Below are 72,089 nucleotides of genomic sequence, written 5' to 3'. Positions count from 1 at the left end.
CCTCATGCTGTGGTGAACCCCCAATAATTAATTACTTTTGTTGCTACCTCCTGACTGTAGTTTTGCTACTATTATGAATCATAATGTAAATATCTGATATGCAGAATGCCTGATATACAACGTGATCCACATCTTGAGAACCATTGTTCTAGATCTTACTATGTTCATTTTCCTTCTCTTGTTGTATCCAATCGTCACCTTGGGTGGCTGACTTTTCTCCAGACTCACCAAGCTTTCTCAGATCATGTGGTGAACGTGCTTCGGTGTTCCATCCACTGGGATGACCAATTCCTTCATTCCTTTAGGAAAAAAAAACTTGTCTTTTAGGAATAAATTGCAGGGGCAGGATAGATGGCTCAGCAACTAAGGCATTTGCTGTACTTGCAGAGGGTCAGAGTTCACTTCCCAGCACCCGTGTCAGGTGGCTCACAGCCAACAGTAACTCTAGCTTTAGGGGACCCCATGCCCTCTTCTGGCTTCTGTGGACACCTGCTGTGTATGCACATGTGCCCACATGCATAAATAAAAGTAAGTCTTTAGAAAAGCAAACAAAAATTGCAATAGTCTCCACCCAAGGGAAGCCTTTCCCAACCTCGAGAGGGTGACTTTCCCTCCCACCAGTATGATCGTGCCACGCTGGGAGAGCCTCTTTCATGTTGGTGTTCTTAACTGGCCTTGCCTTGGCTCTGTGGAAATACAGCTGTTCACTGTTGTCTGGTCCTCCTCCTCCTCTTCACTGTAGGTACCGGCATCCTGGTTCTTAGTGTGTATTGGGTGTTCAAAAAATACCTGTTGAATAGACAGAGCTTAAGTTGAAAAGTATAAGTAGGGTTTTGGAGATGAATACCATAACTTTAGTTCCCACTTGCAGTCTCTATGGCTCATAGTTATTGAATAGAAGACATGTCAACCAAGCTAAGTCAAATTACAAGCCCAAATGAGGTTGGACCCAGGCTCTGCCCATCTGGAAGCTCTCAGCCACAAGTGTAGCCTCCAATTTGTGAATTTTGTTTTTATGAAAAGTGGTCCAAGCAATACTTGTCACAAGCCCTGAGTTTGGTGACACATAAGAATACCAGGGGAAGACTTTTATCCAAAGAGATGCAAGGGGACTTTGCCCACCTATTGACTCCCAAAGTCAAACTTGCCTTTCTGGGACCACCTGAAGAGAAGGAGATGCTTCATTAATAAAGGAGTAGAAAGCAACTAGAAACTCACGTCTCTATAATTAACTGGCAGATAACTGGCCATTCTCGATGTGGCCCAATGTGGGTTAAAAGGGCCTTTCTGGTTAGTTGAAAACCAGTTCTATGCCAGCTAAACCAAGCCATTGATGAGGCCAAATGCTTAAGGTTGATTGATTAAAATAACTAGGTTCCGCTAGTCAAAACTGCCATGCAGAAATCAAGTTTAGTTGTGAGTTTAGATTGATGAACTGGCACAGAGTTACTTCTGAGAACCCACTTGCTCATTCCTCAATATTAGTGCCTAATATGCTGCCCCTCCACACACCGTGCTAGTCACAGGAAGGCCCACAGCCACCTCACGGGGTCTTAGGCGTAAGCAGCTGACCTCCTCACTAGGGGTTTGGTACTGCAGGACAGAGGGACACCATCTAGAAAATCTTTGCTCCCTGGGAAACTCGTGGCCACACACATGCTAAGCTCCTACCTAGGATCTTTGCACTTGCTGTCTCTTCTGCCTGGTGTTTTCACGACCCATGTGCTCCACCATGTGGGTTGAAACTCGGTTCCTTTCTCACCAGAGACTTTCATCAGCATTTCAGCGTTACTCTTCTCAGTCCCTCAGTAGGTCCCTTTGCTCCATCACTGTCTCCATTTGTACAGTGGGTCCTCCGCCCCCACCCCATGTCACACAGCTATAAACTCATAGGAAGCAACTTTGCTTTTAATCTTCAGAATTTGGAATGCCTGGATTGTAGTAAATGTTCACACAGCTTTGTAGAGGGAAGGTACAAGTCAACCTTCCCATGAGTTAGAGGCACGATGCCGCAGACGTTGACATGGGGCAGCTAAAGGAGGCTGGGGATACGATCAGACACGAAGCCTCGATAGTAACTGCTTTAGGGGAAAAAAAATCTGTATTTGGAAGCAAAACGATGACCATGCCAAGCCAGGCCAGAGGGCGTGGACAAAGAATCAAGTATAGAAAATGGTTTGCAGGCCTGGAGAGATGGCTCAGCGGTTAAGAGCACTGACTGCTCTTCCAAAGGACCCGGGTTCAATTCCCAGCACCCATATGGCAGCTCACAACTGTCTGTAATTCCAAGATCTGACACCTTCACAAAGACGTACATGAAGGCAAAACACTGATGCACATAAAATAAAAATAAATACATTATTAGAAAATGATTTGCACAAAGAAATGGGTGCCAGAGTGGTTGGGAGCAAGAGAGAGATGAGCCTGCAAAGGCAGGCTGGATCAACCCAGGGTAGGCTTCCATGGCCAGCTGCAGAAAGTACTTTCAAAGATGCTAAAGACTAAAGACCCAGCCAGCTGCATCTCCACTGGACACAATCCACCATGTTTCGGGCTGAGAGTCCAAGCTCAGTGGTAGAGGGCTTACCTCGTATGCACAAGACCTAAGGTTTGAACACCAGTGCAGCAAAAACACAAAGTATGTTCTGTAAGAAATGAGCCTCTGAAATTTTTAGATAATACTGTATTAATACCCAGACCTTTCTTTTCCAAGTTAAACTTTTAAAAAGTGTTTTTAATTATGTGTATGGGGGACTGGGCGGGTACAGAGGTCCCTGGGGGACCTAGTATGCGAAGCGCTCACGGCACAGGCAGGCACAGCACATTTAATCAGATTGGGTACAGACTGTAAATCTGCTGCCAGTTCTGGGACTTAATAAAAAGTGTGTTACAGAGGAGATCCGCTCTCAGGAAGACAGGCTTTGCCATTAACACATTTTAAAGCAGGCCCGAAGGGGGAAGATACAAACCTTCCTCCTGCGAGGATTTTGAAAAAAGTGCAAGGAATATTGATTGGCATTTTAGGAGGGGATGTAGCCTCTTTTATGTCTCTTACCTCTTTAAAAATGGATAAGCAAAGTCACTTAAAAAAAACTTGTCTGTGTTAATGGCAAAGTGGAAACCGCGGCAGGCGTGTGTGTGGGGAGAGTGACACTGCAGAACTTTAAAAAGGACTTGATGCTGTCTAAAAGCAGATGAGGAATGCTGGAAACTTCCTTGACACAGATCAGCTTCTGTTTGTGGCTCCACAGGCCATTTGCTGCATCTAGTCACTCCTCAAGGATCAGCCGCTCCTTTCCGAGTATTAAGATGTCAGCGAAAACCTACCTTCTGAGGAAATTCAATCTGAGGAGAGGAGCTGCTGACGCTCGTAAAAATAGCTGTCAGGTGTTATGACTCCTCTTGGGGTGAAAGAGCTGAGCCCTGTGTGAGTCTCAGATGTGTTCAGTGCAGCCCGCCCTGGGGTCAGGAAGTCAGGGGCAGGGTGGGGGATAGGGCTGAGTTTTGGGGGAACTCTCAAAATTTCCAGAAATTGAACAAAAAAAATATTTCAGACTTTTATAGAAATGTCAAGGGAAATCTTTTATCAGAATCTCAGGTGTTCATGTCCTCCACCCCTAAAAATTAAGAGCTATTGCCTTGGTGTGTAATGTCTGCTCTTAAAAAATAATTTTTCATTGATGAAGAAATACTTACACACACACACACACACACACACACACACACACACACACACACACACTCTCATGATGTAGCTCTCGTTGACCTGGAACTCAATAGGTAGACCAGGCTTGCTTTGAACTCACAGAGATTTGCCTGCCTCTGTCTCCCAAGTGCTGGGTTTAAAGGCATGCACTGCCATTTCTTGACCTTAAATACATTATTTTAAGAAAAAAAGGCTCCAAATTATAGATAGATAAGGCTATTTGCCCATGTCCATAGCAGAGCTCTTCTTCCTTGTTCTTTTCTTCTTATTTTGTGTACTTTTTCATAATTCTGCACACACAGAGAAACTATAGAGCATTTGGGTATGTGCTATTAAATTTCAATCTCTCTCTCTCTCTCTCTCTCTCTCTCTCTCTCTCTCTCTCTGTGTGTGTGTGTGTGTGTGTGTGTGTGTGTATCTGCAACTTGCCCTTGTACCCCACAAAATCTAGGGACTACCTCCTCAAGTGCACGCAAAAGCCCTGTATCTCTTTCCCTCTGCCTAGGGTGCCCATAGGCAGAGTGTGCTCGGTGCACACAGCTGGACCTCTACTGATGGGCACTTGGTTCTTTCCAGTTTTCTTCCACCCAAGCAGCAACACAATTAACATAGTTGTAAAGGTTTCTATATGCATTTCTCTAGCTGAGAGAAATTGCTTGTTCACGTGGTACACATTAATTTTTTAAATTTGAAATTAAAACATAATTACAGCATTTTCTATATCCCTTCCCTTCTGCCAACCCCTTTCATGTATTCTCTCTCTCTCTCTGTCTCTCTCTCTCTCTCTCAAATTCATGGTCTCTGGTTTCTTTATATGTACACATATTATTTTTATTTTTAATTAAAATAGTTTTTGTGCAATGTATTTTGCTCATCCCTGAACTCCTTCTAGAGCCTCCCTACCTATGTGACTTTATGTTCTTCTTTCTCTTTCATAAAAGAAAAACCACAAAACAAAAATCAAAATAAACAAGACAACAACAACAACAACAAAAAGGAACAAAAAGCTCACAGAAGAGTCATGGAGTTTGTTTTGGGTTGGCCAACTACTCCGGGCATGGAGCCTACCTTGGAGTGTGATTGATATACCCAGTGACGTTCTACTGGAGAAAACGGATTTTCCTTTTGCTAGAGGCTTGCCATTGTAAATAGCTTCTTGGCTAAGGATGGGACCCTGGGTCTACTTCCTTCTCTCAGTGCTGAGGCCTCATCTGTCTGGAACTGTGTGTGTGGCCACGGTCCTCATAATTTCATATGCACGTCCCTGCTGTTCTGCTCCATGGGTTTAGGAATATGTCATTAGGAGTCGTTTTATTGCTAGGTTCCTTTTGCAGAATCGTAGTGCTCGGCTTCACTCCTGACGTATCTAGTCTCAGGTTCTAGGCCATGTTAGCAGCATCGGCAAGTGTTGTCTTCAGCAGTAGGGTCCGGCCATCAGGTTGTGGTGAGAAACCAACAGCCTTAGCAATAGCTTGCGATAGTTGGGGCGGGGGAACTCTATGGTGTCTCTTTGGACTCAACAAGATGTAGGCCATTTCCAGCACTGGAGGTCTTATTTGGTGGTGTTAAGATGTCTAGTTGGGTCACTGTCTCTGTTACTATTTGGTGGCTCCATTTAGATGTTACATCCGGATGTATTTTAGGAAGCGTCTGCAGTAGGTTTCCATAGGGTGTTTCAAGTGGCATTTCCTGTTAGCTGCCCCTCCCCATAGTCTTTACTTTGTCCTTCTCTCCAATTCCCTCTTTAATCCTCTTTTTCTAGTCTCCATAACTCTACATGCTATTTTCCATTTCTTGGGAGATCTTGTCCTCCCTGGCTGGCTACCTAACCTCTGTGGTTATTTGGATTGCAGCACACATTTGAAGGCTTAAAAGCTAGTGTCCATATATAAAAGAAAGCACACGGTATTTGTCCTTTTGGGTCTGGGTTACCCTACTCAGGATGATTTTTTTCACTCTATAAATTTACCTGCATGTACCATAATTTCATTTCTCTTAACAGCTGAATGTTCCTTTGTGTAAATGTACCACATTTTCAGTATCCATTCTTCACCTGATGGTTGTCTAGGCCTTTTCCAATTTCTGGCTATTGTGAATAGAGCAGCAATGAACATGGCTGTAGAGTCCTTTGGGTAGTTGAATGGCCAGATTCCCTTCTGAAGTTATTATAGCAGTTTACCCTTCCACAGGAGTCTCTGAGCCCGCTCTCTGTTTCCTCCAGTCACACCACAGACTGGCAATCTTTCAATGTTTTTTTTTCTTGTTTTAATTTTTTTCACCAGCATGGAAGGTAAGGGTGTAGTGCCTCATTTTCACCTGTATTATCTAGTTGGGAGGTTGGGCATCTTTCCACACGTTCATGGACATCTGCGTCTCTTTTTTTTAGGGAATTGGATCCTTCAAGCATCTCTCCTATGTCTTCTCCCTCATAGCACGTCAGTCCCATCCTGTTCTGCAGGAGGTCTCTCAAGACTGCCCCTCTGCATTTTACCTAGAAATGTAGTCCTGTAAGCTTGCATCTAAGAAGGAAATACAGAGAAGAAGAGAGGAGGGAAAGAAGGAAGGAAGGGAGGGACGGAGGGAGGGAGGGAGGGAGGGAGGGAGGGAGGGACAAAGGAGGGAGGAAAGAAAGGAAACAAGAAAGGTTCAGATTAGTATAAAGTGTTTATGCTATGTCCTGTCTGAAGCAGCCCAGCATGACAGATCTTCTGACTTGGGTTCTCCGTTTGATTCTGCACTTTACCAGCTACAGACCACCTAGATTAGTGACTATGCTTCTGTTTGTTCTTCTGTGAAATGAACTTTACTGTCATGGACAGGTGTGTGTGTGTGTGTGTGTGTGTGTGTGTGTGTGTGTGTGTGTGTGTGTGTGTGTGATACATTAAGTGCTACAGGCCCAGCAGAACTAGTCGATTTACCTTCAGACCTCAGATCCCTCCCACTTGGTGACTTGTTGGAGCACCCGCTCGGCTCCACAGACAGACTGATTCTATGTTTACACATCTTATAAGACAACTGAGTCTTTCCCAAGCCTCTCAACCAAGTCTTCATATGCTCTTAATGCTTAAATCTCTGTAGCTGTAATACAAACCTTTGGCAGGGAGCGATAAAAAAAAAAATCAATCGGTAATCTCTCAATATTAGCAAATGTCTATCTCATGGGAGTGCCAGAGTTCAAAAAACAGATCCCAATAACTTTCTCAAGAGTGAATAAGAAGAGACAAGGCGTTTAAATACAACCAACAAAAGCAGGCAGCCTAATGGAGAGTGACGGGAAACACCACAGAGTCCGATAATAAAGAGAGGCCTCTGGGTTGGAAAGTCAGGGGAAATTTAAGAATTTAAAGGAAAAGCAGAATGTTGCTCAGTAAAGGAGAGACAAATACTTCTGGAGAGAGAGGAACATGGGGCCAGTAGAAGCAAGGTGGCAGAAGGGCTGAATGCTCTGCAGAGCTGTTTGGTGGACATGGGACAGTGTCACAGAGCAGAGAAGGCCAGGCTTGGGGTGCGTGGCACCACGCGATAGACTGGGTTTTAGTAACAGTTGCTTCTTGACCTCAGGATTAAACAGAAGCATAATTCACCTTTTCCATTTTGTTAGCATTTTGGGGTATTAGTTTATTATTATGTTGGGTAAAATTGAATGGTACAAAACACAAAAGATCTTAGCAAAAGGCTTCTCTCATCCTCACCCCAGTCTTGCTCTTTGTGTTTTCAGCCTTTCAGGGGTCCTCTTTCACATTAGGACAATTCACGTTGCTTGCTGAGGTCATGTTCTGTAACATCACAATGAGCGCCGAATTGGCAAACACTGAGCCACTGCCCAAGGGAAAAATGCAGGGTTTCCTTCCCACAGGTTTCTGGTCATGGCCCTTTGGCCATGGACCAAGGGAGGACAGGCGTACTGATGAGGGTGGTGTCTTTTCTCTCAGGTAACTTGGGGAGGAAGGAGTGTTGTTGGTGTCACATGGCAAGTAACAGGACTTGTTAAATTCTGGAGGGTCTTGGGCTGATGGCAGAGAAAGGGGGAGAGAGGGAGGAAGGCGGAAGGGGGGAGGGAAGGAGGGAGAAAGAGAGAGAGACAGAGGCGGGCGGCGGGGGGCAGAGAGACAGGCACACACAGAGAGATGTGTATGTATAACAGTATTCGGTAGGCTAACAACATCAATGAAATAAACACGGCAGAGTGAAGGGATGAGAAGAACAGCAAGGAGCAATCGAGGAGAATGTAAGAGAAACCTTAAAACTTAGATGTTTCAATCTCTCAAAACACGGTGAAGTCCAGACAGTAGCAGAGCCAACAGAACTGGAGTTTTCATGATTTCCAGGGTCACGGCCCCTGTTTTAAGAAGGGCGGCAATCTCAGATGTCACCTTAGGTGCTGATTTTAAAAGTCTCCTGCCTGCTTATTATATGGAGTTCCAGAGTGACATCACTCAGGCGCCTCCTGACCGCAGGCCCATCAGCTCTGTGGAGTGGAGGATGGTTGGTCTGGGTTTCAGAGCAACGGTGGCTGGGTCCCTTTCTATCCCATCACTGGGTTCCCAGCTGGGAACAGGCGACACTTAGCTGAAACAAAGCTGGGAAGCAGCTCTCTGACTCTAACTCCCAATAAGGGCCACTAAACCTCTAGGGCTGTGTGCAAGGATGACAACAAGTGTCACTGGGTTTGTGAAGTTATGAGGTCATCATTTTTTTTTTTTTTGAGAAGTGGCAGGCTGATGACAGTGCCTTCTGGGCCATCTCAGGTGGAGGCAGCAGTGGCTTCTAACACTCTCTGTAAGAAACTTCTGTAAGAAGTGTATGTACATGTCAGAAAGAGATTCGAACACCCACAAACTATCAAATGCCAAGCTTGTGTGCCAAGTGACCTATTCCCCCAAATCCAGCATTCTGGACTATTATGCGGCCATGACCTTGGCAGAGCTGTTGAGGTTAGCCTTCTGAAGTTATCTTTATCAGAAGACAGTTCCCTACCCTACGGTCTGGAGGTGTCTGTGTTTGTCACATCTTAGGGGAGTAGGCCACTACTGAGAAGAGGGGCCAGAGCCACCACTAAATATTCTACGAGGTGGGTTTACTCCACAACAGAAGTTGCAAATGAGCGGTTCAGAGCACAAGAGAGCCTGGAAGAGGCAGAGTAGGGGGACTTGGTGTCTCTACCGTAGCATCTTGGCTTAAAATGCAGCTAAAAAGATGTTGAAATGTATCTCAATTGCTACCCCTGTCAATCTGCCGACAACTCATTATCCTTGGAGACTCATGATTTACAGTTCAGGACCTGACACGGACAGTAATCAAATATCCAGATATGGGAGTGAATTTTAGAGATTCATGCTTCCCGGCCCACTGCATAGCATTTCATTTTTCAGGCTTACGCTGCTGACTCAATATATTTTCTTATTTTATAACTGTGTCTTCAAAGCTGCCATTAACATTGACAGTGAGTGGAGCTGACGTGAGCTCCTTTAATGCAATCTGTAAGTTCACAGGCTGCTGATCTCTGCTCCGTCCCTGCAGAAAGTGAGATGAGACTGGTCTGCACACACAGGTATACACACACACACACACACACACACACACACACACACACACCTGCAAGCATGAACAGAGAGAGTAAAGTCCCCAGGGCTGACAACTGGCATTAGCGGATGCACTGGTTATTTATTGTCTGTAGGACGTGAACGGGGCGTGATGGTGCCGCACGCCTGTCATCCCAGAGCTTAAGAGACTGAGACAAGGGCGATCGTGAGTGGAAGGCCAGCCTTGAGTAGCGTAATATTCTGTCTAAAAAAGTAAAGAGGAGAGGAAGGAAGGGAAAGGAAGACAAGGCAAAGAAAAGAAAACCCCAATAATTATGTATTGAGATAAAACAATTCCAGGAAACTTCTATTCCTAATTTCCTTCTAAGGAATTTTGCGAATGACGTTTTCTGGTCTAAATGTGAGTTAAGAGCACCAGGCGAGGGAGCAGGTTTTACTGTGCATGCTGTCACCTGAGGTTCTGGTTAAACAGATTCTGATACAGTGGCGTGAGGCAGGACCATGTTCTCTGATGCTGCCACTTGTGGGGTTAGGGGTCTCTAAGTCGCATCTTGGGAGAACCTGTTGCTACTTAAAACCTGGAGGGTCACAATTAGAATTGGCTTCCATTCCCTGAAGGAGGTGGGATGGAATTATAGGTGCTTTTGTTTGTTTGAGGCTTCTTTGTTTTATTTTTAGGATATTGAAAAAAAAAAGAAACATTCAAGTTAATGGAAGAGGAATAAGTAATGGTTGTAGATTGTCTTGGTTAGGGCTTCTAGTGCTGCGATAAAAACACCATGACCAAAAGCAGCCAGAGAGGAAAGGGCTTAGTTCATTTTATAGCTTGTACGTCACCACCAAGGGAAGACAGGACAGGAATTCAAGGCAGGAACCTGCAGGCAGGAGCTGACGCAGAGCCCAGGGAGCAGGGCTGGTTCTTGGCTTGCTTCTCACAGATTTACTTTTTTATAGCATGCAGGACCACCAGTACAGGGAGGATTCCACCCACAATGACAAGGGCCCACCACAACAATTAAAAAAAGGCTTGCCCACAGGCCAGTCTGTGGGGGACATTTTCTCAATTAAGATTTCCTCTTCTAAAACGATTCTAACTTGTGTCAAGTGGACACAAAACTATCCAGCACAAAGATAATGTGGGTAGGTATTTATTTTGATTTGTTGAAGGTTGGTCTGATGTATTTTGGTGCTAATTACTGCTTGCTGTCTCTGCCCCACCTTGCCTAAGAGCCTAACCTGTTTGACCAAAGAAGGCCATCACCCCTGGGCAGGGCAAGTGGGATGGGTGTGGCTAAGGTTCCAGGGCTTGGGTAGACAGAGAGAATCTTGGGAGGAGGAGAGACCCGAGGAGAGGGAGAAGAAGGAGGCTGTGCCATGAGTGAGGTGGAGCAGAAGCACATGGCCGGAGTGGATGGAGATTTGGCCCAGGTGCTATGGATGGGAGGTAGCTTGATAGAAATTATTAGAAGCAGATGGCATGGGATTGGGGCAGGTATGGGGTAACTGCCCCACTATGGGAAGTAGTTTAAGGGATTAGTATCTGCCCTGCCCCAGGTTAACTAAGGCTATTTTAAAATATAACAGGTGTCTGTGTCTTGATTGATTGCTAGTGGGTTAAAAAATACTGCTGTAATAATAATTATAGGCCTAATAATAAACAGTATTAGGTCATGCTGGTAAATTAACCACAACAGGAAAGATGGCCTTTCTTCAAAATGAATATCACATTTTTGCTTTGAAAAGATCCAATAGCATTTTATTGTCAAATAGTGAAAAGTCCACTTAACCAGGAAAGGGCAGAATTGAACACCATTCCATCCAGTGGATGTTCATGTTGGAGAACCAGTAGCCTTTGTAGGACCCAGCACAACGTACACCAGGCTCCTTTGCATTCTGAAAGACCATAGGCATAAGGTGCGGGAAACTGGGAAGAGCTGTCAGGAAGGGCTCACCAGGGCTCCATTCTTTGAACAATACATACATCTCATGTACATATAAATATCTCATCATACTGGAAAGCATTTGAAAAGTTCAGTGGTGGCATCGCCGAGAGAAACATTTTTCTTAGCTGGGCATGGTGGTGCACGCCTTTAACCCCGACACTCGGGAGGGAGAGGCAGGCAGATCTCTGTGAGTTTGAGGCCAGTCTGGTCTACAGTGCAAGTTCTAGGACAGTCAGATCTTCTCTCTCTCTCTCTCTCTCTCTCTCTCTCTCTCTCTCTCTCTCTCTCTCTCTCTCACACACACACACACAGAGGGAGGGGCAGAAGTGTTTGTCTACAAATTCCACCTCCTCAGTAAGTGAGTAAATGTTAAAGATAAGATGATTTGGCATATGATGTGCCTATAGATGTAGGATATTAAGTCACAATCTGATAGTGATGTGGAGGGAGGTGGCACTTCACAGTAGAACAGCAAGGACACCAGCCCTTTCTTAGCAACTGTGGCCTCTGTGGCTTCCCGAGGGACCCAGAAATGACTTAGGCAAGTCGGACAGCATTGCGGCGGTCTCTTTTAACCATATGACATCTGCTGGCATGATGGAAACAGAGGTGGATGTTGTTGCCTGTTGCTATGGGAACCTGTCTCAGTGAACCTGATGACCAAAGGTCTCACCTTTCTAGATGGCATCAACCACAGGCCAACTAACCCAAGAATCTCAACTCTCTCTCCCCGTTAACACCACCTCAATCTAGAAGCTACCAGGATGTCCCTTAATAATCAAATGAAGAAATAAACTGTGCTGCACCCGTAACACAGAACCTTATTAAGCAACAAATGGTGGCCAAGTCACAAAATATTAAATGTATGCTGTAAATGAGTAAAACGAGCAAAACAAAGCTTCATATTGTTTGCAATTATGCGACTTTCTGTAAGAAACAAAACTATAGAGGTGGTTTTAAAAAATCAGTGGTTGCCAGGAGCTGAAGAAGATAGGGTGATGTGTGTGTGTGTGTGTGTGTGAGAGAGAGAGAGAGAGAGAGAGAGAGAGAGAGAGAGAGAGAGAGAGAGAGAGAGAGAGAGAGAGAAAAGAGAGAGATCAGGAAAACCATTTTGTATGATACTCTAATGGCAAGTAAATGGCATTTTGCATTTGTCAAAACCCATAGTGCTTACAACACAAGTAGTAAACTTTCATGTATGCAACTTAGAAACACCACAGGTTGGTGTGCACAGAACAGTGCATACAAGTTTGTATATACACATACACTGAGAAGTTCCCCCGAATAGTTGCCCATTAACAATGAACACATCCAGTGTCTAGATAGCAGTTTCAAAAACCGTGTCTAATAAAGACAATCTGAGGAATAAAAGAAACACATCCAAAGTATAAAAACAAATACCCACAAATCTGCTCTGATATGAACAAATAACTATGTAGTAGAGGGGCAGATTTCCATGCAGAAGGATTCTGTATAATCTATGCAGATGTTCTCCCCTCAAGGAATGGGGAGTGTAACTCCTCACTCCTTCAGCTGTGGGCTGCCCGTCGGACTTCCTGCTAAAAGTACAACATGGAAGGACAAGAGAAGAGCCACGTCAGAGGGGACTAACCCAGCAAGTATTCCAGTGGCTAGGTGACTCAAATCAATGTTAACAATCACAAATCCTCGGGATGCTAGGTCATAGGATGGAAAGGTACTACCTTGGAAATCTTTATGGTGTTGGACATGAGGAGCCTCGGGTAGTGGGCAAGCAGCCTATGAAACACCACAAACAGTAACTCAAAACCCAGGGAGGGCCATCAAAGCAAGAGAAGTCTGAGAGACTGCTGCAGCCAAGAGGACCCTGAACACAGCATGGCGTCCCGGAACAGAAAACGAGACTTAGGCAAAAGTTAATGTGCTTTAAGAATAAATTCAAGGACTAGCAGGCGCACACCACGGGCTTTGTTAATAAATACGCACCAGTGGCAATTCTAATAATAAGATATGTATAATCCTAATTGCTTCTCAGCCTTTTGGCTAAGATGAAGTGTAGAAACGTACCTAGCAATACAGTGTTAATAATAATGGGGAAGTGATTACTAGCTTCTCAGCTCTTACGTGAATCTAAAACCGAAAGCCTTAAGAAGCCAAACGAAGTGTTGCTACATGAGAAAATGGCCCATGGTGCTTTGGGCTCCACCTGTACAAAGGAGTTCAGATTTACAAGTAGTGCCTTTCTTCTTTTGGTCTGTCAAGGAGACGTAACGATGGCAGCAGGGGCAAGCTAACATCAGGCAACGACAAACTAATCACCTACAATCCCTTCCCATCCAGATGTAGGCAGACAGCATCGGGGCCATGATCCTCTCAGCCCTTTATCTGCCCGTCAGAAGCTGCACTCCTGTACTGCTTTAAGTCGGACTTTGCCCGAGTCTGGCAGCTGTGACTGACCTGTCAGGACTTGGCATGTGGACAGCGATAGAGATGCTGAGGGAGTGTTCTGGGAAGCCCAGCCCCTCCATCTCAGCATGTTTGCTGACGATGTCAAGTTTCCATATTTTCAGCAGCTTCTTTGAGACAAATCCTTAAATGCTCCCAGGCGCAGGCAAAGGAAAGCAAGCAGCAGGCTAGTTTCCCCCCTTTAACCAATGGGTGCAGTTGCATCTGTTAGGCTTTATGATTTTTTCCAAAAAGGATATGGGAATGGAAGGCTTATCAACTGCAAAAAACGCCTGAAGAATGTAACCTCCCCCAGTTGTTTCATGTAAATGTGCACGGTGGAAAATAAAATAAACATGAGATGAAAGGAATAAAATGGCCCAAGAGAATGGAAGTGAGCCTTCCAGCATACTGAAACACAGGTAGCCTTGTGTTCAGCCCTTGCAGCTTCTTACCCTAACTCAAAGGAAAACTATCTCTAACTTACTCTTTTCGAAGTGTCTGCTCACCCTCCCAACATGAAAAGTATAATCAATGCTATCCTTTAGATATGGCTTCATCAGGAGTATAAGGAGGAAACTTTGCTGAGCTAAAGAGTTTATGCCCAGACTAGCAAAGAGTTTTTAAATGAGACAGCTGGCAATCCTCCCATATTCACTTTTTAAGTGCTGTCTCAGAGGCCGGCACATCTGAGTGCTGTTTGTGGAGAACTTTGACAGTGACTGTGCTTGCTGGAGGCTGTAGGGGCTATTGTACCCTTTCCGACTCACCGTCACTCCAGGGTGCTGTTGGCATGTGAGGTTAAGCCTTATTCCATTAGTGCAAACCACCCACTCAAGGGCACGGAGGCGTGAGATAGCTACACTTGGTGCAGTTGCAACTGGGAAAAGCCTAAAGATCCAGCCACGAAATGTCTTGGGAAAGTGTCTTTGGGGTGACTTTGGACAGGTATCTTTAAACTTTGATTTAAAAAAAAAACCCTTCATTATCCCTTTGTTCCTTTAAAAAAGTTGGGGTGTTTACAAAGCATCTGAGTCTCCCAGTGATGAAAAGGTAACATTGTTTCCCCCTTTCAAGCAGTGTCACAATGAATTGTGTGTGTGTGTGTGTGTGTGCAACTAGACAAATATTTGGCACGCCTGTGCAAAATCATTAAATCAAATGTCTGGAAGGGCATCTGCTTGCCCAATTGATTTGTGCATTTTCAATATTAGTAGACACTCTGAAGTTGTCCTCTTACAGATGTGGCCTCTGTTTCTATCTCCACCAATGACACTTGAGGATCCCCTCCTGCAGGTGTTTTTAAAAGGCAGAAGCATGGACCACGGAGGACACATCTACCCTGCACCCAGAAGGTCTATCCCAGCCCCCTCAGCAGATGAAAATCCTACTTCTGAGGGAGCAGGTGCTCTGTTTACTTCAAGGTCGCTATGTGACAAATGTGTCACCAGCTCAAATTTACAAGTTCCAGATGAAGGTGGTTTGTCTTTCAACACAAGCCATCTTTCACCAGGCTGATCTTGAGCCTCCAAGGGCAACCCTCTGCTTAGCACTCTGTGTTAAGCCTGAGTCAGGGACAGGGGCGCTGGAAGGTTCAGGGGTAAAGACAGTAAAGCCATTTTTCTCTTGGTATTGGCAGATACCTCTCATTTCTTAGGCTGACCTGCTTCTCTTTCATATGAACCAGAGTAACACTGGCACAGTGTCATTTTAGCTGAATTGCTTTAATTCCTTGGCTAAGACTTTTATGTTTTAATGAATTTATTGATAAAGAAGAAATATGTTTATTCCTATCAAAACAATCATTTAATAGAATCATCACTAGTTAATAACAAAATATGCAATACCAACATTATTCTGCATTTCTCTGGGGACACTTGACACAAGAGAATATTTCTTTTTCAAGATTGATCAAACACATGAACTCACTTTGGTGTGAGGCAGGGTTCACCCATTCAGTTCTCAGACAGACTTACGTGGAGGAGACAACTGCCTTAGTTTTTCTTAGTAGAACGACCTATTCACAAGGCAGGAAACCACACTTTTGGCTGCTCTGTGGCTCAGTAAACAGATAGAAGATGCTCAGTATCCGGCCACAACTCTCAGGCGGCCAGTTTCCATGGTAGCTATTTGATGGTCAAAATTCTACAGGCAAGAAGGGGCAAGTGGGTCCAGTGGACACTAGTTCTCTGTTCCCTTTCCCCTTTCTGTCCAGCCTGCTTCCCTTGACCTTAGCACTCTTTTCATCACTTTACAGTATCCCAGGTTCTTTCCTACCACATCCCAAAGACCACCTCCCGTGAGGGTCACTCTCTCTGCTGACTTGCTCCTGGCTTTCTGCTCCCTTTCCATTCTCCAAGCCTTACAGGCCCAGGACAGGCATCTTCCCTCCCGAAGCCTGCTCTAGTCTCACTGCCCACTGGCCTCCTCCTTCCGACTTCTTCAGCCTTAACTCCTCCTCCATCATTTACTTGGTCTCCAATCACCAGCCACCCTCACACTTTTCCACTAAGAGAAGCACATTTGAGACTTTCCTTGGCCTCCACCCGGTCAGTAACCTCCAATGTGGAGCTTCCAAATCTCTGCTGTTTCCCAAGCTCAGACTGGGGAGGTAATTTGACCATTGCTGTAGCCACAGGCTCTCCCCAACCAGTCTTCATTTCCAACAGTCTCCTTTTCAGCTGAGAGTAACAAAGGGTCAAAGGCCACCTGTAACCTTTCAGCTATCTGGAATGCAAATTTAAATGAAGATAAAAGTAATAGGTCTGAGGTAGGGGTAGAGGGCAGATGCCTAGGAGGTGCAAGGTGTTGGAGTCAGACTTCAATACTGCAGGGGAAAAAGTAATATGTCTAAAGTATTGGGTTTATATCTCATAAGGAAAGGAAAAGTGGCTATATTCAAACCATCTTTATAGAAAAAGAAAATTCTTAGTGGGAGAGTGCTTTGCCTAGTAGGCACAAGGCCCTGGGTTTGATTGATTGTCAGTACAGTAAGAATAAGGAGAAACACTGTTTATTTTAGAAGCAAAAGCAAGGCCATTCCTATATTCAGATTGTTTCGTTGTATGAAGTTTTTCTTCTATTAAAATTTAAAAGCATGAGCTGCCATCGCTGCTGGGACAGGAATTTCTTGGGAAGTGTAGAAGTGATTTGTGGTGTTTAGGTTGTAATGAGAAACTTATTTACTTACAAACTGCACAAGCCAGTTCATAAAAAAAGAGGAGGTTTCTCATTGCAATTCAAAACAGAACTACCTGAGGCTAGAAGTGTAGCTTAGTGGACAGAGCGTTCACCTAGGGTGCTGGAAGCCCTGGGTTCAAGACCCAGGACCACATGAACTGGGTGTGTTGGTGCACACCTGCAATCCCAGCACTTGAGCTCAGGCCACTCTCAGCTACCTAGAGAATCGAAACCCAGCCTGGTCGACAGGAGACCTTGTCTCAACAACAGGACCGTAGCAAGCCCCACGGGACTGCTATCTGACCCAGCAGCCCGGTTTCTGAGTGGTTTATCCAAGAGAACTGAAATCGAGACCTTGAAGAGATGGTTGCATTCACACAGTTCACTGCAGCACCGTTCACAATAACCTGCTAAGTAAACGAATATACTTTAAAAAGTGATATAATGTGGTGCACAGGTATGTATTCATATACACATATGTACACACATATGAATATCCTTCAGCACTAGCAAGAAGGTAGCCTGCCATGCGCGAAGGGTGGAGTAAGCTAGTGTCAGGGAAGCATACGCTGTGCCATCTTATACTCCAAAGCTACAGTGATGCAGACAATAAGGGCTGGAGTTGACGGAAGAAGTAGGCTCCCGAAGTGGCCTCTATCACACACCGTATCTGCAGTTAACAGTGATGCACACTCAAAGTCAAAGTCAGATCGTACATGTTCTTAGCCGCAAAGGCTGACTTTCAGCAGGCTTCCTGGGCAGCTGTTGGCACCCAAGAGAAGAATCGCCAGTGTCTTCTGTTTCTGATAGACACATAGACCAGGAAGTGCTGGGTCACCTGGAAGCAGGCAAGCCAACGGTAGTCACTTCTCTAGTTGTTTCTCCCAGAAGAGGTTGGGAATGAGCAAGGAACTAAGGGCTGCGGGAGTAGGGCCCCGCCCCCACCCCACCCCCACCCTGCCCACTCAACCTCAGGCTGGACCTCCTGCCTCTTAATAGGCAACAGCAGCAGGAGCAACTCCCACCATCTTTCAACCTCCCATCCCTTTGTCCCGTTATCCCTTACTCCTATCCCCAAATGTTTCTTCCCTGTTCCAGAAGAAGCAAAACAAGACTAGAAAACCATAATTGTCCATTCATGTTTAAAAGTACACTTGCTACTCTCATGGTCACATGTCTCCCTCTCAAAGACCGTTTATATAAACACGTGTGTACTGTTTGAGTCTATGTGTATATATATATATATATACACACACAGGTAGATATTAGATTTGTATTGCTATGTAAATATAATTAGAATAGTGAAACAAATATATCAAGGTGCTATAAAATATAGAGAATCTGGCACTATTAGTAAATGAAGTTAAAAAAAAAAAAACAACCCAAACCAATTTCTTCTATGCCTTTTCAAAGCAACCCCCTTCCCCCCACCCCAAGGAAGCTGTTAATAGGCAAGCACTGGCCAGGGTGTGTGCTTAGGATGCTGAATCAAATTACTGAGGGACAGCCCCACTTATTTGCTACATGATATTCGGCTTCTCTGCCCACTCCCTGGTGCTTAGTAAGGATTCATAGCCTCTGCTCCTCACCAATTTGCTGGTTCATTTAACAGCATCTGCTGATGGACCTAAGGATGCACGTAACTGCGATGGGGGCAGTTCAGAGTTTTGCTTAAAGATTTGGTTTCTAGGAGCAACAGGGACAAAAAGAAGCCTGCCAATGGTGGAATATAGAACCCAAGTTAACAGCTCACTCTAAAATTACCATCACGTTATGTCCGAGAAAGACTGCGTGTCTCGGTAGCCTTATTCCTAAACTGTCTGAAATGTAACCCTGACGAGGGGGCTGTTAATGGACGGGTGGTGCTCTTGCTTGGATCCGGCTGCTGCTGACCTGGATATTTTCAGTTGGTGAAAATCCACCCTTATTATGTTATGATGTGTTTACTTTGGGTACTCATGCATGTTTCAATAAAGAGTTTAAAAAAATGAATGTGCTATCTTCATATATAGATAGAGAAGACCTGGAAATGTCTGTGAATGTGCTTTATCAAGTGGTTAAAACCCTGGGATGCTTGCTGCTTGAACCCCAAGAAGGTAAGTTCAGGAACGCAGTCTTGTGCCTAGGAGGACATTTTACTTGTGGGAGCAGGTCTGAGCACAGTCAGCAGCAGATTTGATTGTAGAAATGATTTCAGATGGGTTGAGATTCAGGTGGTAATGGAGGATGGGCTGTGGCTAGGCCTGAGAGGGGAAAAAAAAAACCAACCAAACCCTGCTCTGTGACCACAGCAGTGCCCGGGAGACTCTTCTGAGGTCACCAGCTGTGCCTGTCTGTCTTTCAGGCACTTCAATGTTACAGCCACTCGCCACAACCTACTAACAAAGCCAGATATCCACCTTCTGTCGTTTTCTCTTCTTCCCACTCTATCTGGGGCATCTCAGCTGGGCCTCTAGACCCCGGTCCACCCTGGCCCTCTCCCCACTGCCCCCAAGTAGGCTTGCTATTTAAAACAAACAAAACTCTGTCTTCAGCCAGTGACAATTCCCCTTGAAGTTGTGGCTTCCTTGCCTCTGCACCAGCCAGCCCCTCTTCTTTGCAATAGTTTCTGATTTCGGCGTAGACGCCCACAAAGGCTAAGGGAAGGTGGCGTTCCTCTTCCTGGTTCCAGGGACACAGTCTTCATGCTTTCTTTTTCTCACGCACATCTACGACGTGGACTACATAGCACACAAGGCATTGGCAGAAACGGAAAGCCTGGAGTCTTTGAGGGTGGTGACTGAGTCTCCAGATGGAGCCTCATGCTGTTGCCTTTTCAGTAAAATAACAGAAGAGCTTGTCATTTCGTCTTCCAGCTAGAATTATTATTAACAAATTGAGACACTCAATTTTTTTCCCCTCATGGTGCTGGACCTTGAAGGCCAGGTCTCCTGTGTACTAAGCAAGTGTTCTGCCACTGAGCTACACCCCAGCCTTTGAAGGAAGTTCTTACATCTGTTTTCAGTGCCTACAAACTCTGGTCCCTTACCTGTTCTTCTTGACATGCCAGGCATAAACCAGTTGCCCCTCTGTGTCCCTATTGTCCTTTCCAGAAAAGCATCTATTCTGTTTTGTCACATAGTCTCTGGGTCCACCATCCCTTGTCATCAGTTCTAAAGTTCAAGATGCATCAAAGAGACAAAGACTCTTTTTTCTTTCTTTTTAGAAGCTTTGCATCTAGGCAACAGTTTTTATTTAAAAAATGATGGAGAGGTACTTCTTTCTAGCATTTATGTGATTATTTCTCTGCAGGGGTATAAAATTGTCTGACTTTGAGATGTCACAAACCGTATGGGAATGTTCAGTGGTACATGTCTGTAACCCTGGGTTCATTAACCTCTGTGGCATGGATGGCAGGGAATCAATATTTTTGTGGTTTAGGGAGAATTTTATAGCACACATAAAATGCACTACTTTGCTATGAATATTATACAGTACTCATTAGACTGAAACTATCTCTAAAAGGAGAAGACTCTAACTCTTCAGTCTACACAGAGGCTGGTGCTTTGAGAGTCAAGGACAACAGCCTCATCATGGTCTCAACCTACTCCATCTCTGGAAAAGCAATCAGTGGCCCTGTGGTACTGTGGTGATGTCTATATGACTCTTTTTGGGTCAAAACCATTTAATACAATGTGTGGTGCCTGATCAAAACTGTAGCTTTCAGCAAGTGATGACATAGTGATGTTGGTGCATTGGTTGGAATACGTGTACCCCACGAAAGGCAGATGTTAGTAGGAGAAGTTGAATGAGGAACAAAGGAGGTTCAGCGAGTTCAGAAATTTCTGCCCAAACTTTCTATAAACACAAAGCTTCCTTTGAAAGTCTGCTGATAGAAACTGGACATATGGGCTTTCAGTGCTCGAGAGCCTGAGGCACAAGAAGCCCAAGTGTGGGGCCAGCCTAGGGTACATAGCAAGACTTAATCTGAAAAAGAAAAAAAAATCAAATAGAGCAACAAGGGGGTGACTATGACCAGAGTAATGTTACATGTGTGTATGCATGAAAAAAACCTCCCATTACATTGCACAATCAACTACTTATTTTCACACTAGTTCTTTAAAGTCTGTATACATTTTTTATTTGAAAACGAAATGAGTGCATATGGGGGAGATTGGCCTACTTTTGATGAATCATTCAGTAAGTATGCTGGCAGTTTCTCTGTAACAGGAAATGTATTTATTTGATGGGATGGAGTGGAGATGCATCTATGTTTATCCATGGAGCTAAAGCCCCGCCCCCCAATGCCTGCCTCTAAGAGGGTATCCCATCTTTGCCTGGAGATACGGATGGTATCCCAGCTCGCAAGACTTACTCTAAAGGCAGTGTAAGAAAACAGATACAGCTGTGTGGAGAGTTGGCTCTTGTAGTGACAGAGGGTATAAGTTTCCAAAGGACATGGGTGGACATTGTACATGAAGGCACTTTGTAAGAAAAGACCTATACCTCAGGGCCTGGGGGAAGTGGACTCTCCCTTGAGAGTCTAAGACAGCATGGTGATTGGAGATGTAGGTATTGAACCTACTCAGCAGTTGGAGGATGTGTGAGGTTGGGGAAGTCGTGAGACCTCTCCATTCCTGCTCTCCTCTGTTATAAATGGGAGGCCATGATAATAACAACCTGACTTGTACCAACCAACCGAAACCATCCAAATCAAGTCCTCAACACCATGGTAAGAATATAACGAATGCCCAAATAAAGGCAGTTAATATTATCCTTCTATGGACTGTCATAATTCTCTCTTGTAACTCTCCAATAAAGAAGTTTTCACAGATCAAGAGCGGTGTGTTGGTTTTGAGGAGACTGGGAAAATGATGGTGGCCAAGGGTAAGAACACACCATTTCCCCCTTTCTCCTGTAGCAAGCGACAGTTGGCCAGTGAGGGATTTATAGCTCCGAGTTTTAAGTGGAAGTGGTTGCCAGAGGTGAAGCTGGCAGAAAGATTCGTGATGTTGCTGAGGAACTGTTTGGAGGGAAAGGATACAAAGAGAAGCAGTGAAATAAATCCTATGGTTGAGAGAGAGAGAGAGAGAGAGAGAGAGAGAGAGAGAGAGAGAGAGAGAGAGAGAGAGAGAGATGCTCCTTTGAAATGGGAGCTGCGGGAGAAACCAGTGAGGCCCTGAGTAGATTGAGAATCATCCCAGGATCTGCTTGGTAAATGTAGGCAGGCTGTATTTGATAGCAGGTGGGAGCAATTAAACCCAAAAGACAGCGCTCAGCCTGCCCATGCTCTTAGTGGGCTACTTCAGAGATGGCTCACCTCACCTCAGCCTGTCTCCTATAGTCAGCACCCCTGCCTCTGCCTGCCTCTGACCTCTGTGCTCTCCCATAGTGGTCTATACTTGCCTATTACACTGTATTTCTCCTTTCTGTTTCCTTCTAGACTATTCTGTTTCCTTGCTTTCTGAGCCAAGGCCAAGGAGTTTTCTTGGGACTGTGTGGTCTTTCTGAGAGGGTCCCTCTTACTTATGCAAGCTTCTAGATCAATCTCTTCTGCAGGCCCCTTTAGTTGAGCAAGATACCTCAGCAAATACTTGCAAAAGGGACCCTTCCTTTAAGGTTGACTGGTTTGAAATATGTCCCTTGGATTATTCTTGCCATTAGCATGCCATCCATCTTTTGTGCATTAATCTGTCTTTAGCTTCTCTCAAAAGTTCCATTCCTTTTAAAACTTTTTTTTTGTTGTTCTAATCAAACACTTCTTCCACCATCACTCTATTTTTCCCATTAGAGCTGTCTGAGCTTTCAAACATGGCTTTCTAAAGCAGGTCCTTGATGGATCACATTCCTTTTGAATAGATAATCTTTAGAGGGAAACTCTAAATTTGGGTCCCACACACTTAAGAATTTGTATTATCAGATTAATCAGTAGGAAGAATTAATTGTCCCATTGCTTTTTATGGAAGATCAGGCAGAGAAAGATCATTTTCTTGACATATAAAAGGGCTGTTCAATCATGAGCAATTTAGCTAAAAGGAAAGAATTAGCTTGGATTTGAAATATGTCATTTTCTCTCATTCCTGGAACACAGAAAAGGGACTTGTTTCTGAGCTCAGAACTTGAGGTCGTTGTATTTTACCTTCCATTTTTGTCACTAGCATGTTTGGTTTGATTTTTTTTCCTGTCAAAGCATATACTTATAAACTAATATGAAGATTCAAATTCCTTTATTTTATCCTCAAAGGGAATGGAAGGGGAGCCAGGGCCTTTATCTTCCTTGGTTTTATTTATTATAACTGCCAAAAGCAAGCCAGAGGAAAATTACTGGGAATTTCTTTTAAAGGTAAACCAATTTATTAAGCACCTGCTCTCCATCCTGACAGACAGCTCTGGTCTACCTTGGCCGCCGGCATTTGAAGACCCACTGCTGCCCTGGCTTGCTTTTCTACCTCAGTCTATCTCAGCGCTCTGTACCCAGATCTCCTTCTCAGATTGCTTTGGAGTCCTTGTCCTGCCTCTTACTAGCTGAGCGCCACTAAGCAACTTAATGAATCTTCTCTGGGTGCCAGCGTCGTAGAGAAAAAGTATCCAGAGAATGAAGTCTTGCAGAAGGAAGTTGAGGGAGAAATATAGAGCCCCCTGAACCTGGCATCTGGTGGTTTGGCTCTGGGTTCAGCTTGCTTTCAGTGCTCATGGCATTTCCTCATCTAGCCGTTTGTTTCTCACAAAACACACAGCTGACAAAAAGACCATCACTGAGCATATGCAAAGAGCGCCTACCATTCAATAAGAAAGAGGGAAAGGAGTCTGGAGAGATGGCTCAGAGGTTAACAGCACTGACTGCTCTTCCAGAGGTCATGAGTTCAATTCCCAGCAACCACATGGTGGCTCACAACCATCTACAATCTGATCTGATGCCCTCTTCTGGCCTCCTGGTGTACATGCAGGCAGAGCACTATATACATAATAAGTAAATCTTAAAAAAAAGAAAAGAGAAGAAAAGAAAAAAAGAAAGAGGGAAAGAATCCAGATCCCCCCCTCCACCTCCTCAGTACCATGGATTCAACCCAGGGCTTTCCAAATGCATGCATCCTATCACTAAGCCACACTCCAAGCCCCTAGTAGACTAACTTTTAAAGACAGAGTAAAACCCTAAATGAGAACTTCTCAAGAGATGGATGGTGCTCAGCATCATCGAGTAAGGACACAGAGAAACTGGAGTCTCATGCCTTGCACGTGGGAGTATAAAATGATAAAAATCATTTTGAAAATCTACCCGGCAGTTTGCTATAATGTTAAATATATGCTTGCTTTACAATCCAGCAGTTCTAGTCCAGATGCCTACCTCAGAGCAATGACATGGAAGTCCGTGAAGAAATCCACACATGCATGTTCATAGAGTCCTTATTATAACAGTACCGAATTAGAAATGGCTCAAGTGCCCATCAGCAGGAGCCTGGATGGGTTCAAGCACAGGGGTACCACAAAGCAGGGCAATCCGAAAACACTATGTTGACTTGAAGAAGGACAAACTGAATGACCTCACCTGCATAAAACCCTGAACAAACAAGGTGATCTATAGTAAAAAAACAAAACAACAAAAAAAGAGGTTTGGGTTTTGTTTTGTTTTGTTAAGAAAGGGCTGGTGGTACAATTAGGCATATACACACAATGCAATGATATCAATTAGAGTTCAATAAAGGAATTTAAAAAATCATGACATGGAATCCAAAGATTTTTATGTCATATAATCAGGAAAATCCATTCCATCAATATTAAGACACATGCCCTGACATTCTTAAGGTTTCTGGAGTCAGGATGTGCCTTAGAATCAATGGCATGTCAAAGTTTAATTGGTAGGGTTTTTTGTTTGTTTATTTGTTTGTTTGTTTTTAATACTTAGAAGTTAAATTACAGAACATTGCAAATTGGTGACTTCTAGGTATTTTTTTTTAATTTTGCAAAATTCTTGTTGTAGTCATTCTCACCCCGCCCCCCCTTGCCCCGCCCCCCTTGCCCCCCCCCAGGCTCCGCCCCCCCCCCCCCCCCCCCCGGCCCCCGGCCCCATCCCCATCTTCTTCCATAGTTTCTGCTTTGACAAGGCTCCTAACATCTACTATTATTTAGGTACTGGGGAATCTAGCATTGCTCTGATTTCATGCCCTACAAAATGACTTTCTCTAACAGCTATGCCTTGGAGTCCTTGAAGTCCACAGCTAGGGTTTCAGCCTCCATTAACAGGCTCAGCTAGGCCACAGCCTTAATGCCTCACTAAATCAAAGGCACGAGTAACTTGAGTGTTGCCATGGCTCCGGCTGCCAATTCTGTTCAATCTGTGTCCCATCCTAATGACTAGTTTCACGGAACGGCGAGGAATGTCAGCGAAGTCTTCTCCGTTCCCTCGATTTAGTGTGAAAGATGACTTTGATTCGGTTCACCTAGTATCCAGTCCCAACCTCATCATCCCATGCCATCCTTAGTTAGGGAGGTTGAGAAGCGAAGTGCTCAGTCTCTTAGTTTCTTCGGTTACTTGTGGTAGCCACGTGACCTGTCTGGACCAATGAACATATTACAGTGGGAGAGGCTGTGAGAGACGCTTCTGATCTGGCATACTGCCTCCCTGTGTCTCTTACCTTGCACCTAGTTGCAATGGCTGAGAGCAGAGATGCTCTCTGGCAGCTATTAAACACCAAGGATGAAGAATTCCATGCCAAGAATGTAGGAAGGGAAAACAGCAACAGTCTTGAAACAATCTATGGTCACAAATATTAAGGACACTGTTAATGACATTGTGACTATTTTTCTAGACGTTCCTAATTCCTAGTGATTCACACTGAAATATTTATAGGTTAAATATGGTATCCAGAACGTGCTTCAAAGTTGCCCAGTGGAAGCTTGTGGAAAGAACAAGTGTGCAGACAAATGAAATAACATCAACAGCTGTGGAAACTGGATAGAGATACATCAGGACCAACTCTATTTTCACGGATGTTTTGAATTTTCTGTAATAAAATGACTGAAAGACCTGAAACGTTGTGACAACCGAGAGATGTCCAAGGATACCCGGGGACTAAAGGCAAAAAGGAATGGGCTGGATGCTGAACTTCACAAGTACACGCATGGACAAAAGGATGAAATTCTAAAGAGAACTGTGCTTCATTGATAGTACCAATACAAATTTCTTACTCTTGACTTACGTGTTAAAGTGAGAAGCAGTTGTGTAAAACACATGCAAACTTTTGTATCATTGTTACAGCTTCCCTGTGACTTGAAAGTCATTCCAAACGGAAAGAGATTATTTTTTTAAAAGTCTAAAAGAAAAGCAGAGTTTGGCTTTCCAACAGCCTTACTGAAGGCTGAGCTAGCACCAGTAAGAGCCCATTCCATAGCCCTTATTAGGTAAGAAAAAGAAAAAAGTATTCTCAACAGCAAATTTAGGTAGTGTGTTACTTACAGTTCACTAAATATGAATGGATAAAATGTACTTATTTGTCTGGTGCAGTTAAGCTCTTAAAACTCATAGCTAAGACAATAACACTAAGTACTGTGCAGCAAATTAGAGGCAGTTCTCTTGGGAGCCAGTTCCCTACCCACAGTGCTGGCCAGAGGCATCATTCCGGCAGGACTTGCAAGCCAACCTTGCCCCACCCTCACCCCCAGTGCTCCTAAGGGAACCAGGATATGCAGAAGAGAGGCTGGCTGCCTCTCTCAGAGCCTGCCTGGAGCACACAATTAGTCCTTGTGATGTAAGCCAAGAAGGATGCAATAGCTTTCTTTCTTTCTTTTTTTAATTTCAATTCTTTATTTTCAATGCATTGCCGCTTCAGTTCTTGAGCTACAATTAATCAGTAAGTGCAACAGAGAATAGCTCTCATGCAATAGCAATAAAAATACAAAATACACACCAATAAAGCAATAAAAATGTGAGACACATATGAATACAAACATGAAACTTTATAGGAGATGAAGAAGAGCCTGAATGAAAACAGCATCGTCGTGTTCTCTGGTGGAAGGATGCTGCGCTGTAAAATGGCCGTCGTCCTAAATTAATCCAAAAGTGAAAATATTGCCAATCAAAAGTTGGGTGTGACAACCAAGTCTCATAAATTGTATTAAAAACGAACTAAAACGGCTGGTATAACTCAATGAAAACCATGGCTGCAACACATTTACAAGACAACAGAAGAGGAAGCTTCCATGATCAAAGGGTTCCTGGAAATAACCCCACAGGCACCAGCCATCAAAGAGAAAATTGATAAATTGGTTTTCATCAAAACTTAAAACTGAACTCTGGCAAAGAGTACGTGAGGAGGATAAAAAAGGAAGCAAAGACTGGACCAAAAGCACATCTTAACTAACCTCGCTCTAGGGCCCAGTACACAATTAAAACATGGGATTCTCATTGCAACATCATTAAGGTGGCTGAAGTACTTGCTGTATGCCTGAGCAATTGCCTGTAATTGCAGCCATGGAAACTGAAAATGGGATCCCTGGAGTGAGCTGGCAGCTTGAACAACCTCATGGAGACATCTGAATTTGATGGAGAGAATCTGACTCAAAAAGACAAAGCGGAAGAACCATCGAGTATGATTCCTAACATCAACCTCATGCCTTTACACACACACAGGCCCACACATGCATGTGCATCTGCCCACACCTGTGTGTGAACACACATATACATTTATACAGCGTGCGCGCGCACACACACACACACACACACACACACACACACACACACACATGAAAGAGAGAAAGAGAGAGAGAGAGAGAGAGTTTACACTAACCAAACATTAAACAGCATGGGTGCTTTATTAATGTAAGGTTGTTTGTGACTACACAGGGCATTCTCTCACAAGGATGGATTGGTCAAACAAAGAATCTGCATTCAGAATACATAAAGAATTTTAAAAATTCACTAGTAAGGAAACTAACGTCTAAAAAAAATACTCAATGATTTGAGTAGATAGTTCATGAGCAAAAATATAAGCATGGTTTATAAACACACGAAAAGGTGTTCAACACTATTAGTCTTTAGAGAGGCACCACAAATCCTAATGAGATAGCAATTCACACTTACAGGAATTACTTCAGTTAAAAACTACAGACAGCACCGGCAAGGCTAGGTGGCACACAGCACCTCCCAGCACTCAGGAGGCAGAGGTAGGTGGATCTCTGTGAGTTCAAAGCCAGCCTAGACTATTATTTTAGTCAGCGTCCTATTACTGTGAAGAAACACCATGACCATGGCAGCTCATATAAAGGAAAGCACTTAATTGGAGTTTGCGTACAGTTTCAGAGGTTTGATCTGGCAGACACGGTGCAGGAGGAGTGGAGAGTTCTACACCTGGATCTTCAGGAAGTGAGGGAGCTAGAGAGGGCTTGAGCACTTGAAATCCTGAAGCCCACCCCCAGTGACGCACTTCCTCCGACAACAGCACATCAACCCCAACAAGGTCACACCTCCTAATAGTGCCTCTCCCTGGTGACCGAGCATTCGTATCTGTGAGCTTACATGGACAATTCGTATTCAAATCACCACAACTCCGCAGACCCACGAAGAGAAACCGTGTTGGCACAGCCATTTCTGACGAGAACAGTCAAAGTCAGAAAGCCGGCACATCTGCTTGACAAAGCTCTAGCAAAGCTGGGCTGAGTGATGCAATCGCTGTGGTACAGTCCCTTAGTGCTTTTTTTGGCCTTGATCTCTATGTGTCACGTCCTTGGAGGGGGCTTTTATAATTTGGCACATCTGCCCCTGATGTTCCTTACACAGGAACAAGATAATCAAACCAAATTAAACTTACAAAGGTAAACAGTATTCAGTAGGCTAGAGAAGTTGGCAGCAGGTCAAATTAAAAGCCTCTTTCTTATGCTGATAGACAAAGAGAGGAGTGAATAAATGATCGAAGAATAAAATATTAAGGCTTCCCTTTCTTGCAAAAGGTGAACCCGTACAGGGCCAATGTAGTGTATAACAAAACAAAACAAAACAAACAACAACAAAACAAAATATACCAAAGTTAGATATATAAATAAATTCTAAGATATGTAAGATATAAACATGGCATTGTGCCAGGAATTGAATAATAACTGCAGCATCTTTGGCCTGAAGCTTTTCCTTGGATCTGATGACAATTAGAACCCTGACTACTAAAAGTTGATAATACACTGTTTGGGACATGGCAACCTGCCCAGGCTGGCTTGGAGATTTTCTTTCTGTCTTGTGCCCTTGAAACCGCCAGAGCTACCAGCCCCGAGAACAGGCTGTTATTCTTTGACAAAATGTGCCCTTGAAACTTCAATATTGTTAAAAGTTGGGTGGTGGTGTTGATGAGGGAAAATGATTGTAAAAGATAATTCTGTTCTGTCACCATTTATTGATGATGACTAAACTATGACCAAGCGGAAGTTAAAATGTATGTCCAGGGACAAACATGATCTGATCTACGTTTTGGAACAACATGCATCTATCCCTGCCTGCTGAGTTCTGTATAATAAAAGAAACTCTCTGACTGCCAATAAGTCAGGATTTAAACCCTGCCTCCCCCTCCCTCCCCCTCCCTCTCCCTCCCTCCCCCTCCTTCCCCCTCTGTCCCCCTCCCTCCCCCTCCCTCCCCTCCCCTCCCCCTCCCTCCCTCTCCCTCCCTCTCCCTCCCCCATCCCCATCCTCCCTCGCACCACACCACTCTCACCCAAGGCCTAGACTCTGCTACCCTGTCTCAAACAAACAAAAACAAAAATTACAACACCAGTTGCCAAAAATAATATGGAGGAATTAAAACTTATACTGCTGGTACCCACTCTGGAAAAGTTTGGCAATTTCTTTCAAAGTTAAATCTCCATTTGTCTGTCAATCCATGATTTTAACTCCAGGTGTGTGGGGTGGGTTGGGGTGGGGGGAAGGCATGTGTATGTGTCCCAAAACTTGTATGTAGATGTCCGAGACAGTGATAATTTTGATAGTTCCAAACTGCAAATCCTGTGAATCCTCCTTGGTAGAGGATAGGTAAAGCGTGGTATAGCTACACAATGGTGCATCTCAGCAACGCAGAAAGATCACACGCTGACATGGTAAGGAGCTTGGAGAATGCAAGGGGTGCCAAGTCACTGAGAAGCCTCGGGGGGGGGGGGGTTATGTACCTGTATGGTTCCATTTGTGTACTGTTCTCAGGAAGATGAGAGTGCAGTGGCAGGGAACACATCATAATCATCAGGGGTCAGGGGGCATGGCTGAAGGAAGGTGTGTTGGTGAAAGGGTGGTGGGCAGGGAGGTTTCTGGGATTTTTTTGAATGATGAAGTTGTTCTGTGTTTTGACTGTGCCTGTGTCCACATTAGCTCAGACCTTTATCCAAACTCACAGGCCTGAGCATTTCCCTCCAAAGTTAATTCTATATTCATTAAAGTTTCTAATACAACTTTGAAGTTGAAGATGGGATGAGAAACATGAACATTCAGCCAGAAGAGGAACCATACAAGAAGAAGGAAAACATTAACCAAGCAAATAGGTAGGAGTGTCTGGGGACCTGTTCTCCCAGCTGCAACCTTTTATGAGAGTATCATGGCTGGGGTGTGGAGCTGGAACACAGCCAGAGCTTGGGGCAGAGAACAGAAATCAATGGGAGACGGAGCCAGTATATACGGTTTTCATAAATTTAGCTCATGCTCAGTGTAGTACTTTCAAGCATATACTGGTGGGCTTCGGTCAACCCATCCTATCCAGAAAGTTCCTCAGGGGCAGAGTCAGCTAATCATAGATGGAAAACATTTGTATTGTGTCTGTACTGGTTATGTCCAGACACTTGCCCCTTGTTATTTCCCAAACAACAGTGTTTAACAGGTATTTTGTAGCATTTACACTGCATTAAGTGTTATAAATAGTCTAGAGATGATTTAAAACACATGAGAGGATCGGGGAAGGAACCAGGAAAACACTATCTAGGGGACTTGAACATGGTGCGCTGTAACGCCCAGTGCAATCCTAGACCCTGTTCCCCTTGGATACCAAGGTACAGCTGGAGTCATTAAATAATTGGAAACTAATATATAACTATTTTTGTGAGTTAAGTTTAAAGGCTGGAGAGATGACTCTGCATGTAAAGGTGCTTGTTGTCAAGACTAAGGACCCAAGTTTGACCCCCAAGTCCCACGCTGTAGATCAGGGAAAGTGTTTCAGGGGAACAAGTTTGTCCTCTGACTGCCACGCATATGCTGTGATGCATACACTTCCCTCTCTACTGCAAAATAAATACACAAAGTCACTTTTAAACTAAACTTTAAAATTTCACACTTATATGAAATTAAATTTTAGCTGCAATAAAAAGAACCAATTGTATGAAACAAGATGATAACATCCTCCTTCAGAAAGGATGAGAGAGTTCATGGTAGTATACTTTCTAATAGAGAAAGATAGAAAGTCCATCAGAAATAACAGAATATATTTACACTGCACAGAAGCTATACTAATACATTTGCCCACATGAAATTACTTTTAAAATTAACTTAAATTTAAAAGGATGTTTAGAGCATAATTTCTTTCTTTCTTCTTTATATTTCTTGCTTCTTCTTCCTTTCTTTGTTTTGAGACAGGATCTCATGTAGTTCAGACTGGTCTTGAACTTTATATTTAGCTGAGGATGACCTTGAACTCCTGATCCCTCTGCCTCTGCCTCCCAAGTGTTAAGATGACAGCCATGTCAACAGAACTAACCATGCCTGACCAATTTTTTTTAATTGAAAAATTTCATATGTGCCTATTAGAACTGTACACAAACCAGCCTAGAGGGCCAGACACTACACTGCTTACAGTGATATGGAAGGATTCGGGGTTGGAGGGCACTGGTATAACTCCGCCTACTTAACTTAAAAAACCACTTTTGTATACAACAGTGTATTATTTATTGTATGTAAAGCGTGAAGCAGCTTCACTATTACCTAATCAGCCTGAGGAAAGGGAAGGAGGGAGGAAGGGAGGAAAAGGAGAGGGAGAGAGTTAGGGAAAGACAGAGGGAGAGGGAGAGGGAGAGGGAGAGAGGGAGAGGGAGAGAGTTAGGGAAAGACAGAGGGAGAGGGAGAGGGAGAGGGAGATGTCTCCATTGGAGAAGGCCTCTATACACAAAAAGCAGGAACAAGTATTCCCCTCCTGTCTTTCCACAGGATGCTAGGGCTTGGGTAGTCACATGATCTGACTACAGGTGTCTTACCAGGTTTCACGATTGCCTAGGCCTCTCTCCACCGGAAGATACTCCTCATGGAAGACACAAGAGACAAGATACATAGAAAAGTTCATCCCATACCAGCAGAAGAAGAGTTCGAACCACACAGTTTTGAAAAATGTTCAGTGAGTCTATGAATATATCAGGTTATTTATTCCCAAACATAAAACTCATTTTGTTAAAATTACTGATGCCTCTAGTAATAAGAATGGAATTTAAAATGACTTTAACGGAATAAACGGCAATTCCGTCAGGATAAATCAAGTCCTGCGTCAGGGTTTACAGTTATTTTCTGTGTTTATGATTTTACTTGTGAAACATACTGCTACAGGGAAGAAATTCCTCAAATTGTGTTCCTAACTTTAAAAGGCCTTTAATACTGCTTGGGTTAATTGGTGCTATATTGGGAAGTCCTGCTGAGTTAATTATCACAAGGTTGCTTCTAAAATTGCCCTTAGGACAAACATGGCCTTCACTTTAGGAGCCCCCACAAACAAGAGCAAAGTGTTTTAAAATGTAACATATATACCATTGTTCATAAAGACATTTATAGGTTCAAGGTTATGAGCCAACAGTTCTTGGAACTATTAAAAAACCATTTTTCAGCATTGCAGGAAGTTCATTTGCTCAAGTAACTACACCTCTAGGAGTAAGTATCAGGTGAGATGGTGCAGGACAGTGCTGATTATGCAAACAGCTTATGTAAATAGTGTTAATCTTCCTCTTATCCTCCAAGAAGAGATGGGGGCCAGCTGAGGACCTCTCACCTTCTCAGAAGTGCCTGAGGAAATCTAACATCTATGTGAGGCACCAAAGTCCTTCAGGACTTCGGTCAACCTTCCAGGCTAACTTGAAGTTTCCATCCTGGTGATTATTTCTTTTCTAAAAAAGATTTATTTATTTATTAAGTATACAATGTTCTACCTGCATGGAATGCCTGCATGCCAAATGAGGGCCTAGATCTCATTATAGACGGTTGTGAGCCATTATGTAGTTTCTGGGAATTGAACTCAGGACCTCTGAAAAATTAGCCAATGCTCTTAACCTCTGAGCCATCTCTCCAACCCCTGATGATGGTTTCTAACCATGGTGTGAGTTGGAGCGATTGAGGAAGCTGAGGTTAAAATGTTGTAACCCTACGACAACCAATACAGAACACTTGTGTCAAGTGTTTCCTATCCGCTGTATCCTGTCGCCACTGTTACAATCTGGAGGGAACAGAAGCTGTCAAAAGTTTTTCTTTGCAACAGAAAGACTCATAGCTTGTCAAGATACCGAGAACAAGTGACAGCTGGGCTCTCAGCATATAATAGGGCACCTATATCACACTTGTCCCCCAAAGCTGAGGGTACTTTGAGAAGAAAAGGTGAACTTAAGGGTCACACTGCTGGAAGGAGGGTTGGTAAAAACTATGATGCTCAGGGACTCACAGTGGCTGCAGTTTCCTGCATAGGGCCTACACAATACTGAACCAGTAACCGTTCAGCCATAGATCCCAGAGGGCTTACAGGGCTCTGTCTCATGCAGGGAAGCTAATTACAGTCAAGAGCTGCCAATGAAGAAATGATTCTCTCCAGGGATGGAGCCACTGGTGACTGACCCATACCAGTACTCAGTGGGTGGCCCTAAGTGCCCCTTGTTAAACACAATAGAGCATGAAGAAAAACAAACAAAAAGATGTGAAAGTAGTGTGGGGACTTGGTGAGAGGAAAGAGGGGGTTGGTGGAGGTGAGAGGAAGATGAGAGGGGGGTTGAGGAATGGGTATGACCAGGATGTATTACACACACACACACACACACACACACACACACACACACACACACACACACACACACACACCACACCACATATACTGCATAAACACACACATATACACAACACATATAGAATATATGTATCTATGTCTATCTACTCTATCTGCCTGTATCTATCTATCTATCTATCTATCTATCTATCTATCTATCTATTTATCTATCTATCTTATTGTAACACTCAAAATTAACCTATAAGCCCCACCTGCCCAAGGACCAGGTAACTTCCTGGAATGCTGGAAGTTGTAGTTCTTGGAAAATAACAAAGCCTTATAGGAAGATATGGTGGCCTATGCATTTTGTCCATAAAAAGTGTCTCAGTGGCACTCAGCTGGGAAATTCCAGGGAGTGGTCCTGACCAAAGTCCACTGCTTGGTCAGTTTTTAATATTTAATAGTTTGCTTTACATTTGGCCCCAAATGGTGAACTGGTTTTTTTTTTTCCCAGTGAATCTCAGGATTCTCTCTCTCTCTCTCTCTCTCTCTCTCTCTCTCTCTCTCTCACACACACACACACACACAATCACACACTTACTTACATACACATAAACACATATACACAGATAGGTAGATAGATAGATAGATGATATACATACTATATTTACATAGATATGTATGTATTATATTGTCAAAAAATAAATTGACTTCTAAAAAGTTTTTTTTTTAAGCTAAGCAATATAATCCAGGCCACCTAGCAGTAAATTTCAGCACTAGGATGTGAACTGCATAGATTCACAGGATTCCAGGACATGGCTCATCATCAGAGATGGGAAATGGTCTCTGGAGGTGGGGCGTCCACAGTTTGAACAGCGACTCCCATTTTGGATTTGTATTTTCTTCAGCAGCAGCCCACTCAAGATGTTGACTGTCTTCACTGTGCGTGGGAGATGCTTGGTCAGACTGAGGTATAAATGAGCTCTCACTTGAGTTCTACGAAGAGGGGAGATGGTAAATTTATATGAGAGCAAATAGATACATTAAAGAACAGTTACCAAATTCCCAAATGAGGCTGCAGCTGTTGGTGTGGGGACACTTTGGGAGCTGGTATCCAGGACACGGAATTCAAGACCCTGCAGGCAGTTCTCACGTGTGCCTGGGACTAAATGTCACACAAGAACCAGCATATGGAATATTAAAATAAGCACAAACACGAGCCCTAAGTTCAAGTGGTTTACATTGCAACAGGGGAGTCACAATAAAGCTTACGTTTTTATTGACAATTCAGATGCTCAGTAGGTGTTATGTGGTTGGGGTCTCAGTGGAGTTGGGAATGGCTGGAGAAATTTGCACATTTTGGAAATGAGCAATCTTTGGACTCATAGGGGAAAAAAACACCCCTGGAAGTTATCCAAGGGAAATGAATTCAAGATCCATGTCCTACAAATAAGTTACAGGCAGCAAGTTCAAGCATTAAGTGACAGTGCTTGTCATCACCTCAGTTGGGGGTCTTCAGAGAACAGAGTCTGTACGATAAATTGATGGCTGGCTGGATAGCATGGTCTTTCTAGGGATGATGACTTTTTTTAGCCTGTAAAACTAAGACCATCGGTTGAAGAAGACAGTTTCCAGAAACTGCCCTAAATTATTGAACTTTTATCTTAAAAAAAAATCTTTTTTGAGACAAGGTGCTGCTATGTAGCTCCAGATAACATGAAACTCACTCTGTGGACCAGGCTGGCCTTGAACTCATAGACATCTGTCTACCTCTGCCTCCTAAATGTTGGGATTAAGGCTGTGTATCATCACGTCCAGCCTATTACCTTTTCTTAGTGCCAACTTAGGTCATTTGCTTTACTGTGACCCTAGTAGGGAGTGTCTAACAGCCAGCCACGCTATAATGAGTCTGAATCATCCAGGAAGGATGGGACTTGGCTATTTCCGTTATCTCTTTCCTCCTACCTGCAATGTAGGTTTTGTTAAGTATATGCACGTGTGCTGAGCGTGTTAGTCAGCTCCCTGTTACTGCAACAAAAACCCGAGGTAGTCAACTTGTGAAGAGAAAGGTTTGCTTTGGCCCAGTTTTGAATGCTCTGTGACCAATTGGCCCCATTGGTTTGGGCCTAGACGGAGGCAGCATGTCAAGTCATCCGTCTCATGGAGAGGTAACAAAAGAGATGCCAGGGAAACTCAGTGTGGCTAGCCCCAAAGGCCATGAACACATTCCCAGTGGCCAAAATACTTCCAACTACAGATTCCATGACCAAACTGGGACTATCCATGGCAGGTGGGGGACATTTCAGATGCAAGGTACAACTGCCTGAATAAGAGGCACACACCTCCCCCCCCCCACAGGCAGTTGGAGTTTAGTCCATCAGATCTTCACAGGCTCTCTAATCTGAGGACTCTGCGGGATAGCTAATGTTTCCCCACAGGCTGTGCTACATCATGGGAGATGTCAGTGGTTTTTAAATTTGTTTTTCTTATTTGCTCAAGAGAGAAAGATGACAGGAAATGAAGCTGTGCCTTTCAACAGATCAACCAAAACAAATAGTTGTGTTTGCTGGTACTTATAATAAAAAGGGGGCAAAGAATGAGAAAAACCCATGAGAACTTCTGTGTCCAGCTTCCCAACTGGACCAGAACAAGTGTGTCTCCAGCCTGTGGCTTCTGAGAGCAAGTCCTCTGGCTTCCACACTCCTGCGGTCAGCCTCTTGGGTCACGCCAAGTTTCAGCTTCTTCACAGGACCCGAGCTTTGGATGGCATGTCCATCCTTCCCTCCACATAAAAAAAAATCCTTCCTCCTCATGGCCTAAAAATACCCCTCAGCCTTGGCTCTCAGCCTCTGTTCAGCAGCACCTCTTCACCGGAACAGTTGCTTGACCTAGAGCAAGCCAAAAGCAGGAAGAAGATGAAGCTCTCTGGTATTAGCTAAGCCACTTGTGGGTCTCCTTGAAATGCCCAGTTCACACAAAGAATAAAAACAAACAAACAAACTTCTCTTCCTCAGCCACAAGAGTCCAGCCCAGCCCAACTCATACTCTCCCGGCCCCCTACCCCTGCGCCTTTTTTTCTTTTTCTGGGAGGGCTTGGATGTGTTTGCTTTTGGTGGGAGATGATTTCACAAGACGAGAATTGATGTTTTCATTCTTGCAACTGCGATAAAGAAAACAGAATTAGGAATTAGGTTACTTGGTGACACCCTCCCCGCACCCCCCTTGCCCCCCACGTCCCCCACCTCTAGAAGTTAACTTTAGACATCTCACTGTAGTCAAACAAAATTAAATTCTCCAAAGATATGGATAGATTTTAAGTCATGTATGAGACTATTCAAAAGCTCATGGTATAGCATTCTGGATTCATGCCAATGCCGCCTGCTTCTCTCTCTCTCTCTCTCTCTCTCTCTCTCTCTCTCTCTCTCTCTCTCTCTCTCTCTCTCTCTCACACACACACACACACACACACACACACCAAGGTCTCTATCTCTGAGCTTTATCCACAGGTCTTGACACTGTTTGGTTAACAGGCCCCATAAAACCCTTTGTTGTCACAGGCTGTAAGTAGGGCTGATGGGATAGCATAGGAACTGGGCGGAAGTAAAGCATGGCTGTTTCCTGTTTCAAGAGGCAACCACCCCTGTGAAGACACTGGTCAAGGGGGAAGGTGAAAGACTAGGAGCCTGGACCGAATCCCTGAGTGCGCTCTAGGGTTGGGAAGCAATCAAGGAGAGGCAAGGGAAGGTCACAAGCTGCATGCATGCAGAGGATGGAAAGCAAAGCTGCGAGTACAGAACTAACTGTGTGGAAAGCGAGGAAAACGGAAAAGAAGGTTGGGAAGGCAGGTGCGGTGGAGTCTGAGGGAAGAGGGCTGTGAGCTCGGAGCCAGGCCTCAGCAGGGAACAGCAAGGGAGGCCACCAACCAGCAGACAAGTGGAAGGCTTGTGAGGAGTGAGGGGAGGGCAATGGTCTGAGGACAAAGGCAAAAAGAAAGCACTCCGGTCAGCCTTGTGGAATTCTGGAACAGGACAATCATCCTTGTTCTTAAGGAGTTAGTCAGCACAGCCGCTTCTGACCCAACCCCTCGCCAGCCTGCCTTCCTAGATGCCTCCTCATACAAGACTTCCCCAAATAGACTTTAAGGTTTCCCTCTTCCTAACTTTGTTCTTCCTGCTTCCTTTTTTTTTTTTTTTGCATCAAGATTTTTTTTCCCCCCCGGACTTGCTCCTGTCAAGTCTTACCCATCCCTTCATGGACTCTCAGGGGGAATATGATCAAAATACATCAGATACATGAATGGAAATGCCCCAATGAAAACTATTATCATGTAAAACTAATAATCTATGCTAATAAGCTCATATAAAACCATAAATAAAGTAATTCTTTTTGTACTGTCAGCAGGTTGATTTGAAGAGACGGAAGGAGCAGGATAGCAAGGCAGCATCCATGGGCTGCTTCATACCACGGTCTCTGAGCCCTGCCTTTTTACGTGTTCTGCTTTCCAGAATGACTATTGTTCTATTTATTACTAAAGGTAGAAGTTCAGTAACTCACGTGCTAGTCAGTAGCCCAAGGGAGGTATAGTAGCCCGGAGTGGCCAACACTCAGAAGTGCACGCATTAGGCATCAAAGGCCATTGAGTAGTAGGTCAGGAAATCTTTATTTGAATTCCAGTGTGAACACTCAAGGCGCTTCACTTCCTCCTGGATCCTGGTTTCTCAGGGAGAAAGTAAAGAGAGTTTATCTGTCCCACCCACACTTTGAAACTGTTAAAAAAAAATAAATAGATAAAGGTGATTCTCAGAAGATATTGACAGGTTAAGAACTCCGTGTAAAGGGTGGGATTACTGAACTAACATGTTTAGATGTTTATTCCTTAGCCATTCAAGTGATGTGTATTGACATCTGTCATTATAGGGATGGGGGCAATAGAGGCCATGGATACACATCAATCATATCTATCAATTGCATAATGCTATCAATTGACACAAGATAATAAACACTGACATGCGCACAAGTGAACGCAGTTTTTCTTATGTTCACCAGGAAGTCATTTCTCAAGGTGGCTGGAGGGACACATGCCTATCATCCCAACACTTGAGAAGGAGAACCTTGAATTTGAGGCTAGCCTGGGCTACTTATATAACAAGAGCCTCTCTCAAAAACAAGCAAACAAAATAATTTCTCCTTTCGTTCTTTTGTTGTTCTTCCCCCCAAGTTTCTGGCATGTTCATATACGTACATACTTTTACAATACGAAGAAACAAAATAGGCGTTGGTCTCAAGGGTGTTGGTCTCCTGTCCCAGCGTCTTCTGCAGTCACCAGGCTCCTTTATACCCAGATGTAGTGCTTTCTGATGTGTGACCTCCGGGTGAGGGAGGCTGAGTGTGGCTCACCTTGCTCTGTCCTAAGCACCTCACAGGATTCTGTACACAAAATCTGGATTTTGTTGGCTTCTAATAAAGCACACTTTCAGCAATTTCCTGGACATTTCCAGTCTACAAGCAAACACAGATACAAAACTTCCTTCTTCAATATAGCAGTCAATAATGTCATAATCTTCTAAGGCTTAGTCTGGAACAACTTCAGATACAGAAAATCAAATTTAGAATGACTTTTGAATGAGTACATCATGGGTTTCAGAAATTTTAAGTCATGAGAATACTCATGTCATTTTGTTCTTTTGTTGTTGTTATGATTATTTATATTCTTATCCCTCTCTTTCTCTGTCGCTGTCTCTGTCTGTCTCTCTTTCTCGATGATTCTTATGGGAGTTGGTCCTCTTCTTCCAACATGTGGGTCCTGGGCCATCTCACTGGCCTAATTTTTTTTTTCATAAAATAATTCCCTAGAAAATGCTCTATCTGGATATTCAGAAATATTTTATACAGGTGGATTGCTGGTGCCTATGCAGCAAGTTTGGAGCAGCCAAATCACGAATTCCTAGAGAACTATCAATAGCCATTGCTTTTTGCTTACAGAGCCATGGACCAGGAATTTGGTCTACAGAAGAAAGAGAGAGAACTGACCTTCTGAAAACTCACGTCTTCAGTCCCGCCTCTTCCAGGCCACTGTCTACTGTCTCTAATTCTGTGTTCATACTTCTTTCAAGTGCGAGTGGTTTTTCAAATTTATAAATGAGATAATCTTTTGAAACACTAGCTTTTAAAAAATGCAATAAGAGAAGCAGGTTCTTCTTCCTGTGGGGACTTGAAGCTTTTCCCCCCATCTCATTTCTGTTTTTCTGGTTCCACCCAGCACAAAAGGCACAAAAAGGGCTAGCCTTCCACTGTCACCAAGCCTCTAGCTCCCCATCAGAGGCCAGCAGTAGCCCACTTTTCCACCCCACTCCCACCAAGTCTTTAGCCTTAGCTATCATTTCTTCACAATTATCATAACGTGACAGCTTTCAGGACATAATGTGTCTCTTTTGAGACCAAACTGTGGTAGAATAACCAAGAAGAATGCGTGGGTGAGATTTGATGCTGGACTGTGATGAACCGGGAGAGCTATAAGGAAGAAAGGAGGACATTCCGCGACTGCAGTAGGGGCTTATATGGAGCCTGGTGCATGCTGGATAACTGAGCCGACAAGGAAACAAGCCTCACTGCTACAGAAAGTTTCACAGAAGCAGTAACCAAATATCGGGACCGCTGTAATCACGATTGCTAGCATCAGCTGAGTGAGCAAGAAGCATCACATGCACTGTTCTTGGTTTCTAGACCTTAAACACTGCTATGTGGCAGCACTTTCTTATTCTTTTTTTTTTTTTAATAGCGGGAAATGGAGTCTTGATCAGGTGTTCCAAGTTTCCAAGGGCATACAGCTTACATGTAGTCCAAATGTAAGTACAGGTCAGCTGCGAAGGGCAAGGAAGTTAAGTAAAGGTATGTAGAGCACCCTGAATGTGCACACTAGGGTTTGGGGGTGCTTTCTAAATGTTAGCTCCGCCCTTGGCTTATACCAAGGGTCGAACTCAACCCCTTCACTGCAACGAACTTGGACCCTGTACTTTTAAATCTTGTCGCCATGTTGTTTTGAGGTGGCTTGAGCCACTTTGTCAGAGTCTTTTTGATTCTTTAGACCCGGCCCTCCTGTAGACAACGTCAGTGGCTCTTGTTGCCCTCGGAGCCCCTCTGCACAGCACAGACCACTCAACGCTTGGATTTCTCCCATTTCTGAGCTGGCCACCAGATTTGAATATGGCGGAGAGCGCAGGGGGTGACCGATGGGAAAGCTTAAGGCTGGCTCGTTTGACCAGTGTTGGAATCCAGGAAGCACAGAGGGGATCTTCGTCTTGGCTTGTTTTCAGAGTGGAAAAGTACACTAGCGCAACTGACTGATTGCTATCTAAAGTGCCAGCTATAGAATACTGTAGGATATTTACCAGTCACAAGTCACGAACCAAAAGGCAACGGTAACAACTAGGGCTTGTCTCTCACGCACCGCGGAATAAGGCTTTGTGTTTTCACCTTTACACTAAAAAGTGCCGCATCAGCTAGCGCTAGCTTCTATCCGTGTAATGCAACATCACGCAACGCTCGCGAGAGGAGCTCACGAGCAGAGGAAACAATATATACCTTCTGAGATGACTGGATGACTTGAAAATAGAGGTTAGTTCAGAAACAGCACAGAAATAAAGTTTAAGGAAGATGTCTATGAGGAACAGAAATAGAAAAAGAGAATTTAAAAAAAAATCAGATCAGCCATTCATAATGTCTGTTTGATGAAAACCCACAGCATGGCTCCCCAAAGCAGAACTGCTTGGCCAGTGTGACCCAGCCTCAAAAAAATTACAGACACAGTGTGGAATCCACTCAGTGTTAGAGGAGCAGCTGGGACATGACCTTGGGGCAGCCTGTAGCTGTGAGATAACTGGACCAGGGTCCCTTGAGAGTATCCCGGGCTTTACTGGAGTTTGGCTGTGCTCTCTCTAGTCCCACAGACAAGCACAATGGTATCTTTGGCCATGTGTTCCGTGGAACCAGGAAGGCCTTCAGCAGCCAGATGAAAGTGTGATGGGCCCTGCTGTTGTCAAGAGACCCCTGTAATTGCTGGAAAGCTTATGTTCCAGGATGCCTGGGTCAGGGCACAATGCCCAGAAGGCAGCTAGCTAAAGGAAAGGTGCTGGAGGGTGGGACTGTGGTCCTGGGTGGTAGCTCAGACTGAAAGCTCCAAAGCTTGGTCTCTGACTGTACTGGGTACTTCTCTGTGTCTGTGACTAATGTGCCCTTTGACCAACTTAGCAACTAGGTCATTTTTTAGCCCGTGGATTTAAAAAAAAATGATGGCTTCATCAAGTTTTGAAGTACATGATGTGTAAAAGAGTTCAAATGGGTCAACATTTTATTTCGATTATCCTAGAAAATTCAACATTTTAGCTCATTAGTAAAGGAAGAAGAAGGGCCCCGGCAAAGATTTCATGCATCATTTTAACTGATATAAAAACATGATGAGGCTTCACTCTCTTCTTGTACAAAGATCTCCATGATGCTAATTATCATGAATGCAGAAACTGCATCAATTAAAAACGTTTGATTAGAAAATTGTCACATTTTGATCACAAAGCGAGATATGGACTTTTTTTTTGGGCAGGGGAGGTGAAATCTAGTTTAAGTTTATTCTTAAATATTTAAAATGTATTATTATTTGGAAGCTCAAGATGCATTCAATATTTAATATTTTCTTAAGATAGTAGATATTATATTTGTTGTTTTTTATTAATAGAAGTAGGTAAGGAAATATAAAGAATTGCCTTTCCAAGTCATTCATATAGATACAGACAAATCTCTCCCATGATCCTCTAGTGTATTGTACTCATGTTGTCATTTTTTTCTAGATGATATAAAAATCATTGGGAAGTATTCTCAAAAATCACCTTTTTATAATTAGGAAATGGTCAACTTTTTTTCATACATGCCAGTGAGGAGGGGAAGAGGTAATGTCATGTTATTATATAGAGGAACAACTTGGCCAAAAAAAAAAAAAAAAAAAAAAAGAGCTAGGAAATTCCCAGAATGTTAGGAAAACAAAAAGAAGATTCCTCTCTGCTTCAACTGTTGAAGGCATGCAACTTAATTTTGCTGGCCTGGAGAAAAAGAATTAACAGGTGAAAATTAAGCCTTGTAAAATTCAAATAAGTGTATTTTATTTATATCATTTAACATGTGAAATATGCGAAAGTGATGCAAGGGTACGAATGTCATGCCTGGCGAGGCCAAAAAGAAGTTCTGAGGGCAGCCAGGTATCCTGCTGGCTGGCCACCGTCTTTATCCACCAGCCCAAATCTTCCTTTCAGATCATCTTCTCAAATTATCCATAGGAGATTTATCCACATACTCAATAAGAAAAATATTTCTAATTATATCCAACCATTCTTAATATGAATGAGAATTATGCAGAGACGCTGGATTGCCAAGAGGGTTTTTGCCAGACAATTCCTTTTGACTTAAGAAAGAAGAGGCAGCTGCATTGTTTCCATAGCTATCCATATAAAAGAGTCCTGAACGAGGCTGACTCGTCCTGCTTTAAAAAGCTCCAAGGTAGGTGGGAGCAGGACACTGGCCACTGCCTGGGCTGCGGCTCCGTTGTTCCCTCATCCGTGAATTCTGGTGCCTTCAACTTTCCATAGCCAGTGGGATTTTATTTCTCAGCTAATCAGGTGTCTTGCTATTTTTCTCACACAGGACCCTCTTACTGCCCAGCTGCACTGTCTCATTTGCCAATAAGGTAAGGTTTGGACTAACTAGTCCCTGGAGGTGTGATGGAGAGCCTCTGGGATGGCTCCGTGTCACTTAGCATCCCTTGAGAAAGTGCTTGTCTCAGGAAAAACTAACAACTGCACTTGAGGAAAGGGGCTGGGGAGGGAAGGAGGATTTTTATCCCTGCCTTGTCGACTCAGACACTTGTAGGGTGACATGTGAGCAAAATCTATTCTAATTTTTTAAGGTTTTTTCCCTTGGTCTCTGAAAGAAAAATAAAATCCTCTTGGTAGAAAAACTGAGATTTTTTTTTGTAAAACTGCATCTTGCTCTTAGAATTCATTTAGTAAACATGATCTCTAAGAAAAAAGAAAGTACTTAGAACAATGGTTCTTTTAAGCTTTCTACAGGCCTGTAAGAAGTCACCTTATAAAACCAAAACATAGTGAAGTTTTTGAATATGGAAGCAAAGTGTTCAGGAGCCCTATTCCTACTGTGTAAATCTCCGAGGTGGGGGCGGGGGAGACTGGGAGAGGGGGGCTTAAGTGAGTTCTGAGCATTTGACCCTGCAGTGACTGCAGCAGGATTCCTCTCTCACACTGCATTGTTCAGCTTGGAACAAGCTGCCGGGGTTCTCGAGTTCTGTACAAGGAAACAGAACACTGGGAGCCCTGCCATGCAGAAGCACAAGGCTGAGCATGGTGCGGGTTGTCTCCTTCGTGAGTTCAACTTGGTGCGGTGTGCAAAGACAACACATTAGAACTGGACTCAGCATCCAACTAAAAACTGTGGCCAGGGAGGAAAAGAAACACAATCACAAAACTACTTTGGACAATTTTGACCAAATATCTATAAGTGGAAATAAAGTTGTTTTACTTTATATGGCCAGAGATATATGTGTCATTAGAGTAAATGACATTTTATATGTAAGCAATAGTCTGAAACTTTTCCAGTTAGTTAGAAGTCATTTTAGCATTTCCTCCCCAAATATCACCCTATCCCAAGGGCTTCAAAAGACTTGCGAAGAAGCTGATATTATAATCCTTGTCCTAAAGGTGGAGCTACCAAGGCCCAAAATGATCAAGAGACTTAGCCAAAGTCACACAGTCCTTGGCAACATCACTCTACCTAGAACCTAATTTCCCAACTAGGATGCCAGTATCAGAGGATGGGAGATACTGGATGTCCAGGCCTGGGCACACGTCACTGCACCCTCTTGCATTTTTGTTCTTGTGATGTTTGCTTCAGTAACTGCAGCCTGGTAGCAGTGGAACTGCCTAGTATAGTTTGCAACTGAGACCACCCATGGTGGGTGGGGCAAGCTGAGTTCGCATGCCTAGCAGCAGGGTAGCTAGCCCACAGTGGTTCCAGAGCGGTGGCTCTCAGCCTTCCCAATACTGCAGCCTCCTAATACCTTTAAATACTTTTAATACCTTTTAATACAGTCCCTCGTGTTGTGGTGACCCCGACCATAAAACTATTTTCATTGCTACTTCATACTGTAATTTTGTTTTGAATCATAATGAAAACATCTGTTGTCTAATTGTCTTAGGTGACTTCTGTAAAAGGGTTGTTTGACCCCAAAAGATCTGCTGGTTGAAGCTGGAGAAATGGCTCAGAGGTTAAAAGCACACACACACACACACACACACACACACACACACACGGAAGATACTCATACCGATCAAATAATAATAATAATAATAATAATAATAATAATAATAATAATAATAATAATTCTAAAAAGATATGCTGGTATACCAAGCAGTGCAGACTGTATGAAATTTTTTATCCCCCTTAGGGTCTGTGAGTTCAGCAGCCATGAGTTCCGACGCCGAGATGGCCGTCTTCGGGGAGGCTGCTCCTTACCTCCGGAAGTCTGAAAAGGAGCGAATCGAGGCCCAGAATCGGCCTTTTGATGCTAAAACATCTGTCTTCGTGGCGGAGCCCAAGGAATCCTTCGTCAAAGGAACCATTCAGAGCAAAGATGCAGGGAAAGTGACCGTGAAAACCGAAGCAGGAGCAGTGAGTAGAGTGCCTGTCACATCTGTGCTGCATTTTGAAGGTTTGGTCACTCACTTGACACCAATAGTCTCCTGTCCTGTTTACCAGACCCTGACAGTGAAAGAAGACCAGATCTTCCCCATGAACCCTCCCAAGTACGACAAGATCGAGGACATGGCCATGATGACGCACCTGCACGAGCCTGCTGTGCTGTACAACCTCAAAGAGCGTTACGCAGCCTGGATGATCTACGTGAGTGACCCCCACCAGGGGTCTTTACTGTCATCACCACGTGCCCCAAAAGCCTATCACTCACAACGAGGCACAAATGTGTCACATGTGTCTACTAGTCATTAGAAGTCACTAGTAGAATTACTAGTTATTAAAAGGTTCATTATTTTTCTCTCCCGAGGGAAGGCCACTGTCCTTGCTGTCTGGCTTGGCCCAACATCTGTTGCTCAAACATGCTTACATCTTCCCTTCCCTCTCTATTGCTGTTGCAGAATCATCTCAAATGAAGGAAAAGATAAAAAGCACATTGTAATGTTTAAAAATGACATTTTTTAAGGGATCAAATTCCATTCATTTTCACTCTCTTTCCCCACACAACAGTAATTTGAGTCTGTGTGTTCTGGTTCTTTCTCCTGTGAAGTCTTCCAGTGTCCCCAGGCAGCCTTGAGTTTTCTGTTCTGCTCTTCCTATCCCCACATTCACACTGACTGTGTTTTTCCTGGTCATTCATTAACTTCCTCATCTACTGTTTTGACTGGGAATCTCTCATAGGGCACCATATTACTTGTGTTTTACTCTGACATCCTTGCGGGGTCCTAGCATATAATATGTAGCCAATAAACATCTTGAACATAATGTATTTTATATTAATATTTTACACAGTTTAGTCGGCACTGATATTCAGCTGGGCAACACCACACAGGTATACCAGATGTTTATGCTCATAGCCATTTTAATTGATAGGTGCCAGTCCTTAACCAGCTGACAGTCAACTTTTAATCATTAAAAAAAGCAAAGGTATGGGTTGTTTGGTAGATTTAAATTGATAATGAAATGGGTACAGGGTGCTATTTCTGTGCATTCTCTCTGCAGCTGAGAAGAGTTCACACTGTTTCTATACAAAATTGAGGATTGAACAGAGCAGCACCCACTTCCTGTTAGTTTAGATGCTGTGTTTTACATTGCTGTATCAGTTAATATTTGATCACGATGCATTATTTGTTCTCTGTCACTCTATAACTCAAAATTATTTTACAGCGTTTCCTAGTGGCACTACATCTAAATATAGTCCCATTTACTTTCGAAAGGCTTTTATCATGTTGTCTTAAGATTTTCCGAAGTCCCCAATCACCCCCTTATTGTTGAATGCATTTACATTCAAATTTATGCTCTTAAAATTCAAATAGTCTCAGTTCTGCAGAGGAAATATATTTCAAACAACAAAAATCTCTCATGGTCCACACTTTAAAACAAATGGACAGACGTGACTTTGGTGCTCCTATGGTGTGAAAACCATAAGTCCCAAGGGAAGCCATAGCAACTGAATTGGTCATTGCCCTCAATTATGTTGCTATGCCAACCAACCAGTTTTCATGCTGATGCCTGAAAGAAATGCACTCAGTCAGGAAAGCCTTTCTTTTTCTTAAAATCCAACTAGTTGAGTTGCACAAACAGGAAGGGCCATTGGATCGCCATTCTCTCTTTCCTTATACAGACCTATTCGGGCCTCTTCTGTGTCACCGTCAACCCCTACAAGTGGCTGCCGGTGTACAACCCGGAGGTGGTGACGGCCTACCGAGGCAAAAAGCGCCAGGAGGCCCCGCCCCACATCTTCTCCATCTCTGACAACGCCTACCAGTTCATGCTGACTGGTGAGTGGCTTGGCTATTTTGTATTGCTCCTAAACTTGCCATTGCTAAAGACAGTTTTGAATCAATGACATCACTCCCCTTGAGATGATCCCCTCTCACGGAGGCTTGTGTGAGACAGTATAAGATGGCTAATGAGCTCTTTCATGTTTAAAGGTTAATGGAGGTTACCTGCAGTGAGACTTGTGAGTTTTAAGAATTCAAGCTTCCTTGTGTAGATTCACGCATGCGCACAAAGACACAGCCGCACCTACAGACTGGTTGGTTCTCTGTGAGGCAAGAAGCAAGAGAACAAACTTTGCTTTTGTTGCTTTCTCCTCAGTATCATAGATTATGACCAACAGTACATAGGTACTGCCTTTGCCAGAGCCAACCAGTCAGATTTTAAGACGAATCTGGTGCTAGGATATTATATTGTGAGTCTACCTCTATGGTGCTTTGTTCATCAAGGTTGACCTTCCATACCTTGGTCCCTTTGGAAATGGCTTGGAGAATTCATTAGACTGTGTAAGGCATCAAAACTCTTGCTTTCCATTAAAAATACGACAAATCAAGAGAACTATCAAAACTTCCCCCTTCCCACCTGTTATTATGCCTCATAAACCAAAATGTTCCCGATGCCTGATTCATATTAGTCCTTTTGTCCGCCAAGAATGTGTCACCAAGTAAAACTGTCATCAAATTGGGGTGGAAACGGTAAGTCTAGTTTAGATACTATTTGAAAGAAAGCCTTGTGCCTCAGGAAACCACAGAATGCAGTCACCCCTTATACTGAGGATTTTATATATATTTTTTTTTATGATAGGATTTGCCCCTTGGATGAAATGTTCTGGGAAGATGTAAGAATGGTTGTATTTGGTTTAAATGGGTGTATGTGCTCTGAGTGGGGGCGTAGAAGAGAGGGAAGCTGGAAAGATGTTAGGCCAGTGTGCGCCAGGCACTAAGGCTGTTAAAATGAGAAATATAAATCTCATGCCCTCATACTATTGTAGCCATTTACAACTGGGCTTGAAACATTAAGTGCCTGCAATTTCTTTTGCAGACCGGGAGAACCAGTCAATCCTGATCACGTAAGTAGGATTTTATGCCTTCTTTTCTTTTTTCTTCTTTAAAAAATTTTTTTATTTTATGTGCTTTGGTGTGAGGGTGTCAGATCTCTTGGAGCTGACGTTACAGATGGTTGTGAGCTGACACATGGGTGCTGGGAACTGCACCCAGGTCTTTTGGAAGAGCAGAGAGTGCCCTTAACTACCGAGACATTTCTTCAGTACTTTATGATTTCTTTTCATGACTGTGGGAGCTGCTAGATGTGCAGCCTTCTCTGATTGTTTTGATTTGACAGCGGAGAATCCGGGGCGGGGAAGACTGTGAACACGAAGCGTGTCATCCAGTACTTTGCAACAATTGCAGTCACTGGGGACAAAAAGAAGGAGGAAGCTTCTTCTGGCAAAATGCAGGTGGGTCGATTGTCAGAGTCCAGGCTGCTTTAGGGTTCCCAGGCAAGAAAGCTCTGAGCCTGACAAGCCAGGACTACTCTTTCCCTCACAGGGGACCCTGGAAGATCAAATCATCAGTGCCAACCCCCTGCTGGAGGCCTTTGGGAATGCCAAGACCGTGAGGAACGACAACTCCTCTCGCTTTGTGAGTCTCGTGTACACTGTGATGGGCTCTGTCCATTGGCAGACTCTGTGGCATGTTTGTGACGCAGCCATTGAATCTTTCATTCACAATATAGTATACTGTGATTTCTTTGCCTTACTTCATAGATCAATACTCTGGCCTGACGTGTGATTCTTTTCTGGAGTATTATTATTATTATTATCATTATTATTATTATTATTGTTGTTGTTGTTGTTATTACATTGTAAAACATTTTGCTTTTCCTTTTAAAAGCAATAACTACATATATTTATGGGACACAGTGTGGTGCCTTAATATATTTATACATTGTGGGCTAATTAATTCAAACTATTTAACACAGCATCACATGATATATTTATATTCATAAATTCTTAAGTCAAAGGTTAAAAATCCTTCTACTTGTAAAATAGAAGATCGACATTTTATTTCTGTTGTAAATAGTCTCTGGCTTAGTTTTAAGTTAAAGCAGTATTGTTCCAAGTGTTTTGAGCATTTTTAATGAGTTCGTATTCTTGAAAACAAAATGGACATGTTGGTATTCCTTTCCAGGGTAAATTCATCAGGATCCACTTTGGCACCACAGGGAAACTGGCGTCCGCTGACATCGAGACATGTGAGTGTGCATCTGTAGCACCATTCCGTTCTGTTCTCAGGACAGCTAAAATTGCCTGAGAATCACACCTGCAGGTCGTGTCAACATTTACAGCTCTCCTGCTTGCGATCTCCTTTCTTCTAGATCTTCTGGAGAAGTCCCGGGTCACTTTCCAGCTGAAGGCAGAAAGAAGCTACCACATCTTCTACCAGATCACATCCAACAAGAAGCCAGAGCTGATCGGTAAGAGATGTCACAGTTCCTCTGTGAAGTCACCACACCTGTCAGTGCATTGCCCAACCTGACACTCCAGGTCTGAATTTTGTTGAGTTTTTTTTTTCCCCATTAAAAACATTGCTTTTAAGATTAAGTGTAGAGCTCTGACCTGAGCTCAAGTTCCAGTCCCCATATCAAATAAGTGAAGCTTTGTATGTTTGTTAAAATTATATTGGCTTATTATAAAAATTCTTAAGAAATCAATGTGAAAAACTATCTCCAATTTCTACCATTAAATAACCATTATGAACACCCAGAAAATATCATCCTATTCACTTTATATATATATATATATATATATATATATATATTGTTATATATAGATAAATACATACAGTTTACACAGTTGGAGTAATGGCTACACTTTTGTAATTTCTACATATTTACTGAGAGTGTCGTAGCTTTCTCCCCTTTCTGATTTTTAAGTAGTCACCAGGATCGAGACTATGGTAGTATGAGGTAATCTTTTCTTTATCCTTTGAAATTTTCACACATGCATACGATTTGTTATATTGTAATGGTGTTTAAAAACTAGTCAATGATAAGGAGCATCATGACATCATCTTTAAGATGTTTAGGTGTCCATCGGTCATCTTTCACCCACATGTCATGTAGTGGCCCGGGAACCAGTCTGGAAATCTGTTGCTTTGATGAAGACAGTGACTTTGCTCATTCTCGTTCTCTTCCATGTACTCAGAAATGCTACTGATTACCACAAACCCATACGATTACCCATTCGTCAGCCAAGGGGAGATCAGTGTGGCCAGCATTGACGACCAGGAAGAACTGATGGCCACAGATGTAAGTAGAACACAGAGCAATGTTTGAGATTACCCCGCAGGGCCAGAGATGCGGTTCACCCCTCAGGGCCTCCAAGAGAAACAGCAAAGAAAGAAAGAGTGGAGAGTGCTAGGCAAATACAGGCTCCCTGCTGTCAGATGCTGTCCCTCAGCAGGCCTTTAAGATTTATCTGAGAGTTTGCTGAAGTCTTTGCTGAAGTTGAGGGGCCACATCCCAAAAATAATAAGTATCTGAGGTTTACTCTGTTTTCTCCTAAGCTTCCTTTTGACACATGAGGAGACACACACCTATACCTTCATCGCTCAAGAGAGCATCCTTTCCATGCGCCCCGCTAAAGGACCCCTTGCCCTCCAATAGAGCTGGTGTGGTTTCCTCTGCTTGTCCTGTTGGTTAGGAACAGGGACATGAGTTGTAAGTAGCAGGTCATAGCCTAACACTTTTCATCTTGACTCTGTTGGCAGAGTGCTATTGACATTTTGGGATTTACTAATGAAGAAAAGGTCTCCATCTATAAGCTCACGGGAGCCGTGATGCATTATGGGAATATGAAGTTCAAACAGAAGCAACGTGAGGAGCAAGCTGAGCCAGATGGCACCGAAGGTACCAGATGCGTCTTCCACCTGGCTTCACGCTTCGTTTGACGCTCGCGTTCTTAATGTGTTACTCTGAGTTCTCCTTCCTCACATGCCCAACCTGAGCTTTACAGAGCACTTAACTAATCAACCATGTAAGCCATGGACATGGTCTTGAACTCAGTGAGGCAAAGCATATTAAAATAGACTGAGAACACCACACAGCATGCACAAAGATTAAGTTTTTTTAAAGAAAATTGGCTTCTTTGTGCCCTAATACCATTGTATTCACCCTTCCTTTTAGTTGCTGACAAGGCCGCCTATCTCCAGGGTCTGAACTCTGCTGATCTGCTCAAAGCCCTGTGCTACCCCAGGGTCAAGGTTGGCAATGAGTATGTCACCAAGGGCCAGACTGTAGAGCAGGTAAGTGTGATTGACAACCACCACCAGGGCATAAGCGCATTGTACATTCCTCATGTAACTGCAAGAGTTCTGTTTTCATCTTTCCAGGTGACCAACTCTGTGGGCGCCCTGGCCAAGGCCATGTACGAGAAGATGTTCCTGTGGATGGTCACCCGCATCAACCAGCAGCTGGACACCAAGCAGCCCAGGCAGTACTTCATCGGGGTCTTGGACATCGCAGGCTTTGAGATCTTTGATGTGAGTTGCTAACTGATTGATGGAACACCTTTATAGCAGTGAACATATTACTGAGAAAGACTTTGTGAGTGTCAGGACCCTTTCTTGCCACTGTCTGTTATATGAAAATGTGAAGGAGATTCACTTGGCACCTACCAGCCATTTCCCATAGTAAATGGCAAACAGCATGTGTAATGAGAGACCCTTCAACTCAGCGCAAGGTGGAAGGAGTTAGACTGTGAAAGGGGAGGGGCTCTGAAAATCCCATGATGTAAAGGAAGCTGACATTAAATAGCACAGTGAAACCTAGTAACGTGTAATACATTCTGAGTATACAGTGCAGAAATAACCGAGAAATACTTAGGGAGGTAATAAAGGCTGAGAAAGGCTAAATAATTTAGAATCATCATTAATTAAATACAATTAACTTTTAATGCTTGTTAATATAAGAAGATCATGGAATAAAAATTTCTATTTGATCCTGAGATACATTTCTCTACTCACAGAGAAGATAAAAAGTTTATCTTCCTTCTGATTATCACAATAAAACTTGGCTTTTAACAGAAAATATAGAAAAGCAAGGAAAAGCACATAATTTACTAAGTATATCTAGCTCATTTGACATTTTGGTAGCACTTTTAGAGATATAAATGTGTGCTGTTATGTTATAAGTGATCCTTTGTGTCTTGTTTATTGCTTTCAACAATTACAAGTCACTTGAAATCCCCACCCTGGTGGCGTTCCTGCAATACAGGCTCTGAATCAGCTTTTTATGAATTGAGAATTTGCTTTTAGATGAGAGACCTCTAGAAGACATAGGGCAACTGGAATATACACAGGGAAGTGAGTAGAAACTCAGAAAAAAATTATGTGAATTTAAGAAAATCAAAGAAATGAGTACTAACACAGACTTAGAATGTTATCTAAAATGGCAACAGATAGTGACGCCCATTGGCCTCAAACCTTCCATGCTTTTCTGTTTTGTGTTGTAAAAGATTGTCCTGACCAGTGATGTTGACATTATCATCGAAAAGTTATTTTAAATAAAATGTTCAGTTAGTTTGAGAGAGTAATAAGCAAATCTACTTATTTAGTTCAACAGCCTGGAGCAGCTGTGCATCAACTTCACCAACGAGAAGCTGCAACAGTTCTTCAACCACCACATGTTCGTGCTGGAGCAGGAGGAGTACAAGAAGGAAGGCATCGAGTGGACGTTCATCGACTTCGGGATGGACCTGGCTGCCTGCATCGAGCTCATCGAGAAGGTGCCTACCCCATCTGCTCTGTGCCCCCTTCCAGGTGCTCTGCCGCCCTTATTTACTCAACTGCCTTTGCCTCACCTCCAATCCAGCCCATGGGCATCTTCTCCATCCTGGAAGAGGAGTGCATGTTCCCCAAGGCGACAGACACCTCCTTCAAGAACAAGCTGTATGAGCAGCATCTTGGAAAGTCTGCCAACTTCCAGAAGCCCAAGGTGGTCAAGGGCAAGGCCGAGGCCCACTTCTCCCTCATTCACTATGCGGGCACCGTGGACTACAACATCACCGGCTGGCTGGACAAGAACAAGGACCCTCTCAATGAGACCGTGGTGGGGCTGTACCAGAAGTCAGCCATGAAGACTCTGGCTAACCTCTTCTCTGGGGCTCAAACTGCTGAAGCAGGTGAGGCTTCCAAGCTCCACCAATAGCTGTTATAGCCGTAGCTATTACAACTGAGCTATATGTCGAGGCTGGTAAGATGCCTAGGTAGGTAGAAGACTGGCATGCTAAACCCCTAATTTCTTGAGTAGCTGGCTATATTTGTTTGATAAACTCATGGTTCACCTCCTCATTGACAGGGACCTTATCACAATGGCCAGAAACGAACCACCAGGCTCTCAACCAATAAAAAGCCTAGGCTTCTGTAATTCTTTCCTTCTTCTCCCACTCTACTGAATGGGAAGCATCTCAGGATATTAAAGACAATATAGTGACCAAATTCTGCCTCTCAGCAGTGGCTTCCATTGATGAGCTTTGAAGTCACTGTGTGCCAACTATCAATATTGGAAGGCCCATCTCTGCACGGTTAGGTGACTGCTGTTCACACCAACTCTACAGATTAAAAAAAAAAATCACAGAAAAGTGGGTGTGAACTTAGTTGAAAAAGAAAATTCCTAGAGGGCCAGTGGGGTGGGAGGAACAGGAATCAGCTCGACGGAGCTCGCTGACAGCACTCGGATGACTCTGTTCTCTTCCTTCCTCAGAGGCGAGTGGTGGTGGGGCTGCCAAGAAAGGTGCTAAGAAGAAGGGGTCTTCTTTCCAGACCGTGTCTGCCCTGTTCAGGGTAAGAACAAACCGTACCAATTCCAATTGCTTTAGGAAGTTGGCATGAAGTATGAGATCGCATTTTCCGGGAGACGTTAGAAAAGGGTTGACATTTGTGACTCCAGCTGATCTGAAATGGAAGACATTTAAATTATTCAGATTTCATCTTCTCTCCCCTTTCATGCTAAGTCACCATAGGATGAAGGGCACCTCCTGGGAAATCTTACAGAGATTAGTGTTCCACCATTCATTATGAATTTGGGTGACAGGGACCAAAGCCATGTACAGCAAGGTTAGGAAGACATCAGTAAGACTGAGGAAACTGTCGGCGGTGGTGTTGCACTCCTACAATCTTGGCCTTGGGAGGCAGAAGCAGGAGGATTGAAAATTTGAAAATGGCCTGGGATACACTGTGAGAATACTTCCACAGCACTAAGCTCAAACAAAAATGAAATAAATCAATATAAAAATTAGTAAGAAAGATCAGAGCAACCCAGCAGCTAACTTACAAAGAAGCGAATATGATACTGTTGCTTCGGGCTCATTCAGTTGTCACCACCAAGTTATAAAAGCTATCACCTTATGGATAAACGTGTAAAACAGAAGTCCAAGGTCTAAATACAGTACAGGATTGCATTTCCTTATTGAAGAACCATAGAGCTTGGTAAAAGATAGAGGCACCATCTAGTACAGGGTTCTCAACCTTCCTAACGCTGCAACCTCTTAGTATACTTCCCTATATTGTGGTGACCTCTCCAACCATAAAATTATTTTTGTTGCTACTATATAGTTGTAATTTTGCTAGTTATGAATCATAATATAAACATCTGAGATGTGAACCCCCAAAAGGCTTGTAACTCAGAGGTTGAGAACCACTGGTCTAGTAGGTAAACATATGTTTGGGTGATCCAAGGTCAGAGAAGATGACATGGCAATGTTGTTAGAAAGGGAAAGAAAGCTCATGTCAGGCTTCCTCACATGCATCCGTCCTGCCAGCAGGAATGCAGACAGACAGACTGAGGAGGAGGCTAGGGCTCAGCAGATACAATACATCTTTCTTCCTTAAACAAGAGCTGGCTCTCCTGGGCCAATGGCTGGTAGCTTAGTCAGAAAAGTACTTGTCTTGAAAGTGTGAGGGTCTGAGTTTAGATTCTCAGAACCCACATCAAAACCCTGGCATGCCGGTGTGCGCCTTCAGTCCCACCAATGGTAAGATGAGAGGCAGAGACAGATGGACCTCTGGAAGATCCAAGCGCAGCAAGTTCTGGTGAACGTGGTAAAGTTCTAGTCCAGTGAGAGACCTTCTCCCAACCACAAGGTAGGGGTTGACACCCAATCTTGGCCTAAAGCTCCACATGAGTGGTGTACACAGCTGTGCATTCACACACATAAAACACATGCATTTATCCAGCCAGTCAACCCAAGCCACAGATTGATTTTTACAGACATCACCAACTGTTCGTCCTTCTGCTAATATTCTGATAAAAGTTTCCTGATCTTACAGGAGAATTTGAACAAGCTCATGACCAACCTCAGAAGCACTCACCCTCATTTTGTGAGGTGCATCATCCCCAATGAAACCAAGACTCCTGGTAAGAATCCTCAGAACGTCATCTCCAGCCTTCTGGCCCAATACATCTGACAGACATATGTGTGAGGCAGTAACTATGGAGGACTTGCTTACCCTGTCTTGGCAGAGTTCGGCCATCGACTCTGCCTGCATCTAACTTGCCTATTTTTAGGCAGAATTATGCCTGTGGTAGAAACAAGGACATTTTGCCCAGTGGCTTGTTTGCCACATTTGAAGCCAACTCCATAAGGAGGTTCTTTGATGTTCATCATCTTTGGGCAGGGGGTGACTGTTCAGGCAGTAAACTATCTCTCAATCATTTCTCATTTTGGAAGCTGCTAACTTGCACTTCTGGTTCACTCAGATATTTAAGTCTTTTTTTTTTTTTTTTTTTTGGCCTTTGAGACAGGGATTCTCTGTGTAGCCTTGCCTGTTCTGGACTTGCTTTGTAGACCAGGCTGGCCTCAAACTCACAGTGATCCACCTGCCTCTGCCTCCTGAGTGCTGGGATTAAAGGCGTGAGCCACCACCGCTCGGCTTTAGATATTTAAGCCTATTCCTTTTCAAATCTCTGATGAGGTTGAAGACCAGATAGTTTACTCTTTGAATTAAGCTTTGTAGGCTAGGGGTTAAGATGTTTTTAGATCAAGATAGGTGTTTTAAGTTAATAGAGATGAGATATGATAGATACTGATCTTCATTCAGAAATGTAGGCCCAACAAGAAAGGAAAGATGTTTACTTCAAGTTTGCCAAACACAAATGGCCAAGTCACTATGAATGGAACACTTGTATAATTCCTGATTGTCTCATGGTTCTTCCTGCTGTATGTAGTTTAGTTTATTCATGTGTAATAATATAAATGTATATGTTAAAAAGAAACATAATAATTAAAAAAAAAAAAAAAGAATCCGCAGAATGAAAGCAGGAAGCCGGGCTGCTACATCTCCCTTCTTGCCTTCTGCTGTGACATAAATATGCATTTCCAGGGGCCATGGAGCACGAGCTGGTCCTGCACCAGCTGAGGTGTAACGGGGTGCTGGAAGGCATCCGCATCTGCCGGAAGGGGTTCCCCAGCAGGATCCTCTATGCGGACTTCAAGCAAAGGTCAGCCTCTCCTAATTATGATTTGTCTTTGATATTTGGTATGAACAAGTTTGATGTAAGCGAAACAATTTAATGAAAAGTGCGCCTCTGTGTAACTTGTCGCAAAAGGACTAAGGATTCTGAGTCTCACAACCCTTTAAAAAGGGTACTATATGCTAAACACTATATGCAAAATCTCCACTGAGCTTACCAAGGCTCATAGATGTGTTCCTGGACTTCAGTAATCAGGAGAGCTACCCTTTTCACCACTTAATCTCATTTAACCCTCACCATCACACAGTTGAGATTAAAAACTACCATGACACCATTTTCTAGACATATGAAGTAGGGCTCAGAGAGATCAAACTGTTTGCTTAGAGTCAGCACTACTAAGTCACTGGGTTGGGATGCTTCACATAGAGCTACAAATAGATCACCTTCTTGTCCTGTTTGATTTCAGTTTTCTTTTATAGGTGACTTTCCCAGTATTCCCCAGAATAAAAGGGGGATATGTCATGCTGACAACTCCCAGGCTACATTTCCTTTCTCCTCCCCGAGAAGCTGATCTTGAGAATCAGGAATGAGTTCTGGGTGGCAGCTGCTGGGCACTGGTTTCTTTTAATTCAAGAGCTGATTGACAGAGACGAGCAGTGCTCAAGACCCAAAGGCACCTACCTAATCTTTGCTCCTAGGCCATTGAGATAATTCCCTACACCTAAAATATCATCTACTATATCCCTTAACTTATTTTTATTATTAAAATATAATTACATCATTTCCCCATTCCCTTTCCACCCTCTAACTCCTCCCATGTTCCACGCCCCCCTTCCTTCTCAAATTCATGGATTCTTTTTTCTTTAATTAATATTTTATTCATTAGTTTTTTAAAAGCATGTTTCTTGGACTCAGGGTCTTCCTTTAAAGAAAACTTATCGTGCCAAGAGATCACATTATATTGCATAGGCCATCTACTCTTAAATGTGAACAAGATAATATGATCCTTCTTCGAGGGCAGTCTGATAAAGAGAAAGGAACAGGAGGAGTGTGGTGGTTCACTCCAGAGCTCAGGGTGGGTGGATCTCTCTGACTTTGAGGCCAGTCTAGTCTGCATAGTGAGTTCCAGGACAGCCATGGCTTTATATACAGAGAGCCTGTCTCAAAAAGAGAAGGAAGGAAGGAAGGAAGGAAGAAAGGAAGGAAGGAAGGAAGGAAGGAAGGAAGGAAGGAAGTAAGTTTGCAAATATAAAGGAAGGTGCAACGGTATGAAAATATACAGCCAATAGATTGAAAAATGCAAATAATATTCCTTTGTGAACAAATAATAATAATAATAATAATAAACCCTGAATTTTGAATAAACCATTTAAAACTTGGCTACTGTTTTTAAAGAAATCTTTATAAGCTACACTTACTTTAACAGATACAAGGTGTTGAACGCAAGTGCCATCCCTGAGGGCCAGTACATCGATAGCAAGAAGGCTTCTGAGAAGCTCCTTGGCTCCATTGACATTGACCACACCCAGTATAAGTTTGGTCACACCAAGGTAATCCCCTCAAAATCAAACCTCATGTTTCCTGCCCCTTTGGGCTTTGTGTGAAGTGTCTGATCTGCCACACTGCCCCCCCCCCCAGGTCTTTTTCAAAGCTGGTCTTCTGGGGCTCCTAGAGGAGATGAGAGATGACAAGTTGGCCCAGCTGATTACCCGAACCCAGGCCATGTGCAGAGGGTTCTTGGCAAGAGTGGAGTACCAGAAGATGGTGGAGAGAAGGTATAAAAATTCATAGTTTCTTCACATCTTGTGTCTTCAAAAATACACTCTAAGTGGCTGATCATTAGGAATTGGCTGAGATAAAAAGACCAAAGTACAAAAGAATAAATAAGACTTCTGTGAGAAAGTGGGAGAGACGTTAAGGTCTGTCAGGAAGGAATATATCCTGAGTGTTTGGAGTGTGAGGAGTTGAGAAGCATCAAGTGGATAGATAGATCTTTATCTATCATGAGAATGCAGGCCGGTGAGTAGGCAGAGATGAATTGTTATCCTCCTACCTAGTTCTGATGATCATTAAAAACAGATCATTAAACAGAGGACCTTAAAACGTATAGCAGTTGCAAAAAACCGGCTTTATATAGTTCATCAGTGGGAAGCACCGATGAACAACAATGCCTCTCGAAGGGCAAACCTTAATTTGCATCACTGATCTCTTTTGAAATCTTATTAAAAATACAAATTTTCATGTCTATGCTGAATTATCTGAATCTGAATCTCTGGAAGTGGAGTTAAAGAGTCGGCGTTTTTAATAAGCTCATCAGGTGATTCTCAACCATGTCCAGGTCTGAGGCACAATGCTGTAGAGAAATAAATGGTCACATGTCCCTGACCATAATCATGAAATACACCTTTCCTAATCTGCAAGGTTGAATGCAAATGAGAAATAGGCTGAAACGGAGGGGGACAGAACTTCCAACCCTCTCTCCTGAGATTCACTCTCGCTTCATCAATCACACGGCATCTAACATCTAACTAGCAACCGCTGCATTCCAGGGAGTCCATCTTCTGCATCCAGTACAACATCCGCGCCTTCATGAACGTCAAGCACTGGCCCTGGATGAAGCTCTTCTTCAAGATCAAGCCGCTGCTGAAGAGCGCGGAGACCGAGAAGGAGATGGCCACCATGAAGGAGGAGTTCCAGAAAACCAAAGACGAGCTTGCCAAGGCGGAGGCCAAGAGGAAGGAGCTGGAGGAAAAGATGGTGTCACTGTTGAAAGAAAAAAATGACTTGCAACTCCAAGTTCAGGCTGTAAGTTGGGGCTCTATCCCGGGTATCACTAATCAGGACGAAGTGCCGGTGCTTTGGCCATGATAAGTGAGATATGTGACAGACAGGGAGACTCTCGTTGTAGAGAGATGGTTAAAGACTCCAACTAGACTCTCACTGCCTAATAAACACGCCCCAAACCAGTGCCACAACAGTGAGGTAGAACTCCCTGTCTTCTTCCGGTCTGCACAGTTTCATAAATCTATAGGAATTGTGGCTTGAATTGTTATCTTGAAGATAGTCCTCAAAAGTGATTGACACAAACCAGTCCCATTAAAAGGAAGATGATATGGAGATATTTTTCTTTTCAAACGTCCTTGAAATAGCATCTTGACATCCACTGGCTTCACATTACCATGTGTGGACAGCAGGTGGGGGGCAGTGTTCTACACCAGACCGTACTGAAGTATTGCTTATTATTGATCTAAAAACCTCATGTCTGCTTATCTCTTCCGTCTCCATGGACAGTAGCCTATTGTACCACATCTAGAATTCTGTCTTAGCTTCTAAGCTGGTGTACCTTCTCCCAATTTTTATCCCACTAAATTTACTAACTGCTCACTTGTGGGCCAGCCATCTTAGAAATATTTCCATTGATTTGGAGTATGACTTATAGGACTAGCTTTCATTTGGGTTGAACTGACTTGGTCTATATAGTTTACGCATCACAGGGCAAGTATATTTTCAGTTAAGATTGCTTTCTTCTGTCAAGCTGGGACAGTGTAGTAACTTCTCCAGGCTCACAGCAGGGACCTTCTTTCTGCTTCCTTCAAATACACACCACTCAATTCCTTCCAGACATGTGCTCTCATTCCATCACTCAGCTGAATGCACGACAGTGGTTCAGCACAGTCTTAGGCATTCAAGGGAGGATGGCAGAGGATCCTTAGCATATTTATGCATAAATATTATGTACACATATATATTCATGATCAGACAGGCAGGTGAAGACACAGATATACACGCATGCGCGCGCGCGCACACACTCACATCTCTCATTATCTGCCCACCCCAATTCTCCTTAATCAGAAAAAAGCTGGTTGCAAGAAATTTTATTTTAATATGTTATGCCTCAGTTTGGGCTCAGGACATCGTAAGTAGAATCATTGTCCAGTAAAACACACACGCACACAAACAAAAATTAAAAAACAATTATTTCAGCATCTATAGCATCTTGCACTTTCCCTACATAAATGCATCCTCATCTATTTCCTGCTGTTTTCCTTATATGTTAATTTCTACACGTTGCACTCCTACTCATTTCTCAACTTGAAAACTAATTTCATGAATGCATCATGATGTCAATGTGTTTGATGTCTAATTTATGAATTATGCTTTAAATTAGTGGCAATCTTTGAGAGATGGATGTCCTAATCTATTGTAATCTATTATAAAGATATACTGTCCTAAAGGAAAGGATGACAACATAGTTTGTTTTTTCCACATATGCAAAATGAAGTGTACACAGTAGGTGGTTTATGAAACATAAGTCCTTGAATATGTAAATAAATCCAGTAAACCAACTCAAGAATGTTAAGCTCTTGTCATAGGAATATATTTTATTCTCTTCCCCCAATTTTTATTGTATTGACAACTCCAGGAAGCTGAAGGCTTAGCTGATGCAGAGGAAAGATGCGACCAGCTGATCAAAACCAAAATCCAACTGGAGGCCAAAATCAAAGAGGTGACCGAGCGAGCAGAGGATGAGGAGGAGATCAACGCCGAGCTGACGGCCAAGAAGAGGAAGCTGGAGGACGAGTGCTCAGAGCTGAAGAAAGACATCGATGACCTTGAGCTGACCCTGGCCAAGGTCGAGAAGGAGAAGCACGCCACAGAGAACAAGGCACGCGCATGCTCCACCTACGCCACATGGAGGTTCTGCCCCATGCAGCTGGGCCGCTTTCTTATTGAGACCACCTGTTCTAATCTGTAGGTGAAAAACCTCACGGAAGAGATGGCCGGCCTGGACGAAACCATCGCCAAGCTGACCAAGGAGAAGAAAGCCCTCCAGGAGGCTCACCAGCAGACCCTGGATGACCTGCAGGCTGAGGAGGACAAGGTCAACACGCTGACCAAAGCCAAAATTAAGCTGGAGCAGCAAGTGGATGATGTAAGTTGTGCATTGCCAAGGGAATAATTTCCTTCTAAAGGAAACTATGCATCCCTTCTGACTCTGACACTATCTTCACTTAGCTTGAAGGGTCCTTGGAGCAAGAAAAGAAACTTCGCATGGACCTAGAAAGAGCCAAGAGGAAGCTTGAGGGTGACTTGAAGCTAGCCCAGGAGTCCATCATGGACATTGAAAATGAAAAGCAGCAGCTTGATGAAAGGCTCAAAAAGTAAGCACGAAAGAACTGCTTGGGGCTTTGCTTCCAGTTGGCTATCAATGGAATTTCCATATTACCTTTCTTTTCTTTAAGGAAAGAGTTTGAAATGAGCAACCTGCAGAGCAAGATTGAAGATGAACAGGCCATTGGCATTCAGCTGCAGAAGAAGATCAAGGAGTTGCAAGTAAGTAAAATGCTTTCCATCAGTCTAACTCATCAGGGGGAAAAAATGAGACCAAAGAAGCTGAGTCCGTCCTTTCCCACCTCCCCCAGGCCCGCATTGAGGAGCTGGAGGAGGAAATCGAGGCAGAGCGGGCCTCCAGGGCCAAAGCAGAGAAGCAGCGCTCTGACCTCTCCAGGGAACTGGAGGAGATCAGCGAGAGGCTGGAAGAAGCCGGTGGGGCCACTTCAGCCCAGATCGAGATGAACAAGAAGCGAGAGGCCGAGTTCCAGAAAATGCGCAGGGACCTGGAGGAGGCCACCCTGCAGCACGAGGCCACGGCAGCCACCCTGAGGAAGAAGCACGCGGACAGCGTGGCGGAGCTGGGCGAGCAGATTGACAACCTGCAGCGCGTCAAGCAGAAGCTGGAGAAGGAGAAGAGCGAGATGAAGATGGAGATTGACGACCTTGCCAGCAATGTAGAGACAGTGTCTAAGGCCAAGGTGCATGTTTGATAAAAGTTTTAATAACGCTAATACATAGGGATACCTCAGTTTGCATAGAAAACTTTATATACACTAAGTCATTTGTTATTTGCAGGAATACAGACATGTGAGCGGAAAAATGATAGTATCTTAGTATTTCCATTTTACATATGAAGAAATGGGATTCAAAGAAGCCAAGCATATCAGTTCATCACTCTGTTAATGAGTGATTTGAACACAGGTCACACCTGCTTTCTCTAGTTTAGGGTCACTCATAATTTTTTTATTATAGAAAAAACTCCTAGTATATGTAAAAGCAGTGAAGTATATTTTAACAACCTGTCTGAGAACAGACCATATAATTTTTTACGGAATCATAAGATCAGAACCTAATCTTCAAATTTTTATGTTACCATAGTGCCTAGCTTTACAATTTTCCTTCAGTAAAAGGAAAGACATTGTCTAGATTATATCATATATGGGAAAATTTGATTTATTTGTTCAAACAAATATTTTTTCCCCTTTGCAGGAAAATTGGCTACAACAGAGTTTAATTCATTCTCTCAAAGCATCGTCATTCATTCCTATTTTCTCTCTCCCTCCCTCCCTCCCTCCCTCCCTCTCTCTCTCTCTCTCTCTCTATCTCAGGGAAACCTAGAGAAGATGTGCCGCACCCTGGAGGACCAGGTGAGTGAGCTGAAATCAAAGGAGGAGGAACAGCAGCGGCTCATCAACGACTTGACGACGCAGAGGGGACGCTTGCAGACCGAATCTGGTAATTCTCCATCTTCCATGGTGTCTGAGCATAGAGCTGAGGTAGTGAAGAGTAAGTGAGCCGGTGATGTGAGCACCTAATATAAGCAACTAAGGACATGGTGATTCACCGGAAGGCTCGGCCTCAGCCCACGTCCAAGGTCAGGGCTCATTCAAGCTCTGATCCAGAAAGTCCTTGGGGGTTTGTTCACAGAGGAGTTCCGGGGATCAGGAGACACTCCAGTATGATCTCAGGGTTTCTGCCTCAGCTCACATTTTTTTTGTTGTTGTTGCCATTCCTATTTTTCAGTGCAGGGGATCACACCCAGGGCCCCACACATAGCAAGTTATGTGTGAAGTTATGCCCCCAGCCCTAAATGTCTTTTTGTTTATGCCATCATGAACTAAATCTCTGAATGGGGCAATGCAAAGTCCCATCTCTTCATTGTCTCTGGAGGGGCCTCAAGATGGCTCAGTGGGTAATACCTCACGAGTCTGTAGTGCTGAGTTTAATCTCTAGAACTCACACGAAGGTGGGAGAAGAGAACACCACAAAGTTTCCCTGACTGTCACATGTGTACTCTAGCAATCACACACACACACACACACACACACACACACACACACACACACACACACTCATACACAGAAACACATACACAAACCATACACATATGTCGGTGGAAGCACATCTTTTAGATCCCTGTTTTTATAGTCAGCACTCGACTTTGCCTGTCATCCTATAAGAAAGATTTCACTTGGAAGAGGGGCAGGGACTTTAAACTGTGTTTATTCATCTGGGTTGCTATGCAAATTTTATCAGAAAACCTAGAGATTTTGTACAGAGCCTGAAAATGTCAGTAGATAATTTAAATCATCTGAACTCTCAACCTGGGGTACTGAGGGTTAAATTTACTTCTAAAATGGGTTTGAGAATTTGTTCTTCACTTAGAGGCCAGCAGTGACGTCCCTCCTGTTTCCCAGGTGAATACTCCCGGCAACTTGATGAGAAGGAAGCACTGGTGTCTCAGTTATCAAGGGGGAAGCAGGCGTTTACCCAACAGATTGAGGAGTTGAAGAGGCAGCTTGAAGAGGAAGTGAAGGTGATTATTCATCTAAGGCTGATAGCTGCTTTTTGTTCCATGGGTTAACCCCAAAAGGAGCCAGTTCCATCCACTTTAAAGGGGCCAAACACTTAAATATCTAGTACAATGAAGGTGTGACCATCTCCATAGGCCAAGAATGCGCTGGCCCACGCCCTGCAGTCCTCCCGCCATGACTGTGACCTGCTGCGGGAACAATACGAGGAGGAGCAGGAATCCAAGGCTGAGTTGCAGAGGGCACTGTCCAAGGCCAACAGTGAGGTGGCCCAGTGGAGGACCAAATACGAGACGGATGCCATCCAGCGCACGGAGGAGCTGGAGGAGGCCAAGTACGTGCACGAGTGGGAGAGAATGTGCAGAAAGTTTTACACACCCTTGCCACAGCACTGCAGACTACCTTCTGTCTGCCAGACCATCATAACAATCCCTGAATAAAACAGACAGGGCCCCGCCCTGCTGACTTAAAATCCAGTTAAAGTAACAAAGACTAACAAATATTTGCTAACAAATATCAGAGCCTGTTGCTCTTTGTCAAACGCCCCAAGCTCACTGCTGCCTCTGCACCTGCTGGTCCCTCTGTACGTAACAGTCCCTGTAGGTCCTTCAATTATTGCTCTGGCTTCTCAGCAGATCATCCCTAAATAGGTCGAGTTCTTGCCCACCGGTGACCACGTCTTATTTCTCTTCGCCGCACTCACATCTGAAAGGTGTTATTAGGCAACTTCAGATTTGATTGTTGTTGATTTCCCTCACTCGTTTACATTTGTCCTGTTCACTGCTGTGAATTCATAGCAGGTTCTTAAGAGGACCCCAGTGAATTTTTGTTGAATGAAATAATAGCATCCATGTAGAGTTTTTGATACTCTTCAATGGGGTGATAGTTCATATTATGTTTTCGTTTTCTTGTTTTGTTTTTTTTTTGTTTGTTTGTTGGTTTTGGTTTTTCAAGATAGGGTTTCTCTGTGTAGCCTTGGCTGTCCTCGGCTTGTTTTGTAGACCAGGCTGGCTTCGAACTCACAGCGACCCACCTGCCTCTGCCTCCCCAAGTGCTGGGATTACAGGCGTGCGCCACTGGCCCTTGCGATAGTTCATTTTTAATATGGTTTCTTCTCCCTAAAACAATGTATGTAATCTTCCAGGAAGAAGTTGGCTCAGCGTCTGCAGGCAGCTGAGGAGCACGTAGAGGCCGTGAACGCCAAGTGTGCGTCCCTGGAGAAGACGAAGCAGCGGCTGCAGAACGAGGTGGAGGACCTCATGCTCGACGTGGAGAGGACCAACGCGGCCTGCGCCGCCCTGGACAAGAAGCAGAGGAACTTCGACAAGGTGCTTCCCGAAGCGTCCTCTCTCTGCTCAGCACAGCTTTCTCCGTCCTTTACCCCAGCTCACTGCTCTTGTTTCCCCAGATCCTGGCGGAGTGGAAGCAGAAGTATGAGGAAACGCATGCTGAACTGGAGGCGTCCCAGAAGGAGGCGCGGTCCCTTGGCACGGAGCTGTTCAAGATGAAGAACGCCTATGAGGAGTCTCTGGATCACCTAGAAACTCTGAAGAGAGAGAACAAGAACTTACAGCGTAAGCCCTTTCTCTCTCAACAGGACCCATGACTCGCGGAGGCCCCTCCTCTACGTCATGATTTGACCACGCCCTCATCTGCTTTTCATCCCGCTAACAGAGGAGATTTCTGACCTCACGGAGCAGATTGCCGAAGGAGGGAAGCGGATTCACGAACTGGAAAAAATAAAGAAACAAGTAGAACAGGAGAAGTGTGAACTTCAGGCTGCTCTGGAAGAAGCAGAGGTACAGGCCACGTGCATGGTTATTCACCATATTGAGGAACAGTTAAAACCACCCGCAGAGTGAGGAAACAGATGCGCAGCACACACACAGTTATCTGTATGTGGCAAAACCGCAGCATGCTTGTCCGTTGTTTGCTGACACCTCTTGCCGTCCTTAAGGCATCTCTGGAGCACGAGGAGGGAAAGATCCTGCGCATCCAGCTGGAGCTGAACCAAGTCAAGTCTGAGATCGACAGGAAGATTGCAGAGAAGGATGAGGAGATCGACCAGCTGAAGAGAAACCACATTAGAGTCGTGGAGTCCATGCAGAGCACGCTGGACGCCGAGATCCGCAGCAGGAACGACGCCATCAGGATCAAGAAGAAGATGGAGGGCGACCTCAACGAGATGGAGATCCAGCTGAACCACTCCAACCGCATGGCTGCCGAGGCCCTGAGGAACTACAGGAACACACAAGGCATCCTCAAGGTAGGTGGCGCCCAGGGGTGATCCCAAGGAGTGGGGGCGGGGCGATTCTGCCTGGGTCCACAGGGTCTCAGTGATTGTTTGCTGCCCAGGACACCCAGCTGCACCTGGATGACGCTCTCCGGGGCCAGGAGGACCTGAAGGAGCAGCTGGCCATGGTGGAGCGCAGAGCCAACCTGCTGCAGGCTGAGATCGAGGAGCTGCGGGCCACGCTGGAGCAGACAGAGAGGAGCAGGAAGATCGCGGAGCAGGAGCTGCTGGATGCCAGTGAGCGCGTGCAGCTCCTCCACACCCAGGTGGGGCTCTGCACAAAGACCTCCCAGCAGTTCCCAGAACATAAAAGCCTGAACATTTTAATATAACAGCCAGGCTTTAGCTACTGCCAAATTTTATTTTGTTACTGAGAAATCTCTTACTGTTTTATGTTAGCGATTGCCATTGATCCTCTTCCTAGAGCATGTTAAGAGTGCCCATACTCAACTATATCAGTATATCTAGTCACCCTCATTATCAACATTGACATTTTTATTGTGAAGAAATCACATGTTACAAACATCTGTTGCAATTTCATTTATGCGTGTGGATAGTCTGATTGGTCAATGACAATTATAAAAAAAATCATAACGCTGTTTCATCTACTTCTAATGCATGTGGAGATGCTGCCTATCCTGCAGCATCTCTATTTTTATTTATAATTATGATATATAACAAAATTCTTTAATGTTAAAGAGTGTTTCTTTTACTTAAAATTTTTTTAGCTTATGTTTTTCAAGAAGTCACTACCACTAAGTTCTTTAATAAGGTAAGAAGTTGTAACACTTATTTCTACCCAGAACACCAGCCTCATTAACACCAAGAAGAAGCTGGAGACAGACATTTCCCAGATCCAGGGAGAGATGGAGGACATCGTCCAGGAAGCCCGCAATGCGGAAGAGAAGGCCAAGAAAGCCATCACTGACGTGAGTAGAGTCACATTTCTGCCCTCAGTGAGCAATGAGACGTCCCGATGCCAATAGCTGTCCTGGTTTCCTACTAAGGCCGCAATGATGGCGGAGGAGCTGAAGAAGGAGCAGGACACCAGCGCCCACCTGGAGCGGATGAAGAAGAACATGGAGCAGACGGTGAAGGACCTGCAGCTACGTCTGGACGAGGCTGAGCAGCTGGCGCTGAAGGGCGGCAAGAAGCAGATCCAGAAACTGGAGGCCAGGGTGGGTCCCCGTGTTTGTTCATTTCCGTGGGTTTTCAATGCCTTCGAGGATGACAGTTCTTCAGTGCCTGCCTTCCCTTTCGTAGGTGCGCGAGCTGGAGGGCGAGGTGGAGAGTGAGCAGAAGCGGAACGTTGAGGCCGTCAAAGGGCTTCGCAAACACGAGAGGCGAGTGAAGGAGCTCACTTACCAGGTAGGCAGTGGTCCTTGGCAGCTCAGCGCCCTCAAGAAGTGCATGAAGACGCTTACGGTGATGGCGTGTGTTTGGGGAGTAACGGCCTGCGGTTCTTACAACCTTGCAGACAGAAGAGGACCGAAAAAATATCCTCAGGCTTCAGGATTTGGTGGATAAACTCCAGGCAAAAGTGAAGTCTTACAAGAGACAAGCTGAGGAGGCTGTGAGTACCTTCATGATAGAAAATAGTGACGTCCTTGGATTGAGAAAAGCTACTAATTCTATGTACTACCTCCGTTAGTGAATAAGCTAATGCTCTATACGGACTCTACTTCGGGGCTTTGCACGTCTTTGTATTTTTAACTTGTTGTTTCTAGTACCAAGAGCTTGATTTTTCAGGGAAAACCCCAGCTTACAAAGGAACCTCAAATAAAACAATTAAAAGAATAAATTATACAGGCTGTTCTCCCAGGCTGTGGTAGGACAAAGTGCTTGGGAGATAAGATACATAAGCTGAAATCCCCAGACACCTAGCTGTTAACATGCAAAGTTAAAAATAACCTTTGGGGACTGGAGAGATGATGGCTCAGCAATTAAGAGGGCTGGCTACTCTTCCAGGGGACCTGAGTTCAACTCCCAGCACCCACAACCATCTGGGACTCCAGTTCCAGGGGATGGAAGCCGTCTTCTGGCCTCCAAAGGCACAGACACCAAGTGGTTCACAGACAAGCATGCAGACAAAACATCTGCACACACAAAATATAAAATAAGTAGGAAATAATCCTTGGGATAAAATAGACATCGCAACAGCACAATTACCAGATTATTATTTATTATAAGCAAAATTACAAGGAAGATGTCGCTTTTACAAATATATGGAATGCAGTCAAAATTGCTTAGAGGGCTAATTCATTGCTTTATCAGCTTTTTCTTAGCATTAATCAAAATTAAAAATAAATGAATAAATTCATATCCAATCTAGAAATTAATACAATGGAAGCAAGAAATTCTTTTAAAATAAGAGTAGAAATTAACTGATTAGAGTGTGCTATTTTGTAACATGATATTTTAATAGTACCTGATAACTTCTGGAGAATTAATAAAACAAACACTTTTATAGCTAGTTTAATAAGGAACTAGAGTAAATACAGGTAGAGCACTGGGCATATGAAGGGAGACACGCCCTGTGCACAGCATTGGGCATATGAAGGGAGACACGCCCTGTGCACAGAGCAGTATTTTTAGTGTAATATAAAAGCCAGTTCAAGGAGCTGAGATCACAAAGAAGCTGATCATTCCTTCAGGAGAATGTGAGTTACCAAGTTGGGCTAAGAAGTTACTTCAGAATTGAAAAGAACCCAGGTCCAGATAGTTCTTTCAAAATTTCAAGGAACAGATAATCCCCAGCTATGTAAGCCGTTCAAGAGCATGGGAAAAGATGCAGAGCCTTCCAATTCACATTACAAAGCTCGCATAACCCTCATACCAAACCCAGTCCAAGGGAAGACAGGACCAAGAAGTGCAGGCGGCCCTACTCAAAGTCACAGCACGGACACTTGCTAAACACTAAAACCCACACTGAAGGACTTGTCCATCTGGGTAAACAGCCTGAAGTTCTACAATCTAAAGATGCCTTATTTGAGAATCTATCAATATAATCATTATATAAAAAGGAGGAAGAGATAACCATTTCATGCCAAAATAATCTATAATAAAATTCAACGGGCATTTCCATGTTCTAAATGATTATTAAATCGTGTTTAATACAATAAGGGAGAACCAATTTCAGTCATCACTTCACACCAAGCGTTAACCACCTGGCCTTTTAAAAAAATATTCTTGCTATCTCTTGTCTTTTTTTTCTTCTCTTGCTTTATTCATGGCATACATTCATTCTGATGTTTTGGTTATTGGGGCTGGGAAGGTGGTTCAGTCATTAAGAACACTTGTTCTTCCAGAGGATCTGAGTTTGGTTCCCAGCACACATTCTAAACCATTAACAACAACCTGTAACTCTAGCTCTAGGTGGTACAACGCCCTCTACTGGCCATCAAGAGTGTCTGCATGTACACTTGAAAACACACACACACACACACACACACACACACACACACACATACACACACACACACACACACACAAACTAATATTCTTATAAAAAGATATTTTGGTTCCAAAAGAATTGCGATATGATAATTCTGAGGCAGCAATCTTGAATCATAAAATTAATTTCAAAGGTAAGCAAAGTCTTGGAAAGGGCAAGGTTTTACTTCCCTGTTGATAGCAAGTCCTGCTTCTGTCAGTCTACAGAACAGCACGGGTTTATTACAATTCTGTTTTTGTTCTCAGGAGGAACAATCCAACACAAATCTGTCCAAGTTCCGCAAGCTCCAGCATGAGTTGGAGGAAGCCGAGGAGCGGGCGGATATCGCTGAGTCCCAGGTCAACAAGCTGCGGGTGAAGAGCCGGGAGGTCCACACCAAAGTCATAAGCGAAGAGTGAGCAAGGCCTGCTGCTGTGCAGTGACTGAAGAGGGCCACAAAATGTGCAGCCTTTGTCATGTCCCCATGGGATTCTCTTCTGACCTATTGCAAGGAAATAAAGAACCCAACTTCCTTTGCAAGCAACATCCTTAGGCTGGCCCTGTCTTTTGTCACCTTCCTAAAGCAATGTCAAAGTTAGAAAAAAATCTCAGTAATAGTCACACCCCACCACTACTAAGAAATATGCCCATATTCACGTGTGTCTTTGGTTTATTGAGATACTTTAAGTTGATAAATGTGTCACCAAGGAAGTCTGTTCTGATGAACAAAACTCTGGAGGTCACTTCTACTTCCTCCCAGTTGTTCCTGGTATTGTCAAATGCTGGGAAGCATCTACATCCCATACCATAAGCCCAATGTTCACGTCTAGAGAAAGAATGGGTCTAAGTATATTCACACTAGCCATGTCATTAATTCTCAGCATCTAATTACTGCATGAAGAAAACTAACACCAAGTATTCTTCATTAGCTCATGAAAACTCTAACACTGACACCAATGCCATGGATACTCCCACAGTGTGCGCATCGGGCCGCCCGCGTCATCAGATGGAAAAAGCTCCTTTTCTTGTGAAAGCTGTAGGATGCCCATCAAATCTGGACACATAGAAAATGCTGTTTTCTATGTTTTCACATTCTTTATAGCCATCTCTACACTCGCATGAAGAGCCTGAAGTCAGTGACTAAAAGATCAGACCAGGAATCTCAAAGCACTTTACTCAAATGCATGTAAAAAAAAAATAGACACAGCAGTTATCTTGATGACTGAGACATTTTCCTAGAAGAACAACACTTTAAAGCTGGAGACGGCTTTGATGCACAGCCCAAAATACAGCCTTCCTAGACAGTACCCTGTAAAAGCTAAATGCTAACTTCGTACCTAAGCCAAAAGAAAAGTGTCTTGGCTTGAGTGGCAAGTCTGAGACTGACTTCAGCCAGACATGTGGAGGCAACTTTACAGGTAAGCCCACTCGCACTGGTCTTAGGAAGGGCACGGGATTGCTCTTCCTATTGTCCTGGCCCACCTTTCATTTTTCTCCCCCATATCACCTGTCAACAGGTGTTGGTATCATATAACCCGGTAGCAACAACAACAACAACCCAAGACCTTGCACTCTCCTCTCTCTGCCAAGTTGTTTTTTTCCAGAGTAGAACCAAAGTCCATCTAAAAATTCCATCAAATTCTATTCAGAGAATCATGAAACCGTTCGCTCTGAGAACTGTTAGCCAGATTTTACAGGCACCTAATAAAGAGACAGATACATAAGAAGCTAAGTGATGTACCTGACGGAGCAAAGCAGCGAACAGTTGGCTGGGAAATCTCCTGGTGGACGCGCAGGCCTTCAGGACCCTCCTTTAATCCACTCTAGGTAGAGTGTCAGCCTCAAATGTGCTGGGCTACAGACCAATTGCCCAGGGTCTAAGCTGCTGTGGGACTGATGGGACGCTCCTCTATTCTTTGAGCTTGG

At 43.8% G+C, this 72,089-nt stretch overlaps 1 protein-coding gene across 1 annotated transcript; it reads left to right on the top strand.

Annotated features, from left to right (window-relative positions):
* Positions 1–43,307: 43,307 nt before the first annotated feature.
* LOC311587501 (myosin-2) lies at positions 43,308–70,711 on the top strand. The gene is made up of 39 exons (XM_084764386.1): positions 43,308–43,463; positions 45,237–45,460; positions 45,548–45,691; positions 47,166–47,322; positions 48,362–48,389; positions 48,662–48,776; positions 48,868–48,960; positions 49,510–49,573; positions 49,697–49,795; positions 50,526–50,629; positions 51,091–51,229; positions 51,506–51,624; positions 51,712–51,861; positions 52,935–53,105; positions 53,192–53,501; positions 54,083–54,162; positions 55,648–55,735; positions 56,701–56,818; positions 58,218–58,341; positions 58,430–58,566; positions 59,341–59,596; positions 61,215–61,457; positions 61,548–61,724; positions 61,808–61,953; positions 62,035–62,125; positions 62,215–62,604; positions 63,235–63,361; positions 64,324–64,442; positions 64,575–64,771; positions 65,582–65,765; positions 65,846–66,011; positions 66,112–66,236; positions 66,395–66,703; positions 66,793–66,996; positions 67,534–67,659; positions 67,738–67,908; positions 67,994–68,098; positions 68,208–68,303; positions 70,430–70,711. The coding sequence occupies exons 2-39, from the start codon at positions 45,257–45,259 to the stop codon at positions 70,580–70,582; spliced, it is 5,829 nt and encodes a 1,942-aa protein (XP_084620512.1). The 5' UTR covers positions 43,308–43,463; positions 45,237–45,256; the 3' UTR covers positions 70,583–70,711.
* Positions 70,712–72,089: the final 1,378 nt, after the last annotated feature.

Source organism: Acomys minous (genome assembly GCF_964271855.1).
Source record: "Acomys minous genome assembly, chromosome: 16".
NCBI lineage: Eukaryota > Metazoa > Chordata > Mammalia > Rodentia > Muridae > Acomys > Acomys minous.
This window is presented reverse-complemented; position numbering and strand designations above follow the sequence as displayed.

Excerpts from the sequence above, each read along its gene's own strand:
- LOC311587501 (XM_084764386.1), top strand. The coding sequence starts at position 45,257 with ATGAGTTCCGACGCCGAGATGGCCGTCTTCGGGGAGGCTGCTCCTTAC. Across the intron at positions 48,777-48,867 it reads CTTCTTCTGGCAAAATGCAG|GGGACCCTGGAAGATCAAAT; the intron begins GTGGGTCGATTG and ends TTTCCCTCACAG. Across the intron at positions 51,230-51,505 it reads TGAGCCAGATGGCACCGAAG|TTGCTGACAAGGCCGCCTAT; the intron begins GTACCAGATGCG and ends CCTTCCTTTTAG.